The 72,089-nt window shown below is 43.3% G+C and overlaps 2 protein-coding genes and 1 long non-coding RNA gene across 6 annotated transcripts; 1 reads left to right on the forward strand and 2 right to left on the reverse strand.

Annotated features, from left to right (window-relative positions):
• Positions 1-1,940: 1,940 nt before the first annotated feature.
• On the reverse strand, positions 1,941-8,580 carry LOC129814342 (uncharacterized). Of its 2 annotated transcripts, XR_008753247.1 has the most exons (4): positions 8,241-8,580; positions 7,257-7,327; positions 6,913-7,064; positions 1,941-3,680 (listed from the first exon to the last, which is right to left on the reverse strand). It is a non-coding gene; the product is annotated as an uncharacterized LOC129814342 (long non-coding RNA). The 2 variants fall into 2 exon arrangements; XR_008753246.1 differs by having other exon boundaries at positions 1,941-7,064.
• A 153-nt stretch (positions 8,581-8,733) lies between these two features.
• Positions 8,734-16,095, forward strand: nsun4 (NOP2/Sun RNA methyltransferase 4). 3 transcript variants are annotated; one of them, XM_055867418.1, is made up of 7 exons: positions 8,817-8,926; positions 11,440-11,825; positions 11,988-12,142; positions 12,284-12,444; positions 12,696-12,742; positions 14,724-14,848; positions 15,061-15,291. In XM_055867418.1, the coding sequence occupies exons 1-7, from the start codon at positions 8,834-8,836 to the stop codon at positions 15,195-15,197; spliced, it is 1,104 nt and encodes a 367-aa protein (XP_055723393.1). In that variant the 5' UTR covers positions 8,817-8,833; the 3' UTR covers positions 15,198-15,291. The 3 variants fall into 3 exon arrangements, with proteins under 3 accessions (XP_055723392.1, XP_055723393.1, XP_055723394.1); XM_055867417.1 differs by lacking the exon at positions 12,696-12,742 and having other exon boundaries at positions 8,734-8,926; positions 15,061-16,095; XM_055867419.1 differs by lacking the exons at positions 8,817-8,926; positions 12,696-12,742 and adding an exon at positions 9,243-11,017 and having other exon boundaries at positions 15,061-16,095.
• An 8,207-nt stretch (positions 16,096-24,302) lies between these two features.
• On the reverse strand, positions 24,303-35,377 carry dmbx1a (diencephalon/mesencephalon homeobox 1a). The gene is made up of 5 exons (XM_055867420.1): positions 35,125-35,377; positions 30,374-30,539; positions 29,960-30,138; positions 29,251-29,635; positions 24,303-26,656 (listed from the first exon to the last, which is right to left on the reverse strand). Exons 2-5 carry the CDS (start codon positions 30,525-30,527, stop codon positions 26,232-26,234), a joined length of 1,143 nt encoding a protein of 380 aa, XP_055723395.1. The 5' UTR covers positions 30,528-30,539; positions 35,125-35,377; the 3' UTR covers positions 24,303-26,231.
• Positions 35,378-72,089: the final 36,712 nt, after the last annotated feature.

Genomic DNA, 72,089 nt, shown 5'->3' on the forward strand with positions numbered 1-72,089 from the left:
AAAAATATAAACGCAAAATGTAAAGTGTTGGTCCCATATTTAATGGGCTAAAATAAAAGATCCCAGAAATGTTCCATTCGCACAAAAAGATTATCTCTCCAATTCTGTGCACAAATTTGTTTACATCCCTGTTAGTGAGCATTTATTCTTTGCCAAGATAATCCATCCACCTGACAGGTGTGGCATATCAAGAAGCTAATTAAATAGCATGATCGTTACACAGCTGCACCTTGTGCTGAGGACAATAAAAGGTCACTCTAAAATGTGCAGTTTTTGTCAAGCAACACAATGCCACAGATGTCTCAAGTTTGGGGGAGCATGCAATTGGCATGCTGACTGCATAAATGTCCACTAGAGCTGTTGGCAGATAATTTCATGTTAATTTTTGAGAATTTGGCAGTACATCCAAAAGGCTTCCATGTGTAACCATGCTAGCCCAGGACCTCCACATCTGGCTTCTTCACCTGCGGGATCGTCTGAGACCAGACACCCGGACAGCTGATACTCATTTTGTATTATACAGTATATGGGCCTATAGAGGCTTTGAGAATCAGAGGGAGCTCAGCTTCACAGAAATGTGACATTCTTCACCAACCCAATGGACTTGTAAAATAATGTTTCTAATTGTAATAACTCCACTGGTAGACGTGGACATATTTAGATGAATGTTTGTGGTATTGTTTGATTTTGGTTTAGGCCAGACAATAATAAAGCCCTTTTGTGGGGAAAAACTCATTCTGATTGACTGGGCCTGGCTCCCCAGTGGGTGGGCCTATGCCTTCCCAGGCCCACCCATGGCTGCGCCCCTGCCCAGCAATGTGAAATCTATAGATTAGGGCCTAATGAATTTATTTTAATTGACTGATTTCCATATATGAACTGTAACTCAGTAAAATGGTTGAAATTGTTGCATGTTGCGTTTATATATTTGTTCAATATACAAACCTTTGAAGCAACGGGAAGTGTCCAAGTAGTTTCTTACATCTTCCTTTGTGTATTTTTTGGCTTTGCACCTCAGACAAAGTCTGAAGTGACCTTTACTGTTATCCTACTGTGTACTGCCACCCTGTGTTAGAAAAGGTTCATTGATGTCCATAAATCCAGCCTAGTTTAACCATCCTGTTGAGGGTTGGTCAGGTCCGGCATTAATGATGTGTGTCATGTCCAAGCTTCCACTACTCTGTGTCCTAAGCAAAAGGCTCAGATCTCTTTCTCTCTGCAGGCATCGATGGATAAGTTTGTGGGCAAAAATAACCAGGAGAACTATTGGTAAGGAGAAAATCCTCAACACCACAGACATGATTATGTTGATATCCACACCACTTGATTTTAACATTTCATTTGTTTATGGTTTCAAGTGATGGTCTCTATTTTTACAACTGTATACATCAAGGACATGCACTGCCAGCGACTGTTTCTGTGACTGTTTTGTTTATTATGATTTTGACCATGTGTGACCTTCTGAAATGATAAGCAAATAAAGTTGAACTACTTGGTGTACAGTATCAAAATGACTTATTACCCACTCTTGACAGCATATTGACCATTTCTACCAGTTTCAATTCAAGGTTTTGCTTATTATTTGTCCTATATTGTAAGGTCATAAACCAAAAGGAATGGACTTTGGCAGTTTTAGAAGTGTAACAGTATAACTTTACGTCGTCCCCTCGCCCCGACACGGGCGCGAACCAGGGACCCTCTGCACACATCAACAACAGTCACCCACGAAGCAGCGTTACCCATCGCTCCACAAAAGCCGCGGCCCTTGCAAAGCAAGGGGCAACCCTACTTAAAGTCTCAGAGCAAGTGACGTAACTGATTGAAATGCTACTAGCGCGTACCCGCTAACTAGCTAGCCATTTCACATCCGTTACAGAAGCATATAGTTCAAAGTACAGTACCAGTCAAAAGTTTGGACACACCTACTCATTCCAGTTTTTTTTCTTTATTTTTACTATTTTCTACATTGTAGAGTAATTGTGAAGACATCGAAACTATGAAATAACACATATGGAATCATGTAGTAACCAACAAAGAATAAAACAAATTAAAATATATTTTATATTTGAGATTCTTCAAAGTAGACCCTTTGCCTTGATGTAAGCTTTGCACACGCTTGGCATTCTCTCAACCAGCTTCATGAAATGACCTGGAATTCATTTAAATTAACAGGTGTGCCTTGTTAAAAGTTAATTTGGGGAATTTCTTTCATTCTTAATGTGTTTGAGCCAATCAGTTGTGTTGTGACAAGGTAGGGGTGGTATATAGAAGATACGTCTGTTATCAAATAGGGCTATCTCAACATTAACTGTTCAGAGGAGACTGCATGAATCAGGCCTTCATGGTCGAATTGCTGCAAAGAAACCACTAATGGACACCAATAAGAAGAGACTTGCTTGTGCCAAGAAATATGAGCAATGGACATTAGATCAGTGTAAATCTGTCCATTGGTCTGATGAGTCAGACTCTGTCACATGTGCTCAGTGTGAACCTGCTTTCATCTGTGAAGAGCACAGGGCGCCAGTGGCGAATTTGCCAATCTTGGCTACCTCCGCCTTTGTGCAAGGAGGTGCACTGCCAGAGCCCTGCAAAATGACCTCCAGCAGGCCACAAATGTGCATGTGTCTGCTCAAACGGTCAGAAACAGACACCACGAGGGTGGTATGAGGGCCCGACGTCCACAGGTGGGGGTTGTGCTTACAGCCCAACACCGTGCAGGACGTTTGGCATTTGCCAGAGAACACCAAGATTGGCAAATTCGCCAGTGGCGCCCTGTGCTCTTCACAGATGAAAGCAGGTTCACACTGAGCACATGAGCACATGTGACAGACGCCGTGGAGAACGTTCTGCTGCCTGCAACATCCTCCAGCAAGACCGGTTTGGCGGTGGGTCAGTCATGGTGTGGGGTGGCATTTCTTTGTGGGGCCGCACAGCCCTCCATGTGCTCGCCAGAGGTAGCCTGACTGCCATTAGGTACCGAGATGAGATCCTCAGACCCCTTGTGAGACCATATGCTGACACATGCACATTTGTGGCATGCTGGAGGTCATTTTGCAGGGCTCTGGCAGTGCACCTCCTTGCACAAAGGCGGAGGTAGCGGTCCTGTTGTTGGGTTGTTGCCCTCCTACGGCCTCCTCCACGTCTCCTGATGTACTGGCCTGTCTCCTGGTAGCGCCTCCATGCTCTGGACACTACGCTGACAGACACAGCAAACCTTTTTGCCACAGCTCGCATTGATGTGCCATCCTGGATGAACTGCACTACCTGAGCCACTTGTGTGGGTTGTAGACTCCGTCTCATGCTACCACTAGAGTGAAAGCACCGTCAGCCTTCAAAAGTGACCAAAACATCAGCCAGGAAGCATAGGAACTGAGAAGTGGTCTGTGGTCACCACCTGCAGAACCATTCCTTTATTGGGGGTGTCTTGCTAATTGCCTATAATTTCCACATTTTGTCTATTCCATTTGCACAACAGCATGTGAAATTTATTGTCAATCAGTGTTGCTTCCTAAGTGGACAGTTTGATTTCACAGAGGTGTAATTGACTTGGAGTTACATTGTGTTGTTTAAGTGTTCCCTTTATTTTTTTGAGCAGTGTATATTCCACAGCTGCAATAAACTACTGGAATTGACGGAGAATGGAGGAAAGGTTCATTTGACGTTGAGGAAGAGATTGTGCGCTACCAGTGAGAGAAAAGGAGAAATAATCAATTAGTTAAATACGATAACTGTATTGTAACACTTCCAGTGCATTCGGAAAGTATTCAGACCCCTTGACTTTTTCCACAGTATTCTAAAATAAAAAATCTCATTCTACACACAATACTCCGTAATGACAAAGCGAAAACTGGTTGAAAAAAATTGTTTGCCAATGTATTCAAAATATAAAAGAATATACCTTATTTACATACAGTTGAAGTCAGAAGTTATATACAGTTATACATACATCTAAGCCAAATACATGTAAAAACTCTTTTTCACAATTCCTGACATTTAATTATAGTAAATATTCCCTGTCTTAGGTCAGTTAGGATCACCACTTTATTTTAAGAATGTGAAATGTCAGAATATTAGTAAAGAGAATGATTTATTTCAGCTTTTATTTCTTTCATCACATTCCCAGTGGGTCAGAAGTACTAAATTAGTATTTGGTAGCATTGCTTTTAAATTGTTTAACTTGGGTCAAACGTTTTGGGTAGCCTTCCACAATATGTTGGATGAATTTTGGCCCATTCCTTCTGACAGAGCTGGTGTAACTGAGTCAGATTTGTAGTTCTCCTTGATCACACACGCTTTTTCAGTTCTGCCCACAAATTTTCTATATGATTGAGGTCAGGGCTTTGTGATGGCCACTCCAATACCTTGACTTCGTTGTCCTTAAGCCATTTTGCCACAACTTTGTAAGTATGCTTGGGGTCATTGTCCATTTGGAAGACCCATTTGCGACCAAGCTTTACTTCTTGACTGATGTCTAGAGATGTTGCTTCAATATATCCACAATTTTCCTTCCTCATGACCACATCTATTTTGTGAAATGCACCAGTCCCACCTACAGCAAAGCACCCCCACAACATGATGCCGCCACCCCCGTGCTTCACGGTTGGGATGGTGTTCTTCGGCTTGCAAGCCTCCCCCTTTTTCCTCCAAACATAACGATGGTCATTATGGCCAAACAGTCCTATATTTGTTTCATCAGACCAGAGGACATTTCTCCAAAAAGTATGATCTTTGTCCCTATGTGTAGTTGCAAACCGTAGTCTGACTTTTTTATGGCGGTTTTGGAGCATTGGCTTCTTCCTTGCTGAGCGGCCTTTCAGTTTATGTCGATATAGGACTCGTTTTACTGTGGATATAGTCACTTTGTACCGGTTTCCTCCAGCATCTTCACAAGGTCCTTTGCTGTTGTTCTGGGACTGATTTGCACTTTTCGCACCAAAGTACGTTCATCTCCAGGAGACAGAACACGTCTCCTTCCTGAGCGGTATGAAGTCTGCGTGGTCCCATGGTGTTTATACTTGCGTACTATTGTTTGTACAGATGAACGTGGTACCTTCAGGCAATTTTGAAATTGCTCCCAAGGATGAACCAGACTTGTGGAGGTGTACAATTTTTTCTGTGAGGTCTTGGCTGATTTCTTTTGATTTTCCCATGATGTCAAGCAAAGAGGCATTGAGTTTGAAGGTAGGCCTTGAAATACATCCACAGGTACACCTCCAATTGATTAAAATTATGTCAATTAGCCTGTCCGAAGCTTCTAAAGCCATGACATCATTTTCAGGAATTTTCCAAGCTGTTTAAAGGCACAGTCAACTTAGTGTATGTAAACTTCTGACCTACTGGAATTGTGATACCGTGAATTATAAGTGAAATAATCTGTCTGTAAACAATTGTTGGAAAAATGACTAGTGTCATGCACAAAGCAGAAGTCCTAACAGACTTGCCAAAACTATAGTTTGTTAACAAGAAATTTGTGGAGTGGTTGAAAAACAAGTTTTAATGACTCCAACCTAAGTGTATGTAAACTTCCGACTTCAACTGTTCAAATCATTTGCTATGAGACTCGAAATTGAGCTCAGGTGCATCCTGTTTCCATTGATCATCCTTGAGATGTTTCTACAACTTGATTGGAGTTAAATTGATTGGGCATGATTTGGAAAGGCACACACCTGTCTATATAATGGTCCCACATTTGACAGTGCATGTCAGAGCAGAAACCAAGTCATCAGGTCGAAGGAATTGTCCCTAGAGCTCCGAGACAGGATTGTGTTGAGGCACAGAGCTGTGGAAGGGTACCAAAACATTTCTGCAGCATTGAAGGTCCCAATAAACAGTGGCTTCCATCATTCTTAAGTGGAAGACTCACCAAGACTCATCCTAGTGCTGGCCGGCAGGCCAAACTGAGCAATCAGGAGAGAAGGACCTTGGTCAGGGTGGTGACCAAGAACCCGATGGTCACTCTGACAGGGCTCCAGATTTCTTCTGGAGATGGGAGAACCTTCCAAAAAAACAACCATCTCTGTAGCACTCCACCAATCAGGCCTTTATAGTAGAGTGGCACGACGGTAGCCACTCCTCAGTAAAAGGCACACGACGACCCACTTGGAGTTTGCCAAAGGGCATCTAAAGGGCTCTCAGACAATGAGAAACATGATTATCTGGTCTGATGAAACCAGGATTGAACTTCTTGGCCTGAATGCCAAGTGTCACATCTGGAGAAAACCTGGCACCATCCCTACGGTGAAGCATGGTGGTGGCAGCATCATGCTGTGGAAATGTTTTTCAGTGGCAGGGACTGGGAAACTAGTCCGGAGTGAAGGAAAGATAAACGGAGCAAAGTACAGAGCGATCCTTGATGATAACCTGCTCTAGAGAGCTCAGGACCTCAGACTGGGGAGAAGGTTCACCTTCCAACAGGACAATGATCCTAAGTACACAGCCGAGACTATGCAGGAGTGGCTTTAGGACAAGTCTCTGAATGTCCTTGAGTGGCTCAGCCAGAGCTGGCGAGACCTTAAAATAGCTATGCAGCGACGCTCCCCATCCAACCCGACAGAGCTTGAGAGGATCTGCACAGAAGAATGGGAAGAACTCCCCAAATACAGGTGTGCCAAACTTGTAGCGTCACACCCAAGAAGACTTAATTCTGTAATCGCTGCCAAAGTTGTTTCATCAAAGTACCAGGTAAAGGTTCTAAATGTAAATATGATATTTCAGTTTTTCCTTTTTAATACTTACTAACATTTCTAAAAGCCTGTTTTTGCTTTGTTATTATGGGGTATGAGTCAAGGGGTCTGAATGCTTTCCGAATGCACTGTAGATAAAAAAATAAAATAAAAAACAGCTATCACATTCGCTTTACATATATTCTGCATGCAATAGTGTGCGCACACAGGTTATGCCTCATGAACACACTTAGTGGTCCCATGCATGTAGGAAGTTCCTCTGTGCATTCCTCCTCAGTGTGTGATTGTGAGCCCACTCGGGTTGCGCAAACCTCCAGCCTCTTCCTTGTGGGCGCAGTGGTCCGATGCCTCACATTTTGTCCGTATTGTGTTTCAGGGATCCTGGGAGGGACAAACAGCTGCAGATGACCAGCATCCAAAACACTACTTCTCAATGTTTAACAAAAGTGTGAGAGTTATGTCTAAAAATGAATATCTATGTCTAAAAATGAATATCTACAGTTCTTGAAAAAAAAGTACTCATATTAAAATATTAATAAAAGGTACATTTTGAAATATATATTCAAGTCTTACCATGTCTTCCGCCTCTGCTTGTGCCTCTTCCTCCTGTTCAGTGACAATGTTAGTCAGGTGCAACACCTTACCTGTAAAAATGTGACAAAGTTGACTCGATACATAGGAAGTCAATATGAGTTTGGGAAATCAGAGACAAAAATGATCTATTGTAAACTTTATTAGGTTATGGGTTCAATAGCAATTAGCTACTCTTTGTTGATAATGATGATCAGATGATAGTTAATAAGAAACTAGATTTTTTTTAAATAATCTACATCTAAAGCTAGTTTTCATTCCATGTTTCATACCTAGGTGCAGTGGTGATTTTAGCATGTAAATCTTGGTGGGGCAAAAACATTTAAGTGGGATGCATGCCATCAAAGCCACTACACAACACTAAACAATACATTAATTGGACTATAACGGTGACAAACGGTGCACACAAACTGTTAGGGCCTACATAAAGCTGTCCCAACACCTTACCACTGCTACACCTGGTCATCAGCAGAGCCTCGTCTGGCAGCGAAACAGTTAATTCAGCCTCATTTACTGCCTTTTAAAAAAACATAGCTGATATGGCTGACTTGCACAAATGTGGTTTCTACTGACAATTGAGATGTACAAACTATGGCATAAAGGTACAACGAGCAGATAAGAGGCAATCCGTTATTTCGAATAAAACATTAATGAGCGAGCTATACAGCGACAACCGTTATTACATTATTCTCCTTGTACACCAAGTCAGGACCGTAGAACCGTAGGATACAAAAGGGGGCATATAAGCAGACAATCAAAGCTCTTACAATATTCGGCTATAGGCTAACAGGCTACATGTGCACCACCAAGTCAGAACAATAGGCTAAATTATGAGGGAAAAGGGGAGCAAATTATTAAGGTGAGGCACAGCTTACATTTAATATTACTTTCTTAGCTACAGTATACATATCTCTCTGGCATATTACATTCTTTATGCAGCAGCATTTAATACATTTTTGTACTCACGTTGTGCTGTGCACACTTGAACAGGAAGGTGGCACATTTTGTCATCAAAGTCTGGCATTCTCTGGCTCACTATTTTGCGTAATGCTAATTTCAAACTTGATACATTGCTAGGATTAGCAGAGAAAACATTGAAATATGAAGATTGATATTGTACAATACCTCATCAGGTACATTATCATTTTATTTTGGAAAACTAAGATTTTGACCACTGGTTGAAGGGAAATTACCTTGTTAATAAACAAGATTTGAATCTGGAGGCGCTGTTAGGTCACACGCAGGAAATAACGTAGCTATAAAGTTCACCGGACGAACGCATCTATTTTCTCTAGATGGCAGTCCTCCAACAATCTCCATAGGATTGGTATGGGATCGTCCCATCTGATGGGGAAACACCGTTTCGATACCTAAGTTACTTTAATAGCAGGTTAGGATAACGTAGCAGGTTATGTGACTTCGGTTGAGGTTTGCGAAAATGCATTCCAAATCTGCTACGAAAAGCACTTTGTATCGAAGTGGTGTGAAGAGTGTGTCCCTTGGGGGGAACCTTTTCTGTCAGATGGAAAGACGGACTGGAAAGGGTGTCGTACACCAACATGGCGGCGCTCATGGACACGAGAATATTGCTTCGGAAAATTAAAGATTTACGGTGCCTGACACCCCGACGGAATCGCGTGAAAGCCAAATGGGTACGTACGACGTAGTTAGCTAACAATAATTGGAAATCTACAACCAGTCGTTGACTAAAGTTGGCGGTTAGCTAGCGCTCGAAAACCCTTATCAGCGTTTAGCTTCGACCAGGCCAAGGTTGGCTGCGTGTGAACTTCATTTCCGAGTCTTTGTTTTAACGTTTAGAAACGTTAATCATCGCTTGCTAAACATGCTGATATGCCCCATATCTTTCATATCCGCAACAACAACAAAATCTTTAAAATGAAAAGATATGTACTGTTGCCGTTTTACACAGATCAATAAGCTGCGTGTGCCTCCAGTTGTCAAACTACACTTCCTACACCGTTATGGGCTTACGCATGTGTTCAGAGCACGCTTAAATGGCTAATTAGCCCAAGTGGCTGCCTAGTCTGATTTAATCAGGCAGTAATGCACAGTTAATTGATGTATATGTAGTAATATTGATGTTATGCAGGAAACAGAAACCAATTGTTACTTACCTTTTAATGTACTGGATGTGCTGGTTTACAACATGCATAGTAAAGTTTGCTTAACTATATATCTTTGTCTGTCGTGACTACAACACAAAGCATTTGAAGGAGTAAAAAACAGACGAAGACATTTGTGTTCAAAATTGTGTAACTTTTGCTTACACGCCAGAATGTTGACTTAATTACATTTAAACTCGCTCTACCGGTTGTCTGCGGTTTGTTCTTCTGCTGCTCGAAAATTGAGACTATCCACCAAGTAGTGTTATTAACCTGACGTTCAGTACACTAGTCTAACGTTATATATCGATTTGTACTTCGAGCTCAGAGCATTTTCTGAAAGAGGGTGTTTTTTTTTGTTTAACAAGGCAAGTCAGTTCTTAAAATTCTTATTTACAATGACGGCCTACGCTGGGCCAATTGTGCGCCGCCCTATGGGACTCCCAATCATGGCCAGTTGTGATAGTCTGAATTTGAACCAGGGTGTCTGTAGTGACACCTCTAGCACTGAGATGCAGTGCCTTAGACCACTGCGCCACTTAGGAGCCCTATGGAAATCTTCAATAAGAGCGGCACCACAGTCTGAAGACAACCACATTTCAATGAGAAACGTGCAATCAACTTTGCACTCAGTAATGAAGTCATTCACAAGAAAGAGAATCTAATAAAACTAGACAATTTTACGGCCTACCCCGGCCGACACTGGGCCAATTATGCGCCGCCCTTTGGGACTCCCAATCACGGCCGGATGTGATGCAGCCTGGATTCAAACCAGGTACTGCAGTGACACCTCTTGCACTGAGATGGTGCCTTAGAACACTGCGCCACTCAGGAGCCCAATCTATCAGAATGGTAGATGACAGTTTGAATAAATTCGCTAGAAGGCGGAGTTAAAGGGACAAGGTTACTCACAATAACCATAGTGCCATTTCTATAGGAGTTGATGTGGTTTCCAAGTCCTCTGTTGCTTATTCTGACAGGGAGAACTGGAGAATTACCAGACCCGGTCTGTCAGTCTAAAATAGTTTGCGATGTTGCTGGAAATAATCCTGGAACCCCTGCGGCTAGGGTGAATCCCATCTCTTTTAAAAAAGAGCTTGTTGCTCCCACAGCAAATCAAAGTTGTCACAAAAAGAGACTCCTGTCGTTGCAAAGTTTCTTTGGTTACTTGTTTAGGACAAAGAGTCGGCTGAAATGTTCTGAACCCTTCTGGAAGCATGGGAGGAGGCCAGAGAAAATTATTCTCTTCCCTGTGCTAGCGAGGGTCTTTAAAAAAAATGTAGTCCTGCCTCAGATCGCCTAAAATGAAGGTTGTTAAAACCTACGTAAGTGACAGTGTCAATATTGGAGTATTTGGCCAGAACCGTGATCCTGCCGCTGGCTTTTGGTATACACCCAGGACCCGTGCTGACTCCTGGGGCTGGTAGATCTGTCTCAGGCAGGGCAAAGCTGTTTGATAGCTGGATTGGATCTTCTCGAATAGATGGGTTCCCAGACTGCCTTCATGATCTCCTACGCCTTGCGAGTGTCCAGTCTCCCATGGGCCGCAGAGTTGAGCTTCACGTCTGTCCGTTTGATTGGGACAGATCAACACTGCCCAACTCGGCTTTCCTATAGGAGGTATTTAAATCTGAGAAAGCATGTTTTCCTATTCTTGCAGCCGAGCTAACAGCCAGAGGATCTCTTCGCTAAGATGCTTGATGATGAGATGGTTTCCAATATTGTTATAGCAGCTTTGGTTTTTATGTGCGTTTCTCTGTGACGCTTCCAGCTAATAATGTGCTGAAGTGCTTGGCCTTCCTTGCTTCCTCCCTCGTAGGGTTATCACTAATTAGGAATGAGTGGACAGGTGAAAGCCATGAGGTGGAGGAGCCCTAGTGATCACGTGTCCAATCATGTTTAACCAATGATTACTTCAAGGAAGGATGCACTTAACCTTTTGGGTTGCCAAACAACATTGAATAAAAATGTTCACCGGTTGGTAGTCAATGGCACAAAGCAAGCACAATTTTTCTTAATTCTTCCAAATCCTCTTTCCACAGGCTGGCTCTCAGCCCAAGTACCCTGCCACAAACCTGGCCCTACAGAACTTTGATGCCACCTACAGCTTACAGCTGGGAGAGCAGTGGCCCTCTGTCCGCGTCAGCATGCTTTGTGAGCAGAAGTACGGAGCCCTGGTAAACAATTTCTCCACCACAGAAGGGGTCATCGCAGACCTGCAGTCCCAGGGATGTAGAGACTTTGTCTGCCAACCAGTTGGTGTAGGAGGTCTGGAGAGACTGCAGGCGCCTGGATTTCCTCTCCACGATAACCCTTCAACCCTCGAGTCTGTTGGTGTCAGTCAAGATGTGGCTCCTCCTCGCCTCCGCACCAATATCAAGTGCTTTGTTTTCCCCGGGGGAGACATCTCCAGATTCAAGCCTTCTAGGTGAGATTTGCGCAGCTTCTTTTACAGACACGCGAGAGGAGCAGGATGAAATCTGGGCTTCAGTCTGTTTCATCAGCACAATTTACTGAAGCTACATGTCTCCTATAATGTAATATTATTTCATTGCCAAGTTGTGTGATTTTTAAATTCCCATTCTCCTAGACCCGACTTGTATGGGATGCTTGGGTACTACCTCATGGATGCGGCATCCGTTTTGCCTGCCCTGGCCCTGGATGTCCAGGAAGGACACTCTGTGCTGGACATCTGTGCCGCCCCAGGGGGCAAGACCCTGGCCCTGCTCCAGACACAGGCCATCCGTAAGACAGTCTAGCAGATATGATGCATACACATTGTTGAGGTTCTATCTAATTCACAGACTGGTAAAGCTTCTTTTTTTTACAGTTCTATTTAAGTTTGCATTGATCTGGTATTTATTTGTAATGACATGTGTTTTTCAGGATTTCTGTGCGTCAATGACATCTCAGTGTCTCGTACCTACCGCCTCCAGCGGGTCCTCAACAGCTACGTTCCGAAAGAGCTTTTGACAGAAGAAAGAATGCGCATTACTTCCTTTGATGGCAGGAAATGGGGAGAAATTGAAAGGGACACCTTTGACAGAGTAAGGACTGAGATTATTTCACACTACTTGGTTTTATAACAAATTCAGAATCTAAGTACTGAGATTATTTGACCAACATTTGTTGGTTTTATAAAAGATTAAGAAATGTAAGACATTATTGGGCCTTTCCGTGTAAAAAGACCCATGAACTATGATTATATATTTGTGAAATTAAGGCATATATACATTTTAAACTATTTTCTATCCTAAATATTAGGAATAATCTAAGGCTTTGATTTTTGGGCAAATAGATGGAGATGAGGTCTTGGAAAACATCTACCAGAAAAGTTCCTAAAAGGTATTAGAAATACATTAAAACACCGCAATGTTGGAGTAAAGACCCCTGCCAACTAATCAACACTATTTACACTGAACAGAAATAGAAACGCAACATGTAAAGTGTTGGTTCCATGTTTAATGAGCTGAAATGGAAGATCCTGGAAATGTTACCTATGCACAAAAAGCTTATTTCTCAATCTTTTTTTCCCGCAAATTTGTTACATCCCTGTTAGTGAGCATTTCTCAATGCGAGCGGTAGAATGCTCCATATAAATTACAACCCCAAAAATGTAGATCCATTAACAGGAAGACCAAGAGTTACTTCTGCTGCAGAGGATAAGTTCATTAGTTAATTGCACAACAGGATGCAGCCCATATAAATGCTTCACAGAGTTCAAGTAACAGACACATCTCAACATCAACTGTTCAGATGAGACTGCGTGAATCAGGCCTTCGTGGTTGAATTGCTGCAAAGAAACCACTACTAAAGGACACCAATAATAAGAAGAGACTTGCTTGGGCCAAGAAACACGAGCAATGGCTATTAGACTGATGGACATCTGTCCTTTTGGTCTGATGAGTCCTGATTTGAAATTTTTGGTTCCAGCTGCCGTGTCTTTGTGACGCAGAGTAGGTGAACGGATTATCTCCGCATGTGTGGTTCCCACCGTGAAGCATGGAGGAGGAAGTGTGAGGCTGCTTTGCTGGTGACAATGTCAGTGATTTATTTAGAATTCAAGGAGCACTTAACCAGCATGGCTTCCACAGCATTCTGCAGTGAGTGATACGCCATCCCATCTGGTTTGGGCTTAGTGGGACTATCATTTGTTTTTCAACAGGACAATGACCCAACACACCTCCAGACTGTGTAAGGTCAAATTGACCAAGAAGGAGAGTAATGGAGTGCTGCATCAGATGGTCTCCACAATCACCCGACCTCAGCCCAATTTACATGGTTTGGGATGAGTTGGACAGCAGAGTGAAGGCATAGCAGTCAACAAGTGCTCAGCATATGTGGGAACCTTTTCAAAACTGTTGAACAAGCATTTCTCATTAAGCTGTTTGAGAGAATGCCAAGAGTGTGCAAAGCTGTCATCACGGCAAAGGGTGGCTACTTTGAGGAATCTGAAATATAAAATATATTTTGATTTAACACTTTTTTTGGTTACCACATGATTCCAGATGTGTTATTTCATAGTTTTGATGTCTTGACTATTATTCTACAATGTAGAAAATAGGAAAAATAAAAACCATTGAATGACTAGGAGTGTCCAAACTTGATTGGTACTGTGTATATGTACACATGTATGTGGACACCCCTTCAAATTTGTGATTTCTGAATACAAGATATCTCAATACTTTGAATGTATACGAAAGTTATTGAGTTATTTGAAATAGTATTTGAACCCAGGTATGCAGTACACTTCTGTTCAGTAAAGTACACAGTAGAGCACACTAGAGTTGAGTACGCTATAATGTACTGAACTCTACTGTGCTGTACTTTTCATGTCCAAACTTGTGAAACATTGACGTCTATGATTGGTTCAGATTTTGTCCAGACCAACAAATGTGGTCTTGTTTGCGGTGGACCTCATTTAAAATATAGCCAGTGTGTTGAATATTACCCAAATATGCAAAGGAGGATATTGCATATTTCTGCCTTTTTGTGTACCTATTTAGCATACATCACCATGAAGAGAATGACATTCATATCCATAATTATGTATTTCTGTGTAGTACAGATCAGGGACACATGATGAAATTCTGTTACCGCAATTCTGTTACTGGGTGTTGACCCACTTCACTTACTGTAGTTCCAGTCAAGGTGTCATGTCATAGCTGACACCCCATTCTTTCAGCAGAGATCGTTGCATTTTAATTCGGAGACAATATTTAAGAATCGGAGTCTCCGTTTCCGTGGAATTGCCCTACTGCTATTAGCTTATCACAATTCTACGGGGTTCTAAGGTTTGTTAGACTGATGTCCTTTTTCTCTCCAGGTCCTTGTTGATGTTCCCTGCACCACAGACAGACACTCTGTCATGGAGGATGAAAACAACATTTTCAAGAGGGCCAGGACAAAGGAGAGACAGAGGCTGCCCCAGCTGCAGACAGAACTCCTCCTGTTAGTGTTCAGTAACTTACCATGTTACTGTTGAAGCAATAAAATCACATCAAATAAATTCTTTTTTTCTTAGTTAGTTTATTGTGCATCTTTGATTGTGTCTATTCATTGCATCTATGTATGGTAGTTTTGTATCTTGGCGGTCCTATTTTGATCATTTGATATCTGATAATAATTTCAGTTAATATATCTCCCTGTTCCTCTTCCACCAGTGCTGGTATTGAGGCGGCTCGTCCGGGGGGACAGGTGCTCTACTCCACCTGCTCCCTGTCCCAGCTGCAGAACGAGTATGTGGTGGAGCGGGCCATGCACCTGGCCCGGGAGGAACACGGCATCAGCCTGCAAGTAGTCGACCTTCGACCCATCACACGCCTCTTTAAGGACACCTTCCACTTCGCCCCCGACCTCCACTTGGGACAGCTGGTCCTTCCTCACCTCACCGCTAACTTTGGGCCCATCTACATGTGCAAGCTACGGAGGTTAAACTAGAACTGATGGACATGAATTTAATTCCCTTCACTACAACTTTATTTATCCTTTCAGGGGCAACCTGATTTAATCGGTCATAACGTCTGACTTTTCGTATTTATGTATTAATGTGAAGCACCGCAAATAAATAAGTTGATTAATGGACTAAAAAAATTATAACTGTTTCAACATTCAATTTTCAGTGGACTTATACATTTTTATGCAATGTTGCTTTTGGCCTCTAGTTGTCAGTATTAGACAGTTATACAAGTCGGTGCTCTCTTTGTATAGAAAACAGAGGAGACAAAGTTACTGGACCCATGAGGATAAACTCAAAATATTGCTCTGTCCAACTCTTATGGAATGGGTGAAAAGCAGAAAGTTTATTTGGTTTTAGAGCAATCAAATAGATTTTATGAAGCCCTTTTTACATCAGCAGTTGTCACAAAGTGCTTTACAAGAAACCCAGCCTTAAACCTTAAAGAGCAAGCAATGACGTTGCGGAAGCACAGGGCTCCGAACCCTGTTCCTAGAGATACCATTCTGTAGGTTTTCTCTCCAACCCCAGTTTTAACTAACCTGATTTAATTTTATCAACCAGCTGATTATTACAATCAGGTGTGCTAGGTAAGGGTTTGACCGAACACCTAGAGGACGGTATCTCTACAGGAACAGGGTTGGAGAGCCCTGTTCTAGGTCATTATGCCCAATCACCGAGGTTAAACAAATAAACCAATCCCAGCCACTGAGGTAGAACAATAAACCAATTCAAGTCTGTTCGATGTGGTCCCATAGTGAACTTTACAATTTTATCATATTGTTGAAACTTTATTATTTATTTATTTTTACATTTAATACCATCATGAACATTTTCATTCAGATTCTAAACATTTTCATAACGAACACTCAAATAATCATTGGCTCTGAGAATCTCTAGGCCTGTTACAACGGTTGAATTCTCTCAATTTCCTATTTGATGTCACTTAAATGCAGCCTGCAATGTCTTTCTTATATCTAACGTGAATGCAAAGGTATAGTACCTCCTCACATCACACCGCCGGTGACCTTCTCTGTTGTTGCATTGGCCGGGCAATGTAGCATGAAAGAGGTGTGCGCACGGCTAACGAGCGAGCGCCGCCGAGTGTCATCGACTTCCCGCTGCCATTAAGCGGCTCGCGAGCGGCGCCACCGAGAGAGAGGAGAGGCTGTTTGCTCGGCGGCTCCCAGATGAACATTAAGGACGCAAGAGCGATGCCAAAATGGGATCTCTCACCTCCTTTTCCCCTTCGCTTTTTTATTCCACAGATGAGTGCAGATAATTTCACTGGCCGATTGTGAGTGATTACTGTATTACCGCGGTAACAGAGGATGTATCGGCGAATGCAAAGGGAATTAATGAGACATAAAAACTATTTCTGTATTGACTGCTTCCGTCGGCGGCCCAGGACGCCGCTCCCGCATCTTGTGATTACCTAAACGTATTGTAAATATGTGTTTCCTATGGGTTTTTACATAAATTAACATGTTTTAACACTCATGGGATGAAAGACTATTAGGGATGAGTTACTCCTCTCTTCTCCCCCCCTTCTCTTTCTACTGGGCCGTTCATTATTGAATTAGCCAATGGTGTTCCTTTGCTGTAGGCCTATGTGTCGGGAGAGGTAGACTACATCAGGGGTTCCCAACGCTGGTCCTCCAGTACCCCCTAACAGAACACATTTTTATCGTAGCCCTGGACAAGCACACATGATTCAACTTGTCAACTAATCATCAAGCCCTCAATGAGCTGAATGAGGTGTGTTTGGCCAGGGCCACAATGTAAATGTCTACTCTTGGGGGTACTGGAGGACCAGGGTTGGGAAACACTGGTCTATATCATGAGGTTGTGTGCGTGTGTTTCTGTTTATGAGAGAGGGGGAGTGAGTGAGAGAGACCGAGGGGAAGATTTAGAGTTAAACCAAGATAAGTGAATGAGTTTTGTGTCCACAGAAGACAGTAAATTATGTGGTATGATATCAGCACACGATGTAATAACAATCTGGGGTGAACGATTGCGGTTTAGAGTGGAGCAGAAACCTTTGGGATATATCCCTGATGACTGGTTAATCAGCTATGTAGTTTATATAACCCTCAGAATGGACGTCAAGGCAAACGCCCCCCTCCCCCCTAAAAGGTTATGATAGATATGTGATCCTGCGACCAAGGCCTATGTGTTCATGTAGAAGCTTCTGCTGGGTGTCTAGGCCCACAGGCGAGGATCAGACGTACGGCCCTGTCCGCTGTGAGTGAGAGGATCTCACCAGTGGGGGTCTTTGTTCCAGATGCACCGTGAATAGTGGGCCCAGCAGGAAACCAACACGCCACAGGGCTCAAACACTACTCATGGCCTCCCCTACGCACTACTTTGTCATTCCACTTTTTGCAACGGCTTTCAAAAAGCTTTATTAGGTATCAACTGACTTGACAGATCTCTCTAAGGCTCTAAAGGTAAATGTTGGATAAATTGCCAAAACTATCCCAACACTTACCTTCTTGAGGCAAGAGAAGGCATCTTCCCAACACTACCTTGTCTTTTTATGTTGATAAAAAAAAAAGCTGTCAAGTTATTAACTGACGATACAAATTCGTATATTACGGTAGGCTATGTAAGGATTCGATGGAAAATCAGAGCAATATCAAAATGATTGTGTAGTGTGTGATACTTTTGGGAGTATGTGATGTGCAGGTGTTCCTGACTGATAGCATCTCAGGGACAGGCGATGCACTGCGTCCATTGGCCTTGGCCAGGCCACTTGAAAATAGGGGGGTTTCTCTCTCTAAAAGGATTAGCTTGGGACGAGATTGCAGGGAGAGTGTTTAAAAAAAAAGGGGGGGCAAGAATAGAAAGGGAGATCAAGTGGAACTAAAGAAGCGTGTCCCGGGCTGCAGAGTTCAACCACCTGTTGTCCTCTTCTGGCCATCACTCTTTCTCTTTGTCCTCTGTTTCTAGAGCTTGTCTCTCCCCCCTCTTTTCTTTATCAGGAACTTTCTCCTCGACAAACATGTGGAAAGACGATGCATTTATTCTGCGCACGGTCTTGCTTGAAAGATTCAAATAGTAGAAGGATTGGTAGTCTTCAAACTTTTAATGCTTCAATGTTTGAAAGCCTGTTGAACATCAGAGTTGTGTGTGTGTGTGTGTGTGTGTGTGTGTGTGTGTGTGTGTGTGTGTGTGTGTGTGTGTGTGTGTGTCAGTCACTAAGCTCCCGGTGGTTTCCAGGAGCACTTTGATGTGTATCTGGGCAATGCGCTATTAGAGGGATTTCCCTGGGTTGACAGCTCAGAGAATATGTGGCTAAATTGCGATGCCAGCGGGCTAAAAGAATGCTGGAAACAGGATTAGGATCATATTCTGGCAGAGCCTGTCACCTCAATGGGCCTGGGTTTCTTACGTTCGCACTTTTCATTCTCTGCGTGGTTAAAACCTTTTAAGAGAACCATAGAGGCGGGAGAGAAAAACACTGATTGAATACACTGTGATTTTTGTGCAGGAGTTGCCGAGGCCGTGGTAGTGTCAGAAAAATTTAAGAGCCAGGGTGCATTTTTCTTCTCGAAATTACGTTTCTGACAAACATCCTTTTTTTCTGAAGAATCAGCAATCTGCAAGTTCAGCTGCATCAACAGTATTCCCACTATCGGCTATTAGTTACATTATTCTTGGACGTTGTCGACCCATAAATGTTTCAACTTGATATCAACAGCTTAAATTATTTCATTCAGTAGCAAAGAAAGCAATATGTACAGTGGGCTCCAAAATTACTGGCACCCCTGACTGGCAATGCACAAACAATACTTAAAAAAATATAAACAATATAATTATAGAGAGAAACTCAAAATACCAACATGTGAGAAATACTGTACTTTATTAATGTTTCAATGGAACCAACCAAAATCATACAATTATTTAATACAAAATATATTGAACCAAAATCAAGATTTCATAATTATTGGCACTCCTCATTTAGTACTTAGTATAACCACCTCTGGCAAGGATAACAGCATAGAGTCTTTTCCTGTAAAGTTTGACAAGGTTAAGGAACACATTTGGAGGGATTGTGGACCACTCCTCTATGTAGATCCTTTCAAGATCCTTCACATTCTTGGGTTTGCGCTTATCAACTGCCCTCTTCCACTCAGCCCACAGGTTTTGATTGGATTGAGGTCCGGCGACTGAGATGGCCATGGCAGAACATTGATTTTATTGTCACAGAACCATTTCTGTGTGGATCTTAAGGTATGTTTCGGGTCATTGTCTTGTTGGAAAGTCCACCTACGGCCAAGTCCCAGCCTTCTGGCAGAGGCAACCAGATTGTCAGCCAAAATTGCCTGATACTTGGTGGAATTCATTATGCCATCAATCTTAACCAGTGCCCCAGAAGCTCTGGAATTAAAACAGCCCCAAAACATCACTGACCCCCCTCCATATTTCACCGTGGGTATGAGGTGCCTCTCCTTGTACGCATCTCTGTTTCGACGCCAAACATGCCGATGCTGTATCTGACTAAAACGTTCAATTTTGGTCTCATCTGACCAGAGCACCTTCTTCCAGTCATAATTTAAATGACGTTTGGCAAACTCCAAGCGCTTGCGTCTATGTCTTGTGGTCAGAAAGGGCTTTCTTCTGGCAACCCTTCCAAAAAGCCTGTGGTTGTGGAGGTGGCATCTGATGGTGACTTTTGAAACCTGGTGACCCCAAGACGCCACCAAGGCCTGCAATTCTTTCACAGTGATTCTTGGGGATTTTGTTGCTTATCTTACCATCATCCTCCCTATCCTGGGGGGCAAAATGCATTTGCGTCCTCTACCCGTGAGGTTTTCAACTGTTACATATCTTTAGCATTTTTTAATGATTGCCCTGACAGTGCTCAGTGGTATATTCAATCGTTTGTGGATCTTCTTGTAGCCATTACCAGATTTATGAAGGTCTACGACCATCTGTCTCTTTTGAACTGCCAGTTCTTTTCTTTTCTTCATGGTGTTGGATGACAGTGAGATATTGCATGTGTGTTACCTCATTTTTATACCCTAGTGAAACAGGAAGTGATGTAATGGCTCAATATAGTTCCTTAAGACTTAAATAAACTTAAATAAGTGCAATTTAATTTGTGGTTCAATTTTGGTAGATGTTATTTACAATAATCTTTAAGGGTGCCATTAATTGTGAAACCTTGATTTGGAGGACATTGATTTTTTATTTATCAATAAATTATTTTGGTTGGTTCCATTGAAACATTAATAAAGTATCGTATTTCTCACATGTTGGTATTTTGAGTTTATCTCTATAATGATATTGTTTATATTTGTTTAAGCATTATTTGTGCATTGCCAGTCAGGGGTGCCAGTAATTTTGGAGCCCACTGTAGGTATTTGGTAAATATGTAAGTTCACAAATCAAATGTTATTTGTCACATGCTTAGTAAACAGTAAACAACATACTTACAGGCCCTTACCGACAATGTAGAGAGAAAGAAAATAGAGAAATAATAGAAAAGTAATAACCCTTAATAATAAAAGTAATATTAAATACACAATGAGTAATGAGAACTTGGCTATATACATTTACCAAGTCGATGTGCAGAGGTACGAGGTAATTGATAGAGACACACTACATGACCAAAAGTATGTGGACACCTGCTCATCGAACATCTCATTCCAAAATCATGAGCGTTGATATGGAGTTGGTCCCCCTCTTGCTGCTATAACAGCCTCCACTCTTCTGGGAATGCTTTCCACTAGATGTTGTAACATTGCTGTGGGTACATGTTTCCATTCAGCCACAAGAGCATTATGTTGGGCGATTAGGCCTGGCTCGCAGTTGGCATCCCAAAGATGTTCGATGGTGTTGAGGTCACGGCTCTGTACAGACCAGTCAAGTTCTTCCACACCGATCTCTACAAACCATTTTTGTATGGACCTTGCTTTGTGCACGGGGGCATTGTCATGCTGAAACAGTAAAGGGCCTTCCCAAAACTGATGCCACAAAGTTGGAAGCACAGAATTGTCTAGAATGTCATTATATGCTGTAGCATTAAGATTTCCCTTCACTGGAACTAAGGAACCTAGCCCGAACCATGGAAATCAGCCCCAGACCATTATTCCTCATCCACCAAACTTTACAGTTGGCACTATGCATTTGGACAGGTGATGTTCTCCTGGCATCCGCCAAACCCAGATTTGTCCGTCGGACTGCCAGATGGTGAAGTGTGATTCATCACTCCAGAGAACGCGTTTCCACTCCAGAGTCCAATGGCGGTGAGCTTTACGCTACTCCAGCCGACGCTTGGCATTGCGCATGTTGATCTTAGGCTTGTGTGCGGCAGCTCGACCACGGAAACCCATTTCATGAAGCTCCCGACGAACAGTTATTGTACTGACGTTGCTTCCAGAGGCAGTTTGGAACTCGGTAGTGAGGGTTGCAACTGAGGACAGATGATTTTTACGCGCTACGTTCTGTACGCTTGTGTGGCCTACCACTTCGCGGCTAAGCTGTTGTTGCTCCTAGATGTTTTCACTTCACAATAAAAGCACTTACGGTTGACTGGGACAGCTCTAGCGGTGCAGAAATTTGAATAACTGACTTGTTGGAAAAGTGGCATCCTATGACGGTGCCACGTTGAATGTCACTGAGCTCTTCAGTAAGGCCATTCTACTGCCAATGTCTGCCAATGGACATTGCATGGCTGTGTGCTCTATTTTGTTTTTCGACCTGTCAGCAACGGGTGTGACTGAAATAGCCAAATCCACTCATTTTGAAGGGGTGTCCACATACACACACAAGCATGTATAGTGTATGTACATATAACTAGGAATGAAGTGACAGATGATAAACAGTAACAGCAGCGTGTGTGATGAGCCCAAAAATGGTCAATGCAGATAGTCTGTGAAGCTACAGTATCTATTTAACTACTATTTCGCAGTTTTATGGCTTGGGGGTAGAAGCTGTTTAGGGTCCTCTTAGTTCCAGACTTGGTGCATCGATACCGCTTTCCGTGTGGTAGCAGAGAGAACAGTTTATGTCTTGGGTGGCTGGAGTCTTTGACAATTATTCGGGCCTTCCTCTGACACCGCCTGGTATAGAGGTCCTGGATGTCCAGGAGCTCGGCCCCAGTGATGTACTTGGCCCTAAGCACTACCCTCTGTAATGCCCTGCGGTCGGACGCCAAGCAGTTCCCATACCAAGCGGTGATGCAGCCAGTCATGATACGCTCGATGGTGCAGCTGTCAAATTTTGGGGGGGGATATGAGGGCCCATGTCAAATCTTTTCAGCCTCCTGAGGTGGAAGAGGCGTTGTCATGCCCTCTTCACAACTGCGTTGGTGTGTATGGATCATGATAGATCCTTAGTGATATGGACAAGGACCGTCAAATAAAGCCGAACCCAAATACTCACTCCAAACAAGCCGTATGTATGCACTTGTCCTGTTTGCACCAGCTCCGCATGATGGTCAAGTTGATGTTTTGTGACCACAGATACAAAAGGAAAAAGACCTCGGAACAGCATTTTGACTGGATAAGAGTCATATTGATAGTGCTACTGATGATGAGAGGAGCGCTCAACTCAATGATCCAGTGTGCTGTGGTATAGAGGTTTATTCCAGCTAGATACATTTTTAGATTGATGTCCATATTGTTAGGACTGGGAGGTAGGCTATTTGGGCAATGTGCAGACTTTCCTCTGGATGTTATAGAGAAGAGCACCTTATCCTGCATCAAGGGCTGAACATTTGACCCTGCGGCATTTCAATCTACACTACATCAATCCCCGTTGGGCCCTCAGGCACCGGTGTGTGTATGTGTGTGTCCATGCATTTCTGTGTTTGGGGGTGTGATAAAGACCACTTACTAGTGTTTGCTGGTTTAAAATCCCAGGGGTGAAATTGCTAACCCGAATAACAAGGACATTCAGCTTTACGTATCTAGAACCATGTCAGTGTTGTAGCATGGATGCCCTTGGAATAGAGCACATACGATGTAATAAAACACAGCAAGGTTGAGGTTGGGTGTTACGTTCACGTTCGCAATGCTAATCTGTGTTGTCACCCCACGTGTCCCCTTTCAAGGTAGTGTTCGTCTGTAACAACAGAGAAATTCACCGTTACAGTAGGTGATACCTCCGTGTACATATTTGTATTTGTATTTCCACCGGGAGGGAGGATTTATCTAACGAGGCCAAATCAATTAGCAGTTGAACAATAGCACAGCCAGGCTCTCGGCATTACAGTTTAGTAGGCAAAGCAAGGGTGCAGAGAACGTGGTGGTGGGGAGGATGGCAGTGATCCTAACCTAGAACTCTACCAGAGGCGAGACTGTGTGTGTGTCGTGTATTGTTTGTGTGTGTGGGAGGGGGAGGGGAGGGGGGTCTTATGCATTTTGACAAACCACGCTGTTTAAGATATAATAGCAGCATAATCACCGCCCCGGGCCGTCATTCTTCAGGATAATGGGCTGCTTATTCATCGGGGATGGCTTATGCCCCCACGTGCTTTTTATTTCTTCCAGATTACCTTTCTCTCTCTTTCTCTCTTTCTCTCTTTCTCTCTCTCTCTCTCTCTCTCTCTTTCTTTCTCTCTCTCTTTCTCTCTCTCTCTCTCTCTCTCTGTAATTTTGCCATTCTCCTGTGTATATACAATTTCTGTCTTTCTCTCTTGTTATCCCTGTCACCCTTGTTTCCCACATTCTCTCTCGTCCTCTAAATGTTTTTTTCCCTTCCACACTGCACTATGTCTTGCCCTATTGCAATATTAATAGTAGCCTGTCTTTGACCGTTTCTATGCACCCCTGAACTTTATTGTTCAATCTAATGTAACATTCTTGCTGTATTACAAACTCAATGTTGTAGTGGCAACTATATGTTGTTTATTCTAAAAGTAGAATAAGAAGACTGTTTGTTAATCGTTAGCTGTGGCTAGCTTTGTCATAGGCGAACAAAAACACATTGAAGGAAGCCTTGTGTATAAAGATCTCCAAGCATTGCTTTATTTAGGGTTTATTTTGCAACATCACTGTTCGAACCTACATTGTTAAGATAAAAAATAATAATGCCTATGTATTACTCTCTCCGTCATTTTAAATCTACCACTGGACCAATTAGTATGACAGAGACGGCTGGAGAGAAACAGTAGAACTTTTAAATATCACAGCCACAATGGAACTCAACTGGAGGAGACACATAGACGACCAGACGGTAATACCTTCGGTAGTCCAGGAAAGAGAAGGTAAGGAAATGGCATGAGCCCATTGATTACAATGTTACAACTGACAACTACAGGAATCCCCAACTCGGGACGGTTTATGATACATTTACAACATGAGAACCTTTACATTTGCCTTACTAGTAAACATTAATAGATAAACTTCTTCTTCATAATTTACATATTGAAATCATTTACATTGTCAGAGTGGATGGACTTGATGGGATCCCAGCACAGAGAGAATCACAGACACATAATTGACAAGAATTGAAAGACTGGCCACTCCAAATGCTTAAAGAGTAACTTCCTGGTACAATAGGAAGTTCTGTATACTACTCCCCCAGCCCTGAAGGTCCCCCTATTCAGTTTGTGTCGGGATGCTGTTACCAAGTTACATCAGAAGGGGTAGATGGCGAAAATAGGTGTAAACATGAAATATGCAGGTTCATTTCACCAGGTGTGTATCTGCCTGTGTTGTATCGTCTTCTTTTGGTGGTGCAGCAGGACACACTGAGTTGAGACACATCGTTTGCTTACCTTTGTGGCCATATTTTTTGTTCAGAGCTTTGGATATAAGGGAATCATAAATGGTATACATGTTTGTAATTGCATATGCTTCCCTCCCCTCTGCCCAGAGCAAAATGTAATTAAAAGCGTTGCACATTTAGTCACTGAAATCATTTTCTCATTACCAAGCCAGTCTCCATACAAAGTGGTTTAATACTGGCCATTAAGCTGGTAAATTAGTCACTTCTAATTAAGCAATTGAGGAGAACATGGCTCGAGTTTGTATTTATGTATGTGCTTGCCTTTTTAGAACGTGCTATTTACATACAAGGCCTAATTGAATTGTTAATGGTCCCACGGTACAAGTAGTCTCTCAATGGCACCAATGCCGGCACAGATTTATTTTCCCCCTTGAAGACCCAAATTCCCTTAAAAGTGCCTCTATTCTGTAAACATTACGTAGCAAAATATTTTTCACCGAGTGCAACACTAGACAGGTAAATAGTCCTAAAGGAAGTGTATTTGCTCAGCTGTAGAGACCCTATGTATAGCCTGGTCATTCACAATGTTAGGTTTAGAGTCCATTTCCCGTTTAATGGTGTATTTCCATACAGGATTTGCCTCAGTGTTTTACCCAAAAGGCTCAGACTTTTCTGTTTCCATCTACGTGGACCGGAACCCGTGTCTCACTAGGCCGTGGCTCTGGCGGACCTGCTCTCACTTGGGGCAACTGTTTTGATTATGCAGAGGTTGTTGATTCTGCTCTTAAAAAGTCCTCACTGACAGCCCTAGCTACGTAAACACAATTTCCCTAATATAGCATAAGGGTGTACACACTAGTGTAACACTGGTGTTACAGTCAAAAAGCAGCATACGAGTAAAGACTACCTAAACTCATCAGGTGTTGTTGGTCAAATAAGTATTATTATTTTTATGCGTGCTTTGTTGTGTTTCAATCTGCTGTGTGGGAAGCCCAGAAATTAGGCAACTGTTAAAGCAAGAAGCAGGAGAGAACTTGGTCCAGGGTGAGATAATGTCATTTTGTTTTTCTAAACTCTGGCTACCAATGTCCCGAAACCCTCTGGGTATGGTTCCTATAGGGCTACGGAGGTTACAGACATGGGATGGGTGGGGTGTAGTCTTGATGCCCCGGCTAGGCCGCACTCAGATCCTCTGGCTCAGTTAGGCAGCGTGTCCAGTCCCAGGGAGGCTGCGTGCTGCTTGGCCCGCATCCGGAGGTTCTCGATGCTGGTGGTCTTGCTGTTGTGGCTGGGGAGGCCTCCAGAGGCCTGGAGCAGGGGACTGTTCCACACCTGCTGGGCCGCGTGGTGGGACAGGGACTGGTAGTATGACTGGCAGGGCAGGGAGCCCAGAGGTGCCGGGGACATGTTGACGTTCATGCCCAGGTAGGGCAGGGAGGATGGGGTGCCCATGTCGAAGGAAGGGTAGTGCACCATGTTGTTGGTGGCAGCCATGTGCTGGCGGAACTGCTCCTGCAGGCGGAAGAGGCTGAGCGGGGAGGAGGAGTAGGAGTGGCTCTGGGAGATCCCACCACTGACACCAATGGACGAGGGCGTCACAGACGGAGAGACCATGGGGGATTCTGAGTAAAGGAAAAAACGGATAAGAGTCAAGAACATTAAAGATGTCCTCCAGGGATTAAAAAAAAAAAAACTTTTCCAGTTGAAAAACGATATCGCAATTATAAATACAGTAAAGCAGGGGTCATCTACCTTTTCTTACCCAGGGACCCCCACCAGACAAACCAGAGACCCCCATCATGTAGCAAAATATGTTTTTTTCACATATCTTGTCTTATCATCCAGTGAATGATAATGGAAAGGACAAATACCCAACATTTTAAAATGAATAGATTTGGTAGTAACTCCAAACTAGGGCTGTGACGATTATGAAATTTGGGTTAATGATTAATTGACATGCAAATGGCCACAGTTATTGTCATAATTGTCCTTTTTTTGTTGAAAAATGTTTTGAGCTTATAATGCATCTTTGACAGACATATCTAATGAATACAACACAGCTTCTGTGACACCCCCGTTTCAAAAATTTATGGTTTTGACCTCTTAAAACTTTTGGAATTTAAGTTTATCCCCCTAACTGTGCCATTCTGGTCGTAAAATGATTACTAACTTTACCCACTTCATGTAAAAATGTAAAACTGCTATTGGGTAAACTATATCTACTTGAATATAAAGTTGAATCACCCCTTCTAAAATGTATGCATTATGATGATTATTATACGATAACTGTGCTAGCCCAACTCCAAACACTTTTTCGCTAATAGCAGCTTTTCTTTTGCTGGTTTATTTGTTGTTTTTTGTTTATGTGGATCCCCAGTAGCTTTTGCAGAAGCAGCAGCTACTCTTCCTGGGGTCCACAAAAAAACACAAAACATGACAAGTAACAAAACACTGATACAGGACAGTCACACAAATTTTAAATAACAATATACAAACAATAGAACAACAAAAAATTGACAAACAATACAACGAAAAAATAATGTGAATATGCTCCGTAACAAGCACAATGTGTTGGCAAAAATGTATGTCCAAGTCAGGAAAGCTTTCCAGCAGCCAGTGTCACTTGCCACGACTGGTTCTCACAGGTGCTTTTTCAAAGCCTATGTCAGATACTCTAGTGAGTGTAATTAGCTCCAATGAGTGTAATTTGCTCAATATTTGAGAAACAAAGTTGACATTAGAAAGATGATATTCCCCTCTTTTCTACTGTAGGTATAATTCAAAATTGGTTTTGTCTGTTGTTGCTAGCGATATTAATAAAAACATTGAAATAAAAATGTAAGTGGCGCTTTTTTACATATATTTTTGCGGCCCCCCTGTAGGTACCTCGTGGACCCCAAGGGGGCCGCGGACCCCCTGTTGAATACCCCTGCAGTAACGTACACACACAAAAGGGCAAAATAGTGTTTTTTAGACACAACTGCAAACTTCAAGGAGCAGGGCATTCAAGGAGTTGGTCCGATGGTGACTTTGGAATGTCATCGACCTCCCCGCTTGCTTGAGAAGCAATGGTGAACAAAAGAGGAAAGGCCCCCACTCGTGCCCTTTCTTGAGGTTACCTGGACCACTTATTGAGATATGCCTTTTGTTAAGTAAATTAGGTGTTAAATCAGGTGAAAAGGAGACTGGCGTAGGACTTTAAACTACGTTTCTCTGGCAGGCAGGGAGGCAGACCTATGTATAACTCACTAAGAACCAGAAAAGCTGTTGTGACACCTCTTAATTTTCCACTATGACTGAAATGAGCTGAAGTTGTACAACAATGTAAGCATTTCATATGGGTCTCCTGACCCCTCCTGTCTCAGCCTCCAGTATTTATGCTGCAGTGGTTATTATGTCGGGGGGCTAGGGTCAGTTTGTTATATCTGGAGTACTTCTCCTGTCTTATCCGGTGTCCTGTGTGAATTTAAGTATGCTCTCTCTAATTCTCTCTTTCTTTCTCTCTCTCGGAGGACCTGAGCCCTAGGACCATGCCTCAGGACTACCTGGCATGACGACTCCTTGCTGTCCCCAGTCCACCTGGCCGTGCTGCTGCTCCAGTTTCAACTATTCTGCCTGCGGCTATGGAACCCTAACCTGTTCACTGGACGTGCTACCTGTCCCAGACCTGCTGTTTTCAACTCTCTAGAGACCGCAGGAGCGATAGAGATACTCTTAATGATCGGCTATGAAAAGCCAACTGACATTTACTCCTGAGGTGCTGACTTGCTGCACCCTCGACAACTACTGTGATTATTATTATTTGACCATGCTGGTCATTTATGAACATTTGAACATCTTGGCCATGTTCTGTTATAATCTCCACCCGGCACAGCCAGAAGAGGACTGGCCACCCCTCATAGCCTGGTTCCTCTCTAGGTTTCTTCCTAGGTTTTGGCCTTTCTAGGGAGTTTTTCCTAGCCACCGTGCTTCTACACCTGCATTGCTTGCTGTTTGGGGTTTTAGGCTGGGTTTCTGTACAGCACTTTGAGATATCAGCTGATGTAAGAAGGGCTATATAAATAAATTTGATTTGATATGTTTACTCTTAACTGACTATCCTGAAGGATGCCTCTAAATTTGATTGACTTTGTCTGTTTTCTAATGCCCCCCCCAATGAAGCTATGCATATTAGAGATGTACAAGTGCCAGTCATAATTTAAGACCTTGTCCTTACCAGGTTTGGGACTGAGCCGCTTGCAGGGTGGAGAGACATTGCCTGGCGTCATCGCCCTCTCACTCTTGAGCTCCTCCCTCTGTGGCTTAGACTCCTCCTCCTTATCCGTGGCGTTGTCCTCGGTGGCCGACTCGCAACCTGACTGTTCTGCCGAGGTCACATTTAACTCCATGCTAATTTCTGACACCAATGGACAGGGCGGACCCTCAACCGCCAAGGAGGAAGAGGAGGAGGATGGGGGGAGCTGGTTCTCTGGAGTGATGGTGGTGGGAGAATCCTCCTTGTCACCTCCCTCTCCATTGGCCTCCTTCTGTTTCTGGAGCTGCTCCTTCTGCAGGCTGCGCTGTTTCTTGCGGAACTTGGCCCTGCGGTTCTTGAACCACACCTGTTTAAAATGTGCCAGGTTGGGAGACGGTTAGAAGCATGCTCCCTGATAATTATAAAAAGGTGCTTGAGAAAGGTGAATTCTGTGTGTATGTGTGTTTTACTATTTGTCTTTTGAGAACTTGTAAAAAAAAAAAAAGAATGAAAATGACCTAAGTAATTTTTCTGGCATTTTTTGCCCAATGTTAAAGATGCTTCATGAATTATGATTGATCAGATACAATTCATCAATATTTCCTATATATACCAATAGTATTGTGTGTATTTCAGACTATGGTACTATGTATTCTGAATGTTAATTCTGGAGTGGCTGTGCCTTCCATACCTGCACGCGGGCCTCGGGGAGGTTAGTGCACATGGCAAGGCGCTCGCGCATCACCACGTCGGGGTAGTGGGTCTTCTGGAAAGTTTTCTCTAAGGCTTCAAGCTGCTGCGCGGTGAACGCGGTACGGCTCCGGCGCTGTTTGCGATGCTGGGACCCGTAGCGAGCCTCGAGGATGATGTCTTGAAATGTGCAGCCGTTGGAAGAGAAGAGACACGGCAAGTTTAATTAATTGGATAGGGGAATGGGCAGTGCGAAATATGTCAGAAAGTTATGATGAATTGAAAGGTGTGTGTGTGTGTGTGTGTGTGTGTGTGTGTGTGTGTGTGTGTGTGTGTGTGTGTGTGTGTGTGTGTGTGTGTGTGTGTGTGTGTGTGTGTGTGTGTGTGAGAGAGTTTGTTTGTTGGACTCAATTACCAGCAAGTCTCTCAGCTAGGGTGAGCGCGTGCACTGAAGGTCGGTAGTCTGGCGCGTGCTGCGCCTGTTGCGCGGCCTGCTGGTGCAGGTTGTACATGGCGCTCAGGGAGTTCATCGCGTGGAGAGAGTAGCCGTTCACCCCATAGTGCTGCATGATGTCCACTACCTGTGGTAACACACACATAAATCATGTTAGTATTTGCTTGCATGTTTTTATTTGTCTATCTCTAAGGAGAGATGTCTGGGCTGTTCATAGGCAATTTTTTTGTGTGAGTTAACCTACCCATTTTGGATACGCGCGTAATGAACGGTCTAAATTCCCTGTTGGCTAAAATTATCTGACTCTTTATGATATTTTCGATACTGTGTGTAGTTAGGGCCTAGAGTAGGCTGTGGTGCACGTTCAATTTATGCATACAGTATTTCATAATTTGATCACCTTATGAAAAGTTGCAGACCTTTCGTGTTATCTGGTTGGTTGATCCTTGATAAACCATGGCTTAATTTGTTCATGTTAAAATGTGAATGTCGTTTTGGCGCTTGTAATAGACTAGGCCCAATCATCTTGTACGTCCCTTGAAAGGGTATCTCCTTGGTGGTCATTTGTATCGGATACACATGCATTTCCTTTCGCCACGGAAGACATGGCTCAGATTTTTATTATCTGGACGTTATCCATTAACATCCAATTATTGCTTGGTTCAAGCCATTAATTATACAAAATTATTTTAATTGGGGTAATTATCACTCGTTCACTTAATGGAGCGTGACGGATGCCTTATAAATTAATTTAATCACTTCATTTCCCGGTGATCGCAGCAAAAGTGCAAATCCCATTTGAAAGCGCTGCATGCTTTGAGAGATCATTGCGTTGATTAAATGCTTTCGGAATGATATACAGATGTGGGATCTTAATTTGATCACCCTGTTGCAAGATAACTTTCCTGCAATGCAGGACATTTTAAACTTGTAGTATATTTCAGGTTTAATAAAAAAAGGCTTTTAAAGTTTGTAATTTCAACTTTGAAATTTCAGACTTGATTTTCCCTTACGAAAAATGTATCAATCCCTACAAAAATGTTCACGAATTATAATCACATAATAATTCACATTTCCTGTTGCTGCAGGATTATTTTCCTGTTGTAGCAAACTGGCTCAAATTAAGATCCTGGATCTGTAAAACGATTTGTTCCGGGCCAGGATGATAACCTGAAATCACAGAGGACTATTTTGAACGGTTATGATAAGCTATTGAAATACCTTCTGTCAATACATTTGCTTTAGAATGATGTCCTTTGGTTGTGCTATGAATTTTAGCAGGCACTCTATTCAATTTTAACTACCATTTGTTGGACAGTTGGTTTATATTAAGCTACCATAAGCCTAATCAAAATACCCAAATTATAGCCTTGAGTTTATTGGACAGAATAACTTTACAACAAGGAATCAAAGCCTTATATATAGGTCTCCGAGGGCAACTATCTCTTCGCCGCTTTAAATGAAACGCTTCAGGACACGATTAGATATGTATTAGTATCGAGGTCGTTGACAAGAAGGGATATCTTGGAGGCTCGAGCAGTTATGACTATTACAGAGAGGTCCAAGAAAAGGATCTTCCTATGCATGGCAGGCATCTGGGGACTTGGAAGCTAGAGAGAGTTCCTAGTCTTAAATTGCCTCACTATAGCATTTTGACATGCTAGGCCTGGGATGTAGCCTAGAACGTTTTTTCTTCACCGGTGTCTGAGCTCCTTTAGGCCTATGTCCATTGGCCCATTCAGCATCTGCGATACAGAAAGTTCACCAATTGGTTACAGGGGACAAAATGTTTCTAATATGAATGTTTTGAATGAAGATAAACCAAAAATGTACCAAACATGACCATGCGTAATTGGGCTGACTGAAAATGTGGGTATTCAAGTCGTTCAATAAGGTTGTCGTTTTCGAAATGTCTATTTCCCATGCTAAAAATCTGACATTTTACATAAGAACATTATACAACATAATTAACTGCCTCAAGTCGTGCCCCAAAGCTAAATAAGCTGTTATAATTCAAATTAAGTCATGAATTTAATTTATCCACACATAATTAAATTCTGAAAACCGTGATGATGCACTTTATGCAGTCTGTGATAAGGATCAAATTGATGTATTTAATTGAATATTAAATATAATTGCTAACATGTTTGACAAGTAAGCCTTTATTTGAAGTTAATTCACTTCACAATACTTAATCCAATATTACTTAATCCGTTGATCATGTTAATTTCTGATAAAGTAAGACCTTAAATTAAAAGGCTATAGTTGTAACCTGCGCAACATTGAATAGGCCTGATAATAATAATTTGTTGCTGTTGTTGTTGTTATTATTATCATTAGTTATGATTATATTTCTATTATTACTTTATAATGTTATACCCTAATTATAGTATGAATAATATTGATCATTGTGTTATTACAAAATGTATTTCAATATTTGATTGAGTTCAAATATAGATCTCTATTGGGCTATGCAAATTGTTTTACTAATTCAATAAATGAAATCAAACACTCCATCCAACTAAATACGATTTTTCCTTTTTTCCCGTTGCATTATGAAAAGTTTTTGCAACAACTAATAATTTTAGCAATAATATCAGACATAGCACCATGAAGCTGATATCCATTTCGCAGCGGTCTGTGTGTGCAAATGGGAGCTGTGGGTGTGTAAATGATGCCCGCAGTGTCCATTCCCAACCTATTAAGTCACTGCAGTGCCTGATGAATGTGATCACAGGGCAAGAGGGAATAGTTTCATTCGCCTGGACAGAAGGTGCTTCGCTAAACATTTACTTTGCTCCCCAAAGTATTTGAGTTGAATGGGGCCCGCTTTCCTCCTTCCCCTCTCTCGCGGCCTCTTATCCCATCGCCCCGGGGCAACGTTTTGGCTGAGATGTATGGCTTCTCGGTGGGTAAAATATGCATGTTGATCCCCATTTGGCTCCCCGTCTAATGGAAGTGCAAATAGGTTTCGACTGCGAGGCCCTCCATTCATCATCAACAGTGACACGGACGGACGTACAGTGCGGTTCAACAGCTTGCGTGTGTGTGTGCGCGCGCGCGTGCGTGGAGAGAGAGGAGAACTAGGGATAGGCTTATACTGTCATTTTTACATTCACGCTTTTCATGTGTTTCCTTTTTGATATTGATAATAAGCATTACGCTTTTGTGATAGGCCTACCATATTTACCACACAAGCCTGCTTATTCTGTCTAGCTGCCATTGTTGTCTATTCATACGCCTATCCTTGCTCGGGGCTGTATGTTTGAGTGCCACAGGCAGCACTGCTCATTGCTTCGATTATTAAAACGTCATTATGTAAATTGGCATGTACAGTGCAACTCTATGATCTGACTAAATTAGGAAAATGTTTATACTTAAAACACTTGGGCCCTAGGCGACTCGTGTATGGCAAGCGACAATCTGCCCGTGGTGTAAGACATATTTTGTATTCCAGACTGCCAAAGGCCGCGAGACAAGTGTTTGATTGGTGAATTTCACGTGAGGAGGAGGCAACACGGGTTAACAACAGCCTAAACCAAACTATTATTCGTTCATTTACGATTAAACCTGCAGTTAATTGCAATTGCATATTGACACAATTGCATGAGCTTATTCAATCTGAACTGATTGGTGGAAAATGAACTTTGTTTGAATGTTAAGAATTATGAAAGATAAATGATAGGCCTACAGTCTTAGAAAAATAATATTCTGCATAGAACCAGAAAGGGATATATGCTTGCTTCATATATGGCATCGCATAAGGTTATATATAGAACCCTATATGTAACCAATGTTGGTTCAGTGAAGAACAACCCCTGGGGTTCTGATCAAAGAACCCTACAAGAGTGTTCTATACAGAACCTTTACGGGTGCCATATATGAAGCAAGCAATATAACCTCTTTTGGTTCTAACCAGAACCCTTTTTTCTAAGTGTACATGATGCCAAATTGTGTCTGTTATGGCTATGAAAATAGCAATATAAGGCCATGAAAGCCTCACCCACAATAAGTTCTTGCCTCATGATTCCTAGCTGGAAATCGCTGAAGTGCTTCCACAAAACACTGTACATCTACATATGAATTTGTTTTGTTTTTTAAGATAAAAAAAATTGCAAGAACTCCCATCATTTTTGCATGACCTCACATTCCATGAAATAGCCTAGCCAATTGCTAGTAAAAAAGTATCTTCGAAATGTTTTGGATAGTTTTACTGCATCAGATTTCAGTTCAACAAAGATGTACATGAATCTGTACGAATTCAATACAGTTCTACTTTATTCCTTCGAGTCTTGCCGAATTCCCAATCTGACCCTCAAACCATCATGGTCACCTAATAATCCCCAGTTTACAATTGGCTCATTCATCCCCCTCCTCTCCCCTGTAACTATTCCCCAGGTCGTTGCTGCAAATGAGAACGTGTTCTCAGTCAACTTACCTGGTAAAATAACGGTAAATAAATAAATAAATCTGCACCCAAAGTATAATTACTGTAGCTGGAAATAGCTGGAAATGCTCGCTCGATATTGGCACAACGACGACTTATTGTAAAACATAATATCGTGAAATTACGATAAGGTATATTGTGTGCATAGAGTGTGCACCAATACATTATTTTTGTCACCATATTTGTATCAACACTGTTGTTTTCAGCAATGTATTAACAAGTTACAAGTTTGACCCAGTCCCAGAGATGTCCACAAAGTTCCTACCTCTCGCCAACACAGCCGAGTTGTCTTTGGATGTTCTGATGCTGAAGTGTATCCCGGTTCTAAAGTGATTTCTTAGGAGTCTTATTATAGCAATGTCTCCTTGTTTATAATGTCCACCTTTCTCGTGCTGTTCATGCGATTTGGGAGGAAAGATTGCAAGTCCACAGTTCTGTCTTATGTGAAACGCGCACTCTGCTACTTTCCGCGTGACTGAATCCTCTGCGTCTCGCGCTCAACATAGGAAGCTGCCATCTACCGGGCCACGAGCTGAAGAGGGATTTTAAAGCGGGCTCTGTGAGGTCATGTAAGCTTTCTAGTGGTCCTTGAAGCTGTCAATCAAAGAAAGAGACTATTTCTTCCCCACTAGTAGCAGGCGTTTGGCCAATGACTCTATACTATTCGAAATCATAAACTTTAGAATATGATGTCTGCAGATTCCCATATGTCAGTCTACTTGTATTTGTTTTGCATTTGTGTTTGAATGGATAAACATTCAGTAAATGTATGGACTAAGAAGAATACCAACTCCTTTTAATTCTGGAAAACAAGTGTAAAAATAAGTAGGCCTATATAAGATGTGTGTAATAGATGATGAATATTCTATTTCATATTTTTCTTGCCTTTGAGGGATTTTTGATATCAGTGAATACATCAATTGTTTTCATATTGTGTAGCCCTTAATTGGGAGATGGATGACATATCCAGAATTAAAACGCGGTTAAATTACATTTAAACTTAGATAAAATAAGATTGAATACTTCTTTTCTAATATTTTAAATGATTGTATAATAATTAATGGTATTGATTTTAAAATGGAAAATGTGGCTTTTTTTTATTTCAATGTGGTAGCCTACAAAGTGTTTTTCCACAATGACCAGTGACAGACATTCTTGTTGTAGTTTAATAAAAATAAAAAATCCATATTTACATTTTATTTTTCGTAAGACATTTCAGAATTAGTTATTTTTTTTTGCAATTAAATGTTTACTTCTCAGAATACTTTGACATTAGTGATGTGCATGGATGCAAGTCTTTGCGTTTTGGCGAACCGAATACCTTATAGGTGTGTTTTTATTTGCTTTTCGGCTTTCTTCATGCAATTGGAGTAGAGAGCGTGGTGGAAAGACTTTAGAGAGATCGCTAATAGATGCCAGGCTAGTGCCTTTACAATCTCTCCCGGCCTTGAAGGATTTGGGCTAGGATAGGGAAGACAAGACGCCATTCCAGCCTCCAAAAACCCCTGTCTTAAAATGACTGCGGGTAAGAGGATTAAAACAATAATGCCCTTCTCTTCTTGAAAGGTTTTTAGAGAAGATTTCTTCTCGCAGAGCAAAACCGTTTAGGTGGGAATTAAGGGCAGCGCAAAGTAGCCTTTTAATGTAAAGCTTGCATATTTTGTAAAAGATTATTGGGAAAGAGGGCAGCGTGAAACTCCCTAACCGGAGTTTTATCTCTGGCCATGTTTCTCGTCCACAGATATTTGAATTGCAGACAAAAGATCATATGGAATGAAGAATATTGCATTTTCACCCTCTATATCACAAATGCCCCCGTTTTAAATATGTATGACACTCAAATGCATGAATATGTTTGCACTTTGAATGTGTAGACTGTTCTGCAATTCAAGTAGTTACATTTTGAAGGAGAAACTTTCGTTGGGAAACGTACACTTATGTCCAAGTGTGTGTGTGTGTGTGTGTGTGTGTGTGTGTGTGTGTGTGTGTGTGTGTGTGTGTGTGTGTGTGTGTTTGTGCGTGTGTGTGTGTGTGCATGTGCGTGCGTGCGTGTGAAAGAGAGAGAGAGTTGGTGTTTTACAGATACCCAAAGATGTGTAGAAATTACGCACGTATTACGCACAGATTTCACTGTAAACAATGTTATAAAGTTAATTCCAATTTAATTCGAAAGCGGGCCTACTGCTGTCAATATCTGCAGTCTGAAGCTAAACCACAAGAAATATGATTTTGCATGGGATGAATCCTAATCCTTGGTTTTTTGTATTCAAAAGTTGGAGAAACTGGAACCATTACGGTGCACTGTTGTGCAGTAAACAGGATTACGATTTTCCAAGAAAATAGGGTTAAGGTAGTTTTAAGTTTTTACACATTATCTTTAGACACTAGATAATATAGTGCTACATATTGTCTAGATTTCAATTTGGTGGTATACGAATCATTTTTCTCCTTTTGGTCCATATGCACAAGTTGCACGCTTAGAAGTTGGTCCTAATCTTTGCTTTAAATTAGGCTATGTTTGGGTTGAATTATGACAAGATTTTGACTGTATACTGCGTCCTCTTCAGAACTATTCACTTCGTTAACAAAATCATGTAGCCTATCCTTGGTTAAATGAGCGTGATTGAAATGAATGTGAAATGAATGTCATTTCAATGAATGTCATTTCAACGTTATAATAACATTAATATTATATGCCTAATAATAACCACCACAATAACAATGTTATGATTATTATGATTATTATTATGATTATGTAATTGTATTTTATTTTATCAAACGTGTTTGCATTTGCAGATATTATACCGTCCATGCATAGACTATTCCGTTTATGGTAGACTATAGTAATTTCAACAGTAAAACGTTTTGCTATACTGTTTCTCTGCCCCGCAACCAAACTCGTGTCCCTCTCCGGTTTCCATCGCCTTCGTCTATCACTCGGTTTCTTCTTGAGGTCTGAGAAAGAAAGAGGATTAACTTGTGAACCAATGGAAATAAGAACTTAAACGGGAGGTAAATCTAGGCAATGTCTCTTTGTGAGGACCGTTTCTAAAGCAATTAAAGCGAGAAAGAGTTCTTCACAGCGCCTCTTCTCCAAAGCTGCTTTGCGCTGGGCTTAGCGCGACTACTGTCCAGCGCATCTGAAAGGTTTAAAGGCCCGAGTGTCACAAGAGCTTCCCATTAAGAATACCTCTCGAGCCCTGCCAAGTGTCCTCACCTTTCCGATGTATAACCCCACGGTCCTGGGACTGGAAATATTCCAAGGTTTATCCTGGGTTTTTGGCGACCTGTCACGCGTTATTTTAGCTCTCATTTTGATGTGATTTGCCTTTAGGCCTATTCGTCTAGTAATAATTCCCTATGGCCTATTCATTGATCTCTATATTATGTGTTTTGACAATGTAAATCATATAGCAGTTCATTTTGAAACAACCTAGGTTAGGATGGCAGCCTATAAAAAAAGTTGATAATGGCGCGTGGGAACTTAATTCGTCTATTTGATGACTGACCTCAATTTTATTTACCTAAAAATTAAAATAGACTACTTTTTAGATTTGGGAGAAAAACAGAAGAGGGAAAAATGTCTCACTGCCAGTGAATACTGTTCGCTAATAGCTAATTAATAGTCCTAATGATGTTTCTGCAACTTCATGAATACATTAGGTCTGCAATCCAGCCAGCTTTAGCCTCCGCAGCTCCATTCAAGGGTATTTCAGCATCTGTTCATCCCAGGGCAATTAATCATTTTGATGTGTAGTTTAAAATCGACTTCTTTCAGGAGACCTTTTTTTGACAAGAATAACAAAGCAATTTGCCAGGAGCCATCTCTTAGACACGTTATTAGCTTAAACCCGTTTTTTTTACTCCCGTATTTTCCAAATTAGATACCTGCGTTAAAGGGACAGGGCCACTTTTTGGTTTATTGTCAACGCCACGCCTCCGAATCCTCCTGAAATCCTTTTATTCGTGACAAGATCTCAGGATCTCCTCAACAAATCCCCCCTCTAAAAGTTTTCAACCTGTCAGTTCTCTCTAAAAGCTGTATAATTCCCCCTCTTTCTCTTTCCACTCAATCCCCTTCTCTCTCCTCACCCTCCCCACTTTTCTCCCTTGTCTCTCTATCCTTCTCACCTCTTTTGCTACCCTTTCTGTTTGTTCGATTTGTACCTTTACCCCATTCTTTTTCTCAATTTTTTTTTGCACTCTCTCATATTTTTTCTCTCACTAACCTCCTTTCTCTTTCCATCTCCCGTCTCTACTTCTTCCTCTCCCTCTCTCTTACCCCCTTTTCGCTTTCGTTCCCTTCTCCTCCACTCTCTCCCATTCTCTCTCTATCTCTCTCCCTCTTCCTTTTCCCTCATCCTCTCCTTTTTCTCTTTCTCCCTCCTCTCTCTCACCCCCTTTTCTCTTTCGTTCCCTTCTCCTCCACTCTCTCCCATTCTCTCTCTATCTCTCTCCCTCTTCTATTTCCCTCATCCTCTCCTCTTTCTCTTTCTCCCTTCTCGCCCTTTCTCCCTCTCTCTCTCTGGCCCGGATCCCTCAGCACAAGGGGCCCCATTGTATAGTCCTAATCCAGAGGCAACACAGCTTTAGCGACATGGAGGGATAAAAGGCCCATCAAGCCCACAACTTTATGGGGGCAAATCTCTCCCTAATCCCTCGCTTTATCTAAACAAAGGCCCCTCTGCCTTAATCCACCTTCGCTTCGAAAAATAAAAAAGAAAGGGGGGAAAAAAACAGAGGGGTATAAAAAAAAATCTCACACACTCTTGGGTTGAACTGGGAGCTCAGACCCAAAGGAGTGAATTTCCTGGAGAAACTAACCATTACTGACAAGCTTTTGTCATCAGTTATAAGATTGCCCCTGGTAACCACCAAAAAAGTATTGAGCTTGCATGCTTTTTGTAGTTTACAGTTTGCATTTCTCCTGAGAGATGGTTGCATGTTGCTGAATCAGTTTCTATAGGCAGTGAGATGGGAATCTGCTCTAAAATGATCAACTTCACGTGCAGTCATTCAGGGGGGCAGTTTTACATTGCGGTTCGTATCTACATCCTTCAACCTAGTGCTCCTATAGGGTTAAGAACGATGTGTCCAGTATGTACTCACAGCCTGGGTATGTCATTTTGAGTCCACATTATTTCTGACACAAAGTGTGTGAGGTGTTATGAGTTTGAATTAAATTCCCGTGCACTGTCACAGCAAAAAAATGGCATGCCTACAAGTATTCAAAGTATTCACTTCAGCGTCACCAAAAGTGTTGGAAATGTCAGCATATCCTGTCAGTGTATAACAATACTTGTTCGGGCCTTTCAGCTGCTGTAGCCTTTATACTCCCAGTTAGTCCTGTAGGATGAGAGGGCTCATTAAGGGGAATGATTGGAGAGCTCAGGGCTCAACCTCATTACTGACTGGGTGATTAGTACTGAATCAGCAGCTTATGACGGAAAGGCCAGCAGGGAGGAGAAGTGGTGGTGGTGGGCCACAGGGTGGGGACACCAGCATCCCCACAGAGATGACCTATTGATTTGTGGCATTCAATGCAGTGAAATGTAGCCAGTTTGAGCACCCACCTGCAGTACTGAGGGTTTATGTTACTGGATTTTTATCAAAACTGTGTGATCTGACCAGTGCAGAAATTTGAGCCGATTATTACATCTCAGTAGATATTAGGCAAGAGGTTTTAGTATCCATATGGCGGCCTAATTAGACCACGTCCTATTACAAACCTTTAGCCCAATAACAGACAGTGGAGGAATTTACCTCATGAGCTCCCTGATCTACCATATATCCACCCTATATATGGAATTAATGCTAGGTCTGCCCTCTTCCCCACTCTGCTAATATGGATAGCCAGATCGGGCTGTGCCCTTCACTTGCCCAAATTCCTCCCCCAATTAACGGGATGGGTTCAGTAGGGGCCAATCTGCCTGGCGATGACAATTCCCAGCAAAGCCCTCTGCTCCCCTGATGCAAAATCCCTCCCTGTCGATCGCCTAAAACATCTGTCTTTACTTTCCCAAATCCCTTTGTATCTGCTCCTCTTTGGAATATCAGCCCCGTAATCTGGGTTAGAGAATGGAAACTCGTGTGGTGAGGGGTTTAGTGAGGGCTGTTGAGGATAGGGTGTAGCCTAGTTGGTATTACCTGCTGCATGAGATAGTGAGGCAATTTAGGTCAGGGACTGATAATTATGCTCTGAGAATTTAGGATATCTTTTAAACCTTTATTTAGCCAGGGAAGTTAGATCCCTTGAGGTTAAAAAACTATTTAGCAAAGGAAATCTAGTAAGAAGTCAGCGGGAAAATATACAATACTAGTAGTAGTGCGGAATTGACCATTGCTGTGTCTTGTATTGTACTTGATTAAACTTTTTTATTTGGCGATGCGGGTATTGTTTTGACTAGTTTCTCACACAGACAAAACATCCACTTAGGTGTTTTGTCTGGGTCTCCTGTGCTCAAAATGTTCAGCCCACCTGTTGTTCACACTACTAATCACTCTGGTTATGAGCTAAATACCGGTAGTCATGGTGCCTCCATTTGGTTATAACCTCACATGCAGTTGATTTGGCCGAACTGTCAGGTTTGAAAGGATCTTGAGGAATACATCTGAGGAGAGCTTGCAAGGTAAAAATACACTTGACTCTGGGAGATTTGCTGCCGTTCTTAGCAGCATTGTACGCTTATAGAAGAGTTACATTTGGACGGTTGCCATGTGTGATGCGGCCATTAACACTCAGACAATTACCATCTTCTTTTGGCTTTCTTCCCACTTTAACAGAGCTAATGCTAAGCTAATGAAGTGAGTAGCGAGGACGATTTATCCATTAGAGTCAATTAAGCCAATCCAATGCAATCCAATGTTGAGGGGGATGTTGAGGAGTGTCAAAATAGCATCATGAACCACCCAAACACAGATAGAGTGGTGGATTTAACAACTTTTCGCCCTTGGTGGTAAGTGCTAATACTTTCACAAATTTGGATTATCTGAGTCCAACTGGATTGAATGACTTTTTCTCTTGGTGGTAAGTGTTAATACTTCAGACATTTTGGATCATCAAGGTACAGCGTCTTCCCACATAGGGATTATACCTATTTTGGGAGCAAATGTTTCACAGTGAGGCTGCCTGATGGTCTGCATCGCCATAATAAGTATAAATCTGCTTCTTCACAGCGTATTACGGAACTGAACATAAGGGATTGTGTTATTGTGGTCCTATAATCTGGGTTTAAACTCCTTGTTTTACAAATGGCCCTTTTAAAAAGCTTTTTTGCTTTGTATCGGGTTAAAAAAAACTCATCCTGTATTAACCTACTGTCTCGTAATTTTCTGGAGTGTAGCTTTTGTTACTTGTTTCATTCACTGTGGTTTAGACACGTTGCAGCTGCCCCATATGCCGCCATGTCATAGGGTGCCGTAGCAGTGTTACAGGTGTGTTATGGCAGTCGTCAGGTTAGACACTGTAAAGGTGAGCTTCAGAGACTAGCTCTGTAGGTTTTAGCACCATTCCAAAGGAACTTGTGTAGTGGTAGCAGAATAGTTAGCCTTTAGAACTTGGCATGCAACCAAAATAGGTCAATATCCAAGTTATTATAATTCTCAAAGGCTGAGGTACTATTCAGAAGTGGGCTCTTTGTAAAAGTACATTATGTAGTACATTATTCGCTGAGCAGGTACCTGAAAAAGGCTACCTGAAGGTAGTGAGATTTAGCACAAGAACCCTAAATAAGGAACTCGGTGGGCCGACTCAAAGCTACAGGTTGAAAGTTCCTCAGAACCTTGACTTATCTGTTGAGTCCAATTGCATCCATTGATTGTTTGTTTAGCAGTAGTGCATGAATTGCATGAAATGTGTTATACAATTCCTTCTCTCTACCCCTTGGTAAAATGTGTAGCATTGCAGCAAACTTGCTTTAAAACTGCAACATTGTCTCTGCACCCCATTGTAAAATGTGTAGAATTAAACAACAATTCTGCGGCCCCTCATGTTGAGTTCAGATTTTTTTTGTGGCCCCGACCCCGATTAAAGTTGCACATCCCTGTCCTAGAGCTATTGATGCGGACTTTGGCCATTTTGTGGTAATCAAGATGTTTAAAAACCCTATCAAGTCAGAGAAAGTCTTTATCTGTTTCACAATTAGGGGAAATTAAGATATTGAGCGGCCCAAGAGTTTTTACTGAACCTGGAAATATAGAGGACAATAGAACTTAGGAACTGTGACTAATAGGAGACAATATGTGTATTAAACTACTAATTTCATAGTTAATTGTGTATTTCAATGGGGTTAAATTTGATATTTTGATTTGCGCTAAATCTGGGCTTCATTGTTTAAGACAGGTGAGGAGGACTGGAGGGAAGTTTGTTCTGGAGTGCTAATTAAATATTTAAATAGATCCAAGTGCTGTCTTGTCCTTTTAAAACTGTTAATTTGTGAGACAAGTGAATTGGGCGTAACTTTTACATTTAGTCCAATAATTAATTGTCACAATAAATCCCAGAGTCCATCTTTTTAACAAACTGAAAGACATATGTCGTCATGGCAGTTGCCCACAATTACTGAGCACCAACCCCATCCTCTATACCAGTTAACAATACCCATGGGTTCCCTGGCACTCCAAGACACACACACACACACACCTCATTCTCTCCCAGATGCCTCTGTTTCGGGGGGCAGATTGGGTGAGGCCAGGCAGCAGGTCTGGTTCCACTCGGCTGTGCTCTGGGACCTTCCTCACTTGTTCTCTAGTGTCTCTGAGGCCCCCTCACTCCCTCCTCTGCCATCCCTCTCTACCGCCTCTCAAAGGAGTCTTGCTGGGCCCAACTGCCTGCATAAAGAGGTGGGCAGGTCCGTCTCAGTGGGGAGTGGGGAGAGACTGTGTGTGTGTGTTTTTTCAGCCACTAGAAGTGAGGCAGGGCCTTGTTACAATTACCCCCCTTGTTTGTGATCCTCCAGCGCCAGAGATCGGGGAAGGAGGAGGAGGTGCAGAGCTAATGGGCATGTTTGTTTACCTATTTGTCCTTGACATGATCAATTGATTACCAGGCTTATTCACTGCCTCCATGGGGTCATTACATTTCCATTTAAATTGCAAATGGATTTCTCCCCAGCACCACTCCCTTCCATTGTTACCGTAGTGCATGCACCACCTATGCAGTGCACACGTACACACGTATGCACATGCACACACCTGCTTTAAACATTTAAATAAACATGAAAATAAAATATTGGCAAGACCATTTTTTTTGCCTAATGATGAAGAATTCTGGAATGATTTATTGACTATCATGAAGCCACTGTTTGTAAATATGTTTTTGTTTCCCACATTCATAGTCCTAGATGGTGGAATTCTCTCTCAATTTCACTCTCCTGTGTCTGCGTGTTCGTTCATGAGTGAGATACACGTGTAGGGCAGAATAGGGGAGGCTTCCCCAGTCCATTATCTTGTGAGGAGGGGTGAACCCCTCCTCACCTTCCCTCCTCTCTCTCTCTCTCTTTCTCTCTCTCTCTCTCTCTCTGTCTGTCTCTCTCTCTCTCTCTCTCTCTCTCTCTCTCTCTCTCTCTGTCTCTCTCTCTCTGGGAGTACATCAGTGATAATTACCCGCATCATGAAGATGTCAGTCATTTAGCTGTGGCCATTAAAACTCTCCCTTATACACACACACACACACACACACACACACACACACACACACACACACACACACACACACACACACACACACACACACACACACACACACACACACACACACACACACACACACACACACACACACACACACACACACACACACACACACACACACACACACACACACACACACACAACAGTCCTCCGAGAGGAAAACAAGCTGATTCCTGGATAGAAAAGCATGGTGATTAAGCGAGACTGGGGATATTACAGAGAACGATTACTGATTTGGAGTTAAACAGTCGGAAAAGAGCGGCCAAATTGGGCAGCAGCGGGAGATCGCTAAGCTAAGCGCTAATTGACGCAATCTCAGACAAGCTATCGCAGAGCATATTCACACCACTACAGAGAGAACTGGATGGATGCATGGATGGACAGATTAACTACTTGTATTGTTTTTTGATGGTATACTTCCATTTTTATCTTCCTGATTTCCTCATTTTGTATTGGAAATCAAAGGCATGACGAATATAGTGGAAATCAAAGGCATGACGAATATAGTGGAAATCAAGGGCATGATTAATATAGTGGAAATCAAGGGCATGATGAATATAGTGGAAATCAAGGGCATGATGAATATAGTGGAAATCAAGGGCATGATGAATATAGTGGAAATCAAGGGCATGACGAATATAGTGGAAATCAAGGGCATGACGAATATAGTGGAAATCAAGGGCATGACGAATATAGTGGAAATCAAGGGCATGACGAATATAGTGGAAATCAAGGGCATGACAAATATAGTGGAAATCAAGGGCATGACAAATATAGTGGAAATCAAGGGCATGATGAATATAGTGGAAATCAAGGGCATGATGAATATAGTGGAAATCAAGGGCATGATGAATATAGTGGGTTAGGGTTATATTTAGAATAAGGGTTAAGTTAGGGTGAGGATAAGGGTTACGTTTTGTGTTAGGATAATGGTTATAGTGGAACTGACAGCATTTTAGCAACATGAAATCATTTTAAAATCTGTTTATTTCCACCCTAAGAAGAATATGACACTTAAAAAAAAATATCTGACAAGCGAGCACTTAGATATGGTCATTTTCACGTTTTCATAAATTCTTAGAATGATTAGGAGTTACGTATACGAAGGCATTTGTGAAAATTATATAGCAATATGGAGTGGGAAAGCGGCCGTGCGTTTGGACAATTAATAGTAAATAAAACCTAATAAAAACATCTGTCTCGTCCAGGACCGGAGTCTACGCAGACCGGTGCACAATAGCCAATCAGATCTATAGTAGGCCTTTACGCAAACAAGCCATTTGCCACACAGGCCTGCCGTCATTCACTTTGAACTGGACTGTGTGTTTACAGGCAGTAGCAACAGCACAACTTTAGATCATTAGAACGCATTTGCCAAAGCCACAAAATACACCTGAATTGATTTCTGCAATTATGTCAATACCACAGGAGTCCTCTTACATCTGGGAACCTTTCATTCCTATTGATCAAACAACCATGAAATGGTTGGCTCTCTCTCCCTCAGTTATGCACATCAACAACAACCAGATCAACAACTAATGCTATCCAGAGCAAGATGAGCTAACAAAAGAACATTAGATAAACCCTCTCAAACTGTTTCAGCAAGTTGGCAGTCAAAATTGCACTGATAAACGATGGGGAATTGTAGCCTTCTAATCCTTCTGCAGCTTGCCTGCAAACAAGATCCCAAGCTAACTGGCTAAAGTTGGCTAGCTTGCTTGCTAGCTACTTCCAGACATAAATGAGAGAACATCTCACTCTGACCATTTTACTCCCTCTAGCAGAGCTGGTTAACTAGGCTGTTTACATGTTATCTAGGGCATTTGTGATTAACTATATTAAAACAATTATGTCTACTGACACCAGTCATATTCAGCTGGTGTTGCATGTTTTTAAATTCATCAGTTATTCTGCACTCTGGCACACTCAGACTGGAGTGCTCTGAAATAGGAGTAGATAGAGTGAACACAAGAGATATGCTAAGTGGATAACAGTCGTTCATGTTCTTGCTAGCTAACCAAATGACACCTGCATCTCTGGCTGTGTATAGTCACCGAAAAACGGTATGTGGCGACAAAGTAAGTCACTCACCACTCCTCCAATGACATTACACGACATCCTCCTAGCAGCTAGCTAGCTAACGTTAGGGTCTGTGTTTTTAGCTTGCTACATATAGATACGCTACCCTATTAGCCACGTTATGACGGACTTATTATTATTGCCCTTGCTAGTATGACTGTATTGACATTCCCACCCTTAGTTACAGTGGGGCAAAAAAGTATTTAGTCAGCCACCAATTGTGCAAGTTCTCCCACTTAAAAAGATGAGAGAGGCCTGTAATTTTCATCATAGGTACACTTCAACCTATGACAGACAAAATGAGAAAAAGAAATCCAGAAAATCACATTGTAGGATTTTTAATCAATTTATTTACAAATTATGGTGGAAAATAAGTATTTGGTGACCTACAAACAAGCAAGATTTCTGGCTCTCACAGACCTATAACTTCTTCTTTAAGAGTCTCCTCTGTCCTCCACTCGTTACCTGTATTAATGGCACCTGTTTGAACTTGTTATCAGTATAAAAGACACCTGTCCACAACCTCAAACAGTCACACTCCAAACTCCAATATGGCCAAGACCAAAGAGCTGTCAAAGGACACCAGAAACAAAATTTTAGACCTGCACCAGGCTGGGAAGACTGAATCTGCAATAGGTAAGCAGCTTGGTTTGAAGAAATCAACTGTGGGAGCAATTATTAGGAAATGGAAGACATACAAGACCACTGATAATCTCCCTCAATCTGGGGCTCCATGCAAGATCTCACCCCGTGGGGTCAAAATGATCACAAGAACGGTGAGCAAAAATCCCAGAACCACACGGGGGGACCTAGTGAATGACCTGCAGAGAGCTGGGACCAAAGTAACAAAGCCTACCATCAGTAACTGTAACAGTCCTGACCTATTTATGTTAGTTTTTATGTGTTTTTGGTCAGGGCATGTGTTTTGGGTGGGCAGTCTATGTTACCTGTTTCTATGTTGGTTTCGGTTTGCCTGGTATGGCTCTTGATTAGAGGCAGGTGGTTTGCATTTTCCTCTAATCAAGAGTCATATTTAGGTAGGGCATTATCACTGTGTGTTTGTGGGTGATTGTCTCCTGTGATGTCTTCGTTGTGTTAGATGTATTCACTTACGGAGCTGTTTGGCTGTTCGTCTGTTTCGATGTACGTTCCTGTTCGTGAGTTTACGTTTGTCATGTGAGTTTATGTTCAGGTTCCGTTTTACGTCGTTTTGTTATTTTGTAGTTTTGAAAGTGTTTTGTTTAGTTTTCGTGTTGCCATCGGCATCGTTGTAATTTATAATAAAGATGGCATATTTCCCTGAACCCGCATTTTGGTTAGAAGATCCTTCTCTCCTCACCTCATCTGAGGATGAGGAAAGCGACAGCTATAACAGAATCACCCACCAAAATACAGAGACCAAGCGGTATGGGAAAAATGCTCGACGGAGCAACAAGGATTTTTGGACTTGGGAGGAGATCCTGTCTGGTAGAGGACCCTGGGCGCAAACTGGAGGAAATCGCTGCTCTCGTGAGAAGAGTGAGGCAGCCACAGCCCAGGAGCGCTGGTATGAGGAGGCAGCTAGGAGACGTAGATGGAAGCCGGAGATTCAAGCTCGTAACCGGAATTATGAGGGGACACGTCTTGCACGGAAGCCCGAAAAGCCCGTGAGTAACTCCCAAAAAATTCTTGGGGGGGGGGCTAAGGGGTTGTGGGCCAAGGGCAGGTAGGAGACCTGCGCCCACTTCCCAGGCTAACCGTGGAGAGCGGGAGTACGGGCAGACACCGTGTTACGCAGTAGAGCGCACGGTGTCTCCTGTACGTGTGCATAGCCCAGTGCGGGTTATTCCACCTCCCCGCACTGGTAGGGCTAGATTGGGCATTGAGCCAGGTGTCATGAGGCCGGCTCAACGCGTCTGGTCTCCAGTGCGTCTCCTCGGGCCGGCATACATGGCACCTGCCTTACGCATGGTTTCCCCGGTTCGCCTGCATAGCCCAGTGCGGGCTATTCCACCTCGCCGCACTGGCAGGGCGACCGGGAGCATTCAACCAGGTAAGGTTGGGCAGGCTCAATGCTCAAGAGAGCCAGTACGCCTGCACGGTCCGGTATTTCCGGCGCCACCTCCCCGCCCCAGCCTAGTACCTACAGTGCCTACATTACGCACTAGGCTACCAGTGCATTTCCAGAGCCCTGTTCCTCCTCCACGCACTCTCCCTATAGTGCGTGTATCCAGTTCGGTGCCTCCAGTTCCGGCCCCACGCACTAAGCCACCTGTGCGTCTCCCAAGTCCTGTACACACTGTCACTTCTCCCCGTACTAGTCCTGAGGTGCGTGCCCTCAGCCAGGTGCCACCAGTGCCGGTACCACGCACCAGGTATAGAGTACGCTTTGAGAGTTCAGTGTGCCCTGTCTCTGCTCCCCGCACTAGTAGGAAGGTGCTTATCATTAGCACGGTGCCTCCAGTTCCGGCACCACGCACCAGGTCTACAGTGCGCCATATCCGGCCAGAGCCATCCGTCTCCCCAGCGCCATCTGAGCCATCCGTCTCCCCAGCGCCATCTGAGCCATCCGTCTCCCCAGCGCCATCTGAGCCATCCGTCTCCCCAGCGCCATCTGAGCCATCCGTCTCCCCAGCGCCATCTGAGCCATCCGTCTGCCAGGAGCCTGCAAAGCCGCCCGTCTGCCATGAGCCTGCAAAGCCGCCCGTCTGCCATGAGCCTGCAAAGCCGTCAGCCAGACAGGAGCCGCTAGAGCCATCAGCCAGACAGGAGCCGCTAGAGCCGTCAGCCAGACAGGATCTGCCAGAGCCGTCAGCCAGACAGGATCTGCCAGAGCCGCCAACCAGACAGGATCTGCCAGAGCCGCCAAACAGACAGGATCTGCCAGAGCCGCCAACCAGACAGGATCTGCCAGAGCCGCCAACCAGACAGGATCTGCCAGAGCCGCCAACCAGACAGGATCTGCCAGAGCCGCTAACCAGACAGGATCTGCCAGAGCCGCCAGCGAGCCATGAGCAGCCAGAGCCGTCAGTGAGCCATGAGCAGCCAGAGCCGTCAGTGAGCCATGAGCAGCCAGAGCCGTCAGTGAGCCATGAGCAGCCAGAGCCGTCAGTGAGCCATGAGCAGCCAGAGCCGTCAAAGAGCCATGAGCAGCCAGAGCCGTCAGTGAGCCATGAGCAGCCAGAGCCGTCAGAGAGCCATGAGCAGCCAGAGCCGTCAGAGCGCCATGAGCGTCGTGAGCCGTCAGCCTGCCATGAGCGTCGAGAGCCGTCAGCCTGCCATGAGCGTCGAGAGCCGTCAGCCTGCCATGAGCGTCGAGAGCCGTCAGCCTGCCATGAGCGTCGAGAGCCGTCAGCCTGCCATGAGCGTCGAGAGCCGTCAGCCTGCCATGAGCGTCGAGAGCCGTCAGCCTGCCATGAGCGTAGAGAGCCGTCAGTCTGCCATGAGCGTCGAGAGCCGTCAGCCAGCATGGACCTGCCAGAGCCGTCCAAACAGGACCTGCCAGAGTCCTTCAGCCGGGATCTGCCCCTTGTCCCGGTGTTGCCCCTTGTCCCGGTGTTGCCCCTTGTCCCGGTGTTGCCCCTTGTCCCGGTGCTGCCCCTTGTCCCGGTGCTGCCCCTTGTCCCGGTGCTGCCCCTTGTCCCGGTGCTGCCCCTTGTCCCGGTGCTGCCCCTTGTCCCGGTGCTGCCCCTTGTCCCGGTGCTGCCCCTTGTCCCGGTGCTGCCCCTTGTCCCGGTGCTGCCCCTTGTCCCGGTGCTGCCCCTTGTCCCGGTGCTGCCCCTTGTCCCGGTGCTGCCCCTTGTCCCGGTGCTGCCCCTTGTCCCGGTGCTGCCCCTTGTCCCGGTGCTGCCCCTTATTCCAGTGATGGTCCTTATCCTGGTGCTGCCCCTTGTTTTTGTGCTGCCCCTTGTCCCGGTGCTACCCCTTGTCCCGGTGCTGCCCCTTGTTCCGGTGCTAGCTGATTATTTAGGGGAAGGTAATGTTTGGGTGGTCAGTGGTAGGGGTAGACAGAAGAGGGGAGTGACTAAGGTGGTATGGGGACAGCGTCCGGAACCGGAACCACCACCGTGGTCAACTGCCCACCCGGACCCTCCCCTGGACTTTGTGCTGGTGCGCCCGGCGTTCGCACCTTGGGGGGGGGGTACTGTAACAGTCCTGACCTATTTATGTTAGTTTTTATGTGTTTTTGGTCAGGGCATGTGTTTTGGGTGGGCAGTCTATGTTACCTGTTTCTATGTTGGTTTCGGTTTGCCTGGTATGGCTCTTGATTAGAGGCAGGTGGTTTGCATTTTCCTCTAATCAAGAGTCATATTTAGGTAGGGCATTATCACTGTGTGTTTGTGGGTGATTGTCTCCTGTGATGTCTTCGTTGTGTTAGATGTATTCACTTACGGAGCTGTTTGGCTGTTCGTCTGTTTCGATGTACGTTCCTGTTCGTGAGTTTACGTTTGTCATGTGAGTTTATGTTCAGGTTCCGTTTTACGTCGTTTTGTTATTTTGTAGTTTTGAAAGTGTTTTGTTTAGTTTTCGTGTTGCCATCGGCATCGTTGTAATTTATAATAAAGATGGCATATTTCCCTGAACCCGCATTTTGGTTAGAAGATCCTTCTCTCCTCACCTCATCTGAGGATGAGGAAAGCGACAGCTATAACAGTAACACACTACGCCGCCAGGGACTCAAATCCTGCAGTGCCAGACGTGTCCCCCTGCTTAAGCCAGTACATGTCCAGGCCCGTCTGAAGTTTGCTAGAGAGCATTTGGATGATCCAGAAGAAGATTGGGAGAATGTCATATGGTCAGATGAAACCAAAATATAACTTTTTGGTAAAAACTCAACTCGTCGTGTTTGGAGGACAAAGAATGCTGAGTTGCATCCAAAGAACACCATACCTACTGTGAAGCATGGGGGTGGAAACATCATGCTTTGGGGCTGTTTTTCTGCAAAGGGACCAGGACGACTGATCCGTGTAAAGGAAAGAAAGAATGGGGCCATGTATCGTGAGATTTTGAGTGAAAACCTCCTTCCATCAGCAAGGGCATTGAAGATGAAACGTGGCTGGGTCTTTCAGCATGACAATGATCCCAAACACACCGCCCGGGCAACGAAGGAGTGGCTTCGGAAGAAGCATTTCAAGGTCCTGGAGTGGCCTAGCCAGTCTCCAGATCTCAACCCCATAGAAAATCTTTGGAGGGAGTTGAAAGTCCGTGTGCCCAGCAACAGCCCCAAAACATCACTGCTCTAGAGGAGATCTGCATGGAGGAATGGGCCAAAATACCAGCAACAGTGTGTGAAAACCTTGTGAAGACTTACAGAAAACGTTTGACCTCTGTCATTGCCAACAAAGGGTATATAACAAAGTATTGAGCTAAACTTTTGTTATTGACCAAATACTTATTTTCCACCATAATTTGCAAATAAATTCATAAAAAATCCTACAATGTGATTTTTCTGGATTTTTTTCTTCTCATTTTGTCTGTCATAGTTGAAGTGTACCTATGATGAAAATTACAGGACTCTCTCATCTTTTTAAGTGGGAGAACTTGCACAATTGGAGGCTGACTAAATACTTTTTTGCCCCACTGTACATTCGTCCGTGGAATCTGAAACAGTGTTTCCCAAATTGTGATTTACAACCTGATAGCTATGTTTTTTTGGGAATACCAAGATATGTATTGGTAAATTATATGAATCATGCATTGAACTGCATCCACCTACTCTGCCAACAATGCCTTAGTGTACGTCACTGAACGTTGAGTCAAATAGAACCTATTTTTAAAACCTATAAACTGGGAATTTGATATTTTGTTACTGATATTAGGATTGTTTGTTTGTTTCATAACTGCAAAATAGTTCAAATGCTGTCAGTTCCACTTTAAGGGTTAGAGCTAGTGTAACGGCTTTCATATTCGTCCTCCTCCTCGGACGAGGAGAGGCGAAACGGATCGGACCAATACGCGGAGTGGTTAGTGTTCATAATAATTTAATATAACAAAACTGAACACTGAATTACAAAACAAATAAACGAAGAGCAGAAACCTATACAGTACCGTGTGGTGAAAAACACAAACACGGAAACAAACACCCACAAAACACACGTGAAACCCAGTCTGCCTAAGTATGATTCTCAATCAGGGACAACGATTGACAGCTGCCTCTGATTGAGAATCATACCAGGCCGAACACAAAAATCCCAACATAGAAAATCAACCATAGACAAACCCACCCAACTCACGCCCTGACCAACTAAAATAAATACAAGACAAAGGAAAACAGGTCAGGAACGTGACAGCTAGGGTTAGTAGATAGTTCGTTGAAATGTTACCGATAGTCTGTAGAGCATCTACAGATATGTGTTTGTAGTTGTTTATATTTGCTTATCTGGATCCCCATTAGCTTTTGCAAAGGTGTCCACAAAAAAAACACAAAACATGACAAGTTACAAAACACTGGTACGCTGACAGACAAGGACAGTCACACAAAAAGTCAACGGGTGGACTATCCAAATAAAGTGTTCCCTCACATACTAACACGTACTCATTCCTCACCAGATAGCCCCCATACCCACACACCCACACATCCTTAGCCCGATCAATGGTCATAGCGGTTTTCCCTTGACAAGACTGTCGCTTGCCCAAGAGCCTTGGTCAATCCCTTTCCCTCTCACACACACACACACACACACACACACACACACACACACACACACACACACACACACACACACACACACACACACACACACACACACACACACACACACACACACCTCCCCCGACACACTTGTCAAGGACCTCGTCGACCCCTGACCCCACCCACTTGGCCCCATTATTGATTTCTCCCTTCGCCCCTCTCAATCTGGATGAAGAGGGCGCGAGGCAGCGTTAGCCAGGTATACAGAAGGGACTTTGGGGATGAAGGGCCGATCAATGTGGAGTGATGGTTGAGCTTGCAGCAGCAGAAACAACCGTCAGGAGGAAATAAGGGCTTCAGGCCAGAGAGGTGAACACTAATAGGGCCTGAGTGGAAGCTAGAGAGGCCAGAGACCAGAGAGACTCAATGCCGATGAGGCCATGGCTTGTTATGCGATGAGGGCTGCCCGACAGTGCTGGGTTTACTGGATAGGTCACTAATGATCTCACTGATCACTCTACGCCATGAAGGAGATGAAGGAAAGGCCGGAGCCCTCAAGACCCAGACCTACCAAGAAACTGTTTATTATTGGAAAACAAGACCCAGACCAAGATATTTGATGCAAAATCCAAGGCCCAGACCCAGATTGTATTTATGTTGTCTCAAGACCGAAATCACACAATTGAGACTGAGTTGGCCTACCACTCCTTTCTCTCTTTATGTCTACCTCTCTCTTACTCTTTTTCTCTTTTTCTCTCTTTCTCTCTTTTTCTCTAACACTCTTCGTATCAACCTCTCCCTCTACCTCTACTTCACTGTAGCCTCTTTCGGTGTGTCACACCTGTTGCATTCCGGCAATACCAGCTCCTTGTCGCGGTCACATGGCATGGGTTGGTCGTGCGATCCGTCTGTTGTTGGTCATGCCCCTCCTCTCCACTCCCTTCCTCGTTCCCCTTCTCAGTGAGAGGCGAGGCAGCCGAAGCTGAGTCGGAGCGGTTCGGTGGGAAATGTGGGAAATGCAGCACGGAGGCTTATTAGTGTCATACTGCTCTTCCTGAGCTCCTATTTACTGCCTCTCTAGAGCCCACGGACACCCCGCTGCTGCAGAAGGCGCGGCCTGCCGCCTTCAGTTTTGGTTTGTGTGTAGGAATAGGTGTACGTGTGTTTGTGTGTGTGTGTGTGTGTGTGTGCGTCCGTGAGAGACACATATAACAGGAGTGTGATTGAGTAAGTTTGGAGAGGGTGTATGCCTGTGTGAGATATAGAGCGTGTAAGTGTACTGTATGTGTGACAGTGAGAGAAAGAGAGATACAGAGGACATGTGTGTGCATTGAGTAACATTGGCTTCAAAGCCATAACAAGATGCCTCCTTTTTGTTTCTACCTTGTGTTTTTCCACAGATATGTCACACATAGATATGTCACACATAGATAGGTTAAACAGATGTTTTTCTATGTGTGTGTGTGTTTTCTCTTCTGGCAGGCTAACGCCTTTAAATAACCCTGGGTCCTTTTCAACGGGGCTTGGAATAATCCATTTTCACCTCTCTTGCCTCGGATCAGGTTAGGGGTTTTGCGGTGACACAGTTAGACATAATCTTTTTATTTTATTTTAATTTCCCAGCATCGCCTCCACTGATTCTCCTCCTGTCACTTTAGATGCGGCTAAAAACTGATTTGGGCTCAGTAATCTCACCCTGCATTTTGCCTCCACTTAAAGAAAACCTTGGAATATCATAACGAGATTATTTTATTTGTAATTGATTATGTGCCTTCCTTGCCACAGCCATGGGTACTTCAAAGTGACTGAATTAAAGGGGTGGTGAAAAGACTAGGGTGCTGAATTTGGGTGGCGTGGGTAAATGGGGAGTGGGTACAAGACGCCGGGGTCGAGAAGTTGAGCCTCCTTTGGATGACGAATAAGAATCAAGCCTGATTCCGAGATGGCAGTTAATTGGCTCACGGAATGTGCCTTGGTAAGAGAAGGATCTCTGTGAGCCAATGACACGGCGGGGTTGGTTCCTGAAGGTGGCTGTTTATTGGAGGAGAAGGTTCAGTAAAGATTATTGGTTGATCTACTTTTCAAGTTTGGGCCTGAGTCTTCAGTTAACCTGCTCCTCTAGACTCCTAGCTTAGTTTAAAGGTCTCCAGACCCAAACCAAGATGCTTGAATGTCTATGGATGTCTATGGATCTCCACACTAGCCACCTCAGTCATTCACCATACTGAAGAGGCCTTCTTCTTTTTCTGTCCCATAAGCCACTCTATCACCACCTACACCCCTCCTCTCTCAATCCCTCTCCATCATCTTTGGATTCCCCAATTTTCCCCTCCCAGAGCTGAGGATTTGACCCCCTCCACTGCCCACCCAATCCCCCACCTAACACATCACTGGGGGATGGAGATGGAGTCAGTGAGCCCCAGCTGGCTCCCCATGGCAGCCCTATCCCTGTATCAGCCTGGCCCTCATCCCTCTGCTCCCTATTAGGGTGATCCAGAGCCGAGGGCTCTGGGCAAGAGTGAGAGGGGATAGCCCCCAAACCCTGATTAGCCTATCCCAATGATCTCTCCTGAGTCCACGGGCCCTGCTAGTGAGAAGGAGGGATGAGAAAGGAGGAAGGGATACTCTCCCTCCCTCTCTCTCTTCTTCCTTTAGCTGCTATCAGCCCCGGCCCAATACTGATCACAATCCTCTTACCTCTCTGCTCTATTCCACAGCAGTCTCCATAGACTTTAAATAAAAGTGGGGGGCACAATGCAGCCCTGTGGAACCCCCCAAAATGTCAGGAAGATTCCCCGTTTTTTTGTGATATGTGTATTCCATTTCAATCAAACCCCCCCAGGCAGGGCTAAATTGTGGGATTATCTCCCATTTTGTGTTGTTCTAATCCCTGCCTCCTCATTGACATTATTGCTCGAGGGGAATCTGTATTGTGTCATATCATGTTGTTTTTTGATGTTCCTTTTGGTTATGCCACTGGCAATAGCTTGTGTACTGAAAATAAAATGAACACAGTCAAAAGTTTGGACACACCTACTCATTCAAGGGTTTTTCTTTATTCTTTCTTTATTTTCTACGTTGTAAAGACATCAACACTATGAAATAACACATATGGAATAATGTAGTAACCAAGAAAGTGTTAAACAAATCAAAATATATTTTATAATTTAGATTCTTCAAAGTAGCCACCCTTTGCCTTGATGACAGCTTTGCACACCCTTGGCATTGTCAGGGAGGTGACCAAGAACCCGATGGTCACTCTGACAGAGCTCCAGAGATCCTCTGTGGAGATGGGAGAACCTTCCAGAAGGACAATCATCTCTGCAGGACTACCACCAATCAGGCCTTTATGGTAGAGTGGCCAGACAGGAGCCACACCTCAGTAAAAGGCACATGACAGCCCGCTTGGAGTTTGCCAAAAGGCACCTAAAGGACTCTCAGACCATGAGAAACAAGATTCTCTGGTCTGATGGAACCAAGACTGAACACTTTGGCCTGAATGCCAAGCATTACCTCTGGAGGAAACCTGGCACCATCCCTATGGTGAAGCATGGTGGTGGCAGCATCATGCTGTGGGGATGTTTTCAGTGGCAGGGACTGGGAGGCTAGTCAAAAATGAACAGAGCAGAGTACAGAGAGATCATTGATGAACCTGCTGGGGCGAAGGTTCACCTTCCAACAGGACAACGATCCTAAGCACACAGCCAAGACAACGCAGGAGTGGCGTTGGGACAAGTCTCTGAATGTCCTTGAGTGGCCCAGCCAGAGCCTGGACTTGAACCCGATCGAACATCTCTAGAGAGACCTTACTATAGCTGTGCAGCGATGCTCCCCAAGCAACCTGACAGAGCTTGAGAGGATCTGCAGAGAATAATGGGAGAAACTCCCCAAATACCGGTTTACCAAGCTTGTAGCGTCATACCCAAGAAGACGCAAGGCTGTAATTGCTGCCAAGGGTGCTTCAACAAAGTACTGAGTAAAGGGTCTGAATACTTTTATGTTTAATAAATTAGCAAACATTTCTAAAAACTTGTTTTTGCTTTGTCATTATGGGGTATTGTGTGTAGATTGATGGGGAAAAAGTTAATTTAATACGTTTTAGAATAAGACTGTAACGTAACAAAATGTGGAAAATGTCAAGCGGTATGAATACTTTCCGAATCCACTGTACGTAGGATGCTGTATATAGCCTTTTAACACATTAAAACAAAAGAGATACATAATATTTGTCCAGCCTTTGATGCTTGCAGATGTGCATAACATTCTGCTGTAACAGTTTAGGTTCCGTCCCTCTCCTCGCCCCTACCTGGGCTCTAACCAGGGACCCTCTGCACACATCGACAACAGCCCCCCTCGATGCACCGTTATCCATTGCTCCACAAAAGCTGCGGCCCTTGTGGAGCAAGGGGAACAACTACTTCAAGGTCTCAGAGCGAGTGACGTCACCGATTGAAACACTATTAGCGCTCACCCCGCTAACTAGCTAGCCATTTCACACCGGTTACACTGCGACTCTAATCAAAAAGTGTTTAATAACATAGCTATAGGTGGTGTAACATTTAAACACACAACATGTTTGCCATTTTTTTTGCACTTCATGGATCATCGGTGCAGCTGAATGCAGCATTGATGTATGTTGCATTCAAATTGTAGTTGAGCATAGGCTACTTACTGCTCAAATGTTGCTGTAGCTGTTGCTTACATGTTTCTCCTTTACATGGTGTTTTGCTGCAGGTTTAGTTTTTTGGTTATTCATTGTCAAGCTTTAAAAACCGAAGCCGACTGCAACATTTTAGTAGCCTAGCTAAGACTGTGGCTCCCTCCACTACGCGATGTAAACGTGACGCACTAATGCAGCGTAATTGAAGTTGCAATCACCGATGTGAGTGTATCAGGCTGTAATTAGTACATGGCTCAACTGGTGACTCATTTATAATCGCATGTCCCGGGTAGCTCCCGAGAATAATATTGACGAATATACTGAGATGGTGACTGAGTTTATCAGGAAGTGTATAGGAGTTGTTGTACCCACTGTGACTATTAAAACCTAACCTAACCAGAAACCGTGAATAAGTGACAGCATTCACCACATTTAACCATGGCAAGGTGACTGGGAATATGGTCGACTACAAACAGAGTAGTCATTCCCTCCGCAAGGCAATCTGTCAAGGCAAAACGTCAGTATAGAGACAAAGTGGAGTCGCAAGTTAAAACTTCTTGGAACTATAGGGGGTGCTGTTCCGCATTAGCATATTTGTGTCTCCAAATTAAACTGCCTCGTGCTAAATTCTTGATCGTACAATATGCATATTATTGTTATTATTGGATAGAAAACACCTTCTAGTTTCTATAGAAGTTGAAATTTTGTCTCTGAGTGGTACAGAACAATTTCTACAGCACTTTTCATGACAGGGTTCAGATTTCAGAAATTTTTACCTCTGATCTGGGGTCTGTTTTTAAGGCGACAGTGAATGCTATGAAGAAACCGACACTGCCTACGTCTTCCTCTGGGTGTCTGTACGTCATCACGTTTTCAATGGAATCGATGGGACATTCACAGCCATTATAAAAGACCAAAATGTATAGAGACCGCCCTTTCTCGTCGTGCGCCTGAAGCGTGAAGTACATCGGACCTGCCTCGTTCCAAATCGTTTTCTAACCAGCAATATTTCTCCGGTCATGTTTTTACTCGTTATAGGTGTTAAAAACATCATAATGTAGTTAATTTGAACCGTTTTATAGCAATTTATATCCGTTTAGTGCGATTTTGAGGAATTTATTTGTTGTGCACTCTGAAACTTTGGACACGTTTTGGGGTGTCGGTCGTTGGTGGTGGACATTTCGAAGGACAGAGGACATCTATCGACCAAAAGACGTTTATAACATAGAAAGGATACATTGCCCAAGAATCTGATGGAAGAACAGCTCAAAGTAAGCAATATTTAATATGATAAATCGTGTTTCTGTCGAAATATTTTAAACGCATATTTCGCCATTTTGTTTGGTATAGCTTCACTTGGCGAACCCTGTATTGAAAAGTAAGGATAATTTTAAAAATGTAAATCAGCGGTTGCATTAAGAACTAATTTGTCTTTCGATTCCTGTAAACCCTGTATTTTTTAGTCAAGTATATGATTAGCTATTAATTAAACTAGATCACTCTGAAAGATGGCGACCGACATTTTCAGGCTTGTTTTGCTACTATTTTCATTGTGTAACCACGGTTTTGTATGGCTAAATATGCACCTTTTCGAACAAACTGTATATGTATATTGTAAAATGATGTTACAGGAGTGTCATCGGAAGAATTCTGAGAAGGTTAGTGAAAAAATTAATATCTTTTGGCGATGTTGACTTTTATCGCTCACTTTGGCTAGAATCAATGCTGGGCTGCTATGTGCTATGTGCTATGCTAATATAACGATTTATTGTGTTTTCGCTGTAAGACACTTAGAAAATCTGAAATATTGTCTGTATTCACAGGATCTGTGTCTTTCGATTAGTGTATGCTGTGTATTTTTACGAAATGTTTGATGATTAGTAGTTAGGTAAACACGTTGCTCATTGTAATTATTCTAGTCCATTTGTGACGGTGGGTGCAATTGTAACCTATGCCATCTACCTGAAATATGCACTTTTTTCTAACAAAACCTATCCCATACCATAAATATGTTATCAGACTGTCATCTGATGAGTTTTTTTCTTGGTTAGGGGCTATAAATATCTTAGTTTAGCCGAATTGGTGATAGCTACTGGTGTTGGTGGACAAATAAAAGATGGTGGATTATGCTAATGTGTTTTTAGCTAATAGATTTACATCTTTACATATTTTGTCTTCCCTGTAAAACATTTTAAAAATCTGAAATGGTGGCTTTATTCACAAGATCTGTATCTTTCATCTGGTGTCTTGGACTTGTGATTTAATGATATTTAGATGCTACTATCTACTTGTGAAGCTATGCTAGCTATGCTAATCAGTGTGTGGGGGGGTGGGGGGGATCCCGGATCCGGGTTAGGTACTCTGTAGAGGTTAACGTCTCAGACACGTGATGTATTTGGCAGCGTCTACAGACCATCACGGACTACAAAAGGAAAACCAACCACCGACGTCCTGCTTCCAGACAAGCTAAACACCTTCTTTGCCCGCTTTGAGGATAACACATTGGCACCGACGTGGCCCGCTACCAATGACTGTGAGCACTCCTTCTCCATGGCTGATGTGAGTAAGGCGTTTAAGTGTTAACCCTAGCCGCATCCTCTAAGCATGTGCAAACTAGCTGGCTGGTGTGTTTATGGACATTTTCAATCTCTCCCTATCCCAGTCTGCTGTCCCCACATGCTTCAAGATTGCCATCATTGTTCCTGTACCCAAGAATGCAAAGGTAACTGAACTAAATGACTGTCGCCACATAGCACTCACTTCTTTCATCGTTAAGTGCTTTGAGAGACTAGTCAAGGATCACATCACCTCTACGGTACCTGTCGCCCTAGACCCACTTACATTTACTTACCGCCCCAATAGTTCCACAGACGATGCAATCGCCATCACACTGCACACTGCCCTATCCTATCTGGACAAGAGGAATACATTTGTAAGAATGCTGTTCAATGACTACAGCTCAGCATTTAACACCATTGTACCCTCCAAGCTCATTATTAAGTTTGATGCCCTGGGTCTGAACCCTGCCATGTGCAATTGGGTCCTGGACTTCCTGACGGGCCGCCCCACAGGTGGTGAAGGTAAGAAACAACACCTCCACTTCACTGATCCTCAACACTGGGGCCCCACAAGGGTGCATGCTCAGCCCCCTCCTGTACTCCCTGTTCACCCATGACTGCGTGGCCATGCACGCCTCCAACTCAATCGTCAAGTTTGCAGACGACACAACAGTAGTAGGCTTGATTACCAACAATGACAAGACAGCCTACATGGAGGTGAGGGCTCTGGGAGTGTGGTGCCAGGAAAATAACCTCTCACTCAACAAAACAAAGGAAATGATCGTGGACTTCAGGAAACAGCAGAGGGAGCACCCCCCTATCCACATTGATGGTAATACAGTGGAGAAGGTGGAACGCTTCAAGTTCCTCAGCGTACACATCACTGACAAACTGAAATGGTCCACCCACACAGATAGTGTGGTGAAGAAGGAGCAACATCGCCACTTAAACCTCAGGAGGCTGAAGAAATTTGGCTTGTCACCTAAAACCCTCACAAACTTTTAAAGATACACAATTGAGAGCATCCTGTCGGGCTGTATCACCGCCTGGTACAGAAACTGCACCACCCACAAACGCAGGGCACTCCATAGGGTGGTGCGGTCTGCACAACGCATCACCAGGGGAAAACGACCTGCTCTCCAGGACACCTACAGCACCCAATGTCACAGGAAGGCCAAAAAGATAATCAAGGACAACAACCACCCGAGCCACTGCCTGTTCACTCCGCTATCATCTAGAATGCGAGGTCAGTACAGGTGCATCAAAGCTGGGACCGAGAGACTGAAAAACAGCTTCTATCTCAAGGCCATCAGACTGTTAAGTAGCCATCACTACCACAGAGAGGCTGCTGCATATATATACAGACTTGAAATCACTGGCCGCTTAAATATATGGAACACTAGTCACTTTAATAATGTTTACATATCTTGCATTACTCATCTTATATATATATACTGTGTTCAATACTATTCTACTGTATCTTAGCCTATGCCGCTCTGACATTGCTCGTACATATATTTATATATTCCTAATTCCATTCCTTTTCTTAGATTTGTGTGTATTGGGAATATGTTGTGAAATTGTTAGATATTACTTGTTAGATATTGCTGCACTGTTGGAGCCAGAAACACAAGCGTTTCGCTACAGCCGCCATAACATCTGCTAAACACGTGTATGTGACCAAGAAAAAGTGACCAATAAAATGTGATGTGATTTAATATATGTCGTATTTGGCCCGCGGGCCTTGTGTTTGACGCATGTGCACTAAGCCTATTAGCCATGTTATGACTGACTTGTGATCATTACCCTTGCTAATTTGATTAGTTAGTCTTTTTTTTGGGGGGGGGGGGGGGCAGCAAACAATGTACAACATTTACAATCTGATAGCAATATTTTTTGGACTACCAATTAATGTATTGGTGAAATATATGAATCATGCATTGAACTGCATCCATTCTGCCAACAATGCCTTAGTGTACGTCATGGAAGTTTGAGTCAAATATAACCTGTTTTTAAAACCTCTTATAAAGTTGGTTTTGAAGCATAAACTGTGAATTTGATCTTTTTGACTGATATTATGATTGTCTGTTTGTTTCATATCTGCAAAGTAGTTAAAAAGCTGCCAGTTCCACTTTAAGCATTATACTGTATCAGTTCCAGATCCATCATGTCATTTGTTAAATTAAATCAGGTATGTCTGTCCATCAAACTGGTATCAAAGTGGTAAAAGTCAACTGAAATGATCTGCACATGATAACGTGATGTTCTTCACCTAACATCCTCTCCCTCCAACCATCCCCACCCCTCCAATCCCCAGTTTCCCTCTCTCCCATTCTTCTTTTCTCTGATTCACTCTCTCTCTCTCTTGGGACAGATTAACCTCCAATCCCCCAGTTCCTTGTTAATTGATATTATTCAACGGTTTGGAGGCCACTGGGTTCCACACTGTTCCCACAGAGAGTTTAACTCTTATGTTCTGTTCTCTCAATGGAGAACACCTCCATCCATCCCTCCCTCCCTCACCTCCTCCGCCTTTTCCCCCTGCCACCTTTCCCTAGAGTCGGCAGTCAACAGTCAACAGGCGTCACCCTGGGAGTTTGACTAGGCCATGTGGGCAAAGGTTCAATTGGATGGGAATTCCACTACCTTAGAATGGGTGAAAACAGTGTGAAGGTTTCTATGAGTAGTGGTTATGGAAAAGAAACCCGTTTTGGGGTAGTTCTAACACCTACAAAATCCTTAACACCTGCACTAGAATATGATTTATATTTGCCAGAAAAAGTTTTGACTCAGCAAACATCCTTCCTGTGTGTAACAAGCCAATTATCGTCATTGCTTTGCTTGTGAAGGGTTGTGTGGCAGCAAAAATGTATTGGCGGAAGGGTAGTGAATATACTGAGAAACCCTCAGAAAACTATAATATAGAACCCCCTTGGATATAAACCGATGGAGAGTATTGCTTTACTGTCTTTCCAGTGGCATCATGATGTCGCCCTCTCTTGACAAACAAGATTTGAAGATTAAGAGCGATAGAGTTGGTGTTTACCGGCTAATCGTTGGATTTGTCATGGGAAACGCTGGGAATTTAACCACGATTTAGTCTCAAATCCTGTGTGGGAGCCACACTGGACATGCATGCCATGCATTCCCTCACTGACACCGGCAGTATCATCCTTTTTAAAATAAAAACCACTCAGGGCTTTAACTCACATCAGACTATCATTAAAAAAAACACCCTAGGTCCCTAGCAGCCTTCATGGTTATTTGGACACCCTGCATTCACGTGTAGAATGGGAGCATTGGTCTGAAGGGGGTAAATTAAAATAGCCAGGGTAGCCATTTGATTAACTGTTCAGCAATGTTATGGCTTGGGGGGAGGAAGCTGTTTAGGATCCTTTCGGTCCCAGACTAGGCGCTCCGGTACCACTTGCTGTGCGGGAGCATTGATCTATCTCTATCTGGTGATCTGGTCATGGCTGGTTGAGCTTGTCTGCGCTTTGCTTTGTTCTCATCCATGAAGACCCTCCAGTGCTCTCGACCACACCCACTCTCAGGCCCTACGGGCTGTGGGGTCGTAACTGTGTGCGTTTGCTTGCTGCAGTGTTCAGGCAGCAGGGGACCCCATTAAGAGGCTCCGTGGAGGAAAAACACCACCGCATTCAGCAAACTGTCAAAGTCAACAGGACAGCCGAGAGAGAGAGAGAGAGAGAGAGAGAGAGAGAGAGAGAGAGAGAGAGAGAGAGAGAGAGAGAGAGAGAGAGAGAGAGAGAGAGAGAGAGAGAGAGAGAGAGAGAGAGAGAGAGAGAGAGAGAGAGAGAGAGATGAATGTACAGAGACAGGGTAAGGCTTAGAGGGATGTGGGTTACATCTTACTTGAAAGGCTTATAAACTGCTAATAAACATTATTACATAGTTTGTTAGATCAGGTAACATGGTAAGTCCTGTTACTAGTGCCATCACGCACCAACATATTTTTGAGGGGGCACCGAAGGACAAATTCTATATCTATGCGCAATACCTTTCGTTTCTTGCATAGTACAGGATTGTGTACTGCTTCTAAAAACATTAAGGGGAATCAATATTGTAAAGTGTAGTTTGTGGTTTTTATTTGACACTATTTTACATGCCTCATATACATCACTCAACCCCTAAACCTGTGTAGTGTACGTTGACTCTATTATCAGGCCTGTGTTTAAATGTTGCACTCCGACTACAAATACGTGGAATGAACTTCCTTTAGCCCCGGCTCTCTCTCTCTTTTTGCCCTCTCGCCCTCTAACGTTCACAAAGACACACACTGGTGCACACAGACACACTCATCCCTACCGACCTGCACTGAAACCTGAGAGTGTGTCGGTGAAATCCCTGTCATATTTCTCACGTCGATGGAACATTCTGCCTAGGCCTGGAAGCATAATAAATAGAGACATGCTCTGTCTACTCTGAACTTTAACATTCATTTGTAATATGATAATTCTCAACCGATAAGCAGTGCTTTGATCAGCTACTCTCATCAGTTACTCACATGTTCACGTCTCTTTCCCTGGGATGTAGTTTGGCAGAGTGAACATTATGCGTAAGAGATAGCAGTTGGAATAAGAACAAGTCAACATTGAAAATACAGAGCATTTTTTGATGTGGTTGATGTAATAATGTGACTGTTGTTATTTTCATTGTATAATGACGGAATGGTGTATGTAACAGAGGCGAGAACGTCCATGTTGGATATCATCAGTTGACTTCCAAGCCATTCCCTCTAACTATCATACCTCATTTATGCAGTGTGAGTGTATGCATGTGTTCGTAGGTTTAGGGAGGGGGGGGGGGGGGGGGGGGACAAGCTGTCAGCTGAAGCCCTGGCTGTATTAGTCTTTAGGAATATTGGGTAGGTGTTGATGGAGCATGTCATCAGAGGGTTGGAAGTGTTTTGGGATCCAAGTGTGTATGGGGGTGTGAGTGGGCCCGTGGGTGTGTGTAGGGAGAGTAGCCTAGCGTTTACCTCTTGCCTTATGAAACTGTCTGTGTCCACTCCTCCTCCCTTCCCTCCTCCTCCTCTCGCCCCTGTAAGTCTGAGAGGTATTTCTACAGGAGTGTGTCAGTGTTAATATTGACCCTGCTCTCACAGCTCAACAGGAGAAGGGCTCTCACACTCTCACTCACCTTGTCGGCCATCTTGCCAGTCACTAGAAGCAGTGTGTTATGTTCCCGATTCAGAGAAAATATTCAACATTTGTAATTGTACTTTTTTCTGAAAAGAATGTGGACAAAATTCCCCGTAAATACAGTTTTCTTTCAAATATATATTCTAATCCCTTACGTTGAATTTTTTAAATATTTAGAATGAGTTTAAGTATGGTCCCGTTCCCTTTCCCTAGATTGCTCACCTGAGAAAGGGGAGGTAGCAGTAGACTATAGGGTGTGAGAAGAGGAGGGGCTGCAAGGATTAGGAACAGCTAGCCAGATCCCTAATACCCACAGTGGCCTAACTGCTCAGATATCCAGGGGTTTTTCTTTTTGGCCCAGACTGAAATATGGCAGAGGAAATATTCCGACAAACCCCACCCCATCCCATTCACAGGCATGGGGGATTCCCTGGACCGGCCTGTCTGAAAGATTACGCTGTGTGTGTGCGTGTGTTTGTGTGATTGTGTGTAACCGGGTGGGTGTGTGTGTGCGTGCGTGCGTCTGTGTATGCATGTGTATGTACAGAGTCTTCAGAAAGTATTCATACTCTTTGACTTATTCCACATTTTGTTCTGTTACAGCCTGAATTCAAAATTGATTAAATAGTTTTTCCCCCCACACATCTTCACACAATAACCCATAATGACAAAGTGAAAACAATCTTTTTAGAAATGTTGGTAACTGTATTGAAAATGAAATAGAGAAATATCGAATTTACATAAGTGTTCACACCCCTGAGTCAATACTTTGTAGAGGCACCTTTGGCAGTGATTACAGCTGTGAGTCTTTCTGGGTAAGTCTCTAAGAGCTTTCCACACCTGGATTGTGCAACAATTTGCCCATTATTATATTTTAAAGCGCTGTTAAATTGGTTGTTGATCATTGCTAGACACAAATGTTCAGGTCTTGCCATAAAATGTATGTAAAAACTCTAATTAGGCCACTCAGGAACATTCACTGTCTTCACTGCAATATCAGTGTAGATTTGGCCTTGTATTTTAGGTTATTGTCCTGCTGAAAGATGAATTCATCTCCCAGTGTCTGTTGGAAAGCAGACTGAACCAAGTTTTCCTCTAGGATTTTGCCTGTGCTTAGCTCCATTCCATTTCTTTTTTATCCTGAAATACTCCCCAGTCCTTAACGATTACAAGCATACTCATAACATGATGCAGCCACCACTATGCATGGAGAGTGGTACTAAGTAATGTGTTGTATTGGATTTGCCCCAAACATAACACTGTAATTAGGACAAAAAGTTATTTGCTTTGCCACATTTTTTTGCAGTATTACTTTAGTGTCTTGTTGCAAACAGGATGCATGTTTTGGAATATTTTATTATGTACTGGCTTGTTTATTTTTACTCTGTCAATTAGGTTAGTAGTGTGGAGTAATCTAGAGGCGAAATAAACGCACACCTATTTAGGTGAGGTGCTGGCTAGCGGAGTGGAACACTTACAAAAATTAAGGAGAGCCGCACACTCTAGGAGCTCAGATGCAAAAATGTTTATAGACAAGCTGTCTTAATCTCCATTATTAGGTTAGTATTGTGGAGTAACTACAATGTTGTTGATCCATCCTCAGTTTTCTTCTATCACAGCCATTAAACGCTGTATCTGTTTTAAAGTCACCATCGGTCTCATTGTGATATCCCTGAGAGGTTTCCTTCCTCTCCGGCAACTGAGGAAGCCTGTATCTTTGTAGTAACTAGGTGTATTGATACACCATCTAAAGTTGAATTCATAACTTCACCATGCTCAAAGGAATATTCAATGTCTGCTATTTTTATTTTACAAATCTAACAACAGATGCCCTTCTTTGCGAGGTATTTGGAAACCTCCCTGGTCTTTGTGGTTGAATCTGTGCTTGAATTCACTGCTCGACTGAGGGACTTTAAAGATAATTGTGTATGGTGTACAGAGATGAGGTAGTCATTAAAAAATCATGTTGAACACTATTATTGCAAGCAACTTATTATGTGACTTGTTAAGAACATTTTTACTCCTAAACATATTTAGGCTTGCCATAACAATGGGGTTGAATACTTATTGAATCAAGACGTATCAGTTTTTCATTTTATATACATTTGTAAAAACATAATTCTACTTAGACATTACGTGAGTAGGCTAGTCACAAAATATCTAAATGTAATCTAAAATTCAGGCTGTAACACAACAAAATGTGGAAAAAGTCAAGGGGTGTGAATACTTTCTGAAAGCACTGTATGTGCGTGTGTGTGAAGTGGTTTGAAAGCCTGAGTGTGAAGCTGATGTTTATCTTTTCAGAGTGGTGTCTCCATGGAGTTTACTTGTATTGGGCAGTAAAGGATTTAACCACCAGGTCACAGGTCGTGAACCCCAAGCAAACTCAGCAGGGGAACTCCCATTACCCCACAATCTATAGAGTGACATGGCAACGGCCCAGTCCAAAGTAGGATTTTGCTATAATTAGTCAATAATCTGGAGCACAAAAAAAATCTATTCTTGTATTGTATTCATTTTGAACATTGAATTCAAATCAAATCAAATCCAATTGTATTGGTCACATCAATCAATCAATCAAGTTTATTTTATATAGCCCTTCGTACATCAGCTAATATCTCGAAGTGCTGTACAGAGACCCAGCCTAAAACCCCAAACAGCTAGAATGCAGGTGTAGAAGCACGGTGGCTAGAAAAACTCCCTAGAAAGGCCAAAACCTAGGAAGAAACCTAGAGAGGAACCAGGCTATGAGGGGTGGCCAGTCCTCTTCTGGCTGTGCCGGGTGGAGATTATAACAGAACTATGCCAAAATGTTCAAAAATGTTCATAAGTGACAAGCATGGTCAAATAATAATCATGGATAATTTTCAGTTGGCTTTTCATAGCCGATCATTAAGAGTTGAAAAACAACAGGTCTGGGACAGGTGGCGGTTCCATAACCGCAGGCAGAACAGCTGAAACCGGAACAGCAGCAAGGCCAGGCGGACTGGGGACAGCAAGGAGCCACCACGCCCGGCAGTCCCGACGTATGGTCCCAGGGCTCAGGTCCTCCGAGAGAAAGAAAGAGAGAAGGAGAAAATTAGAGAGAGCCAAGATTTTCAAAATGTTCATAAATGACAAGCATGGTCAAATAATAATCAGGAATAAATCTGTTGGCTTTTCATAGCCGATCATTTAGAGTTGAAAACAGCAGGTCTGGGACAGGTAGGGGTTCCGTAACCGCAGGCAGAACAGTTGAAACTGGAATAGCAGCAAGGCCAGGCGGACTGGGGACAGCAGGGAGTCGTCATGCCCGGTAGTCCTGACGTATGGTCCTAGGGCTCAGGTTCTCAGAGAGAGAGAAAGAAAGAGAGAACGAGAGAATTAGAGAAAGCATACTTAAATTCACACAGGACACTGGATAAGACAGGAGAAGTACTCCAGGTATAACCAACTGACCCTAGCCCCCCGACACAAACTACTTCAGCATAAATACTGGAGGCTGAGACAGGAGCGGTCAGGAGACACTGTGGCCCCATCCGAAGATACCCCCGGACAGGGCCAAATAGGAAGGATATAACCCCACTCACTTTGCCAAAGCACAGCCCCCGCACCACTGGAGGGATATCTTCAACCACCAACTTATAATCCTGAGACAAGGCCGAGTATAGCCAACAAAGATCTCCACCACAGCACAAACCAAGGGGGGGCGCCAACCCAGACAGGAAGATCACGTCAGTAACTCAACCCACTGAAGTGACGCACCCCTCCCAGGGACGGCATGAAAGAGCACCAGTAAGCCAGTGACTCAGCCCCTGTAATAGGGTTAGAGGCAGAGAATCCCGGTGGAGAGAGGGGAACCGGCCAGGCAGAGACAGCAAGGGCGGTTCGTTGCTCCAGAGCCTTTCCGTTCACCTTCACACTCCTGGGCCAGACTACACTCAATCATATGACCTACTGAAGAGATAAGTCTTCAGTAAAGACTTAAAGGTTGAGACCGAGTCTGCGTCTCTCACATGGGTAGGCAGACCATTCCATAAAAATGGAGATCTATAGGAGAAAGCCCTGCCTCCCGCTGTTTGCTTAGAAATTCTAGGGACAATTAGGAGGCCTGCGTCTTGTGACCGTAGCGTACGTATTGGTATGTACGGCAGGACCAACTCGGAAAGATAGGTAGGAGCAAGCCCATGTAACGCTTTATAGGTTAACAGTAAAACCTTGAAATCAGCCCTTGCCTTAACAGGAAGCCAGTGTAGGGAAGCTAGCACTGGAGTAATATGATCAAATTTCTTGGTTCTAGTCAGGATTCTAGCAGCTGTATTTAGCACTAACTGAGGTTTATTTAGTGCTTTATCCGGGTAGCCGGAAAGTAGAGCATTGCAGTAGTCTAACCTAGAAGTAACAAATGCATGGATTAATTTTTCTGCATCATTTTTGGACAGAAAATGTCTGATTTTTGCAATGTTACGTAAATGGAAAAAAGCTGTCCTTGAAACAGTCTTGATATGTTCGTCAAAAGAGAGATCAGGGTCAAGAGTAACGCCGAGGTCCTTCACAGTTTTATTTGAGACGACTTTACAACCATCAAGATGAATTGTCAGATTTAACAGAAGATCTCTTTGTTTCTTGGGACCTAGAACAAGCATCTCTGTTTTGTCCGAGTTTAAAAGTAGAAAGTTTTCAGCCATCCACTTCCTTATGTCTGAAACACAGACTTCTAGCGAGGGCAATTTTGGGGCTTCACCATGTTTCATTGAAATGTACAGCTGTGTGTCATCCGCATAGCAGTGAAAGTTAACATTATGTTTTTGAATAACATCCCCAAGAGGTAAAATATATAGTGAAAACAATAGTGGTCCTAAAACGGAACCTTGAGGAACACCGAAATGCACCGTTGATTTGTCAGAGGACAAACCATTCACAGAGACAAACTGATATCTTTCCGACAGGTAAGATCTAAACGAGGCCAGAACTGGTCCGTGTAGACCAATTTGGGTTTCCAGTCTTTCCAAAAGAATGTGGTGATCGATGGTGTCAAAGGCAGCACTAAGGTCTAGTAGCACGAGGACAGATGCAGAGCCTCGGTCTGACGCCATTAAAAGGTCATTTACCACCTTCACAAGTGCAGTCTCAGTGCTATGATGGGGTCTAAAACCAGACTGAAGCATTTCGTATACATTGTTTGTCTTCAGAAAGGCAGTGAGTTGCTGCGCAACAGCTTTTTCAATTTTTTTTGAGAGGAATGGAAGATTCGATATAGGCCGATAGTTTTTTTATATTTTCCGGGTCAAGGTTTGGCTTTTTCAAGAGAGGCTTTATCACTGCCACTTTTAGTGAGTTTGGTACACATCCGGTGGATAGAGAGCTGTTTATTATGTTCAACATAGGAGGGCCAAGCACAGGAAGCAGCTCTTTCAGCAGTTTAGTAGGAATAGGATCCAGTATGCAGCTTGAAGGTTTAGAGGCCATGATTATTTTCATCATTGTGTCAAGAGATATAGTACTAAAACACTTAAGTGTCTCTCCCGATCCCAGGCCCTGGCAGAGCTGTGCAGATCCAGGACAGCTAAGCCCTGGAGGAATACGCAGATTCAAAGAGGAGTCCGTAATTTGCTTTCTAATGGTCATGATCTTTTCCTCAAAGAAGTTCATGAATTTATTACTACTGAAGTGAAAGCCATCCTCTCTTGGGGAATGCTGCTTTTTAGTTAGCTTTGCAACAGTATCAAAAATAAATTTTGGATTGTTCTTATTTTCCTCGATTAAGTTGGAAAAGTAGGACGATCGAGCAGCAGTGAGGGCTCTTCGGTACTGCACGGTACTGTCTTTCCAAGCTAGTCGAAAGACTTCCAGTTTGGTGTGGCGCCATTTCCGTTCCAATTTCCTGGAAGCTTGCTTCAAAGCTCGGGTATTTTCTGTATACCAGGGAGCTAGTTTCTTATGACAAATGTTTTTCGTTTTTAGGGGTGCAACTGCATCTAGGGTATTGCGCAAGGTTAAATTGAGTTCCTCAGTTAAGTGGTTAACTGATTTTTGTCCTCGGGTAGGCAGAAGGAGTCTGGAAGGGCATCAAGGAATTTTTGTGTTGTCTGAGAATTTATAGCACGACTTTTGATGCTCCTTGGTTGGGGTCTGAGCAGATTATTTGTTGCGATTGCAAACGTAATAAGATGGTGGTCCGATAGTCCAGGATTATATGGGAAAACATTAAGATCTACAACATTTATTCCATGGGACAAAACTAGGTCCAGAGTATGAATGTGGCAGTGAGTAGGTCCAGAGACATGTTGGACAAAGCCCACTGAGTCGATGATGGCTCCGAAAGACTTTTGGAGTGGGTCTGTGGACTTCTCCATATGAATATTAAAATCACCAAAAATTAGAATATGATCTGCTATGACTACAAGGTCTGATAGGAATTCAGGGAACTCAGAGAGGAACGCTGTATATGGCCCAGGAGGCCTGTAAACAGTAGCTATAAAAAGTGATTGA

The sequence above is a fragment of the Salvelinus fontinalis genome, chromosome 17 (genome assembly GCF_029448725.1).
Source record: "Salvelinus fontinalis isolate EN_2023a chromosome 17, ASM2944872v1, whole genome shotgun sequence".
Taxonomy (NCBI): Eukaryota; Metazoa; Chordata; class Actinopteri; order Salmoniformes; family Salmonidae; genus Salvelinus; species Salvelinus fontinalis.

What these genes read in the sequence shown, in the direction of transcription:
- nsun4 (XM_055867417.1), top strand. Translation starts at nt 8,834, where the DNA reads ATGGCGGCGCTCATGGACACGAGAATATTGCTTCGGAAAATTAAAGAT. An exon ending in ATCGCGTGAAAGCCAAATGG is followed by an intron (nt 8,927 to 11,439) that starts GTACGTACGACG and finishes CTCTTTCCACAG; the next exon opens with GCTGGCTCTCAGCCCAAGTA. An exon ending in TCCAGATTCAAGCCTTCTAG is followed by an intron (nt 11,826 to 11,987) that starts GTGAGATTTGCG and finishes CCATTCTCCTAG; the next exon opens with ACCCGACTTGTATGGGATGC.
- dmbx1a (XM_055867420.1), bottom strand. Translation starts at nt 30,527, where the DNA reads ATGCAGCACTATGGGGTGAACGGCTACTCTCTCCACGCGATGAACTCC. An exon ending in TCCCCGAGGCCCGCGTGCAG is followed by an intron (nt 29,636 to 29,959) that starts GTATGGAAGGCA and finishes CATTTTAAACAG; the next exon opens with GTGTGGTTCAAGAACCGCAG. An exon ending in GCGGCTCAGTCCCAAACCTG is followed by an intron (nt 26,657 to 29,250) that starts GTAAGGACAAGG and finishes TCCTTTACTCAG; the next exon opens with AATCCCCCATGGTCTCTCCG.